Source organism: Bactrocera tryoni, chromosome 1 (genome assembly GCF_016617805.1).
Source record: "Bactrocera tryoni isolate S06 chromosome 1, CSIRO_BtryS06_freeze2, whole genome shotgun sequence".
NCBI lineage: Eukaryota > Metazoa > Arthropoda > Insecta > Diptera > Tephritidae > Bactrocera > Bactrocera tryoni.
This window is the reverse complement of record NC_052499.1, coordinates 2,855,142-2,927,230: the sequence shown is the minus strand read 5'-3', so window position 1 is coordinate 2,927,230 and position 72,089 is coordinate 2,855,142. Positions and strand designations below refer to the sequence as shown.

The 72,089-nt window shown below is 36.0% G+C and overlaps 5 protein-coding genes across 5 annotated transcripts; 4 read left to right on the top strand and 1 right to left on the bottom strand.

Moving 5' to 3' along the window:
• Positions 1 to 496: 496 nt before the first annotated feature.
• LOC120782155 (trypsin-like) lies at positions 497 to 1,283 on the bottom strand. Its single transcript, XM_040114290.1, has one exon. The coding sequence runs from the start codon at positions 1,224 to 1,226 to the stop codon at positions 564 to 566; it is 663 nt and encodes a 220-aa protein (XP_039970224.1). The 5' UTR covers positions 1,227 to 1,283; the 3' UTR covers positions 497 to 563.
• Positions 1,284 to 13,954: 12,671 nt separating this feature from the next.
• On the top strand, positions 13,955 to 25,556 carry LOC120776996 (serine protease 7). Its single transcript, XM_040108101.1, has 5 exons — positions 13,955 to 14,450; positions 19,740 to 20,141; positions 20,362 to 20,470; positions 24,390 to 24,676; positions 25,051 to 25,556. Exons 1-5 carry the CDS (start codon positions 14,348 to 14,350, stop codon positions 25,353 to 25,355), a joined length of 1,206 nt encoding a protein of 401 aa, XP_039964035.1. The 5' UTR covers positions 13,955 to 14,347; the 3' UTR covers positions 25,356 to 25,556.
• Positions 25,557 to 49,937: 24,381 nt separating this feature from the next.
• LOC120766310 lies at positions 49,938 to 51,140 on the top strand. Its single transcript, XM_040091727.1, has 3 exons — positions 49,938 to 50,200; positions 50,274 to 50,396; positions 50,455 to 51,140. The coding sequence occupies exons 1-3, from the start codon at positions 49,995 to 49,997 to the stop codon at positions 50,588 to 50,590; spliced, it is 465 nt and encodes a 154-aa protein (XP_039947661.1). The 5' UTR covers positions 49,938 to 49,994; the 3' UTR covers positions 50,591 to 51,140.
• Positions 51,141 to 51,378: 238 nt separating this feature from the next.
• On the top strand, positions 51,379 to 53,075 carry LOC120766703. Its single transcript, XM_040092350.1, has 3 exons — positions 51,379 to 51,782; positions 52,309 to 52,431; positions 52,846 to 53,075. Exons 1-3 carry the CDS (start codon positions 51,487 to 51,489, stop codon positions 52,973 to 52,975), a joined length of 549 nt encoding a protein of 182 aa, XP_039948284.1. The 5' UTR covers positions 51,379 to 51,486; the 3' UTR covers positions 52,976 to 53,075.
• A 664-nt stretch (positions 53,076 to 53,739) lies between these two features.
• Positions 53,740 to 54,863, top strand: LOC120782457 (phosphate carrier protein, mitochondrial-like). Its single transcript, XM_040114747.1, has one exon. It carries the CDS (start codon positions 53,769 to 53,771, stop codon positions 54,861 to 54,863), a length of 1,095 nt encoding a protein of 364 aa, XP_039970681.1. The 5' UTR covers positions 53,740 to 53,768.
• Positions 54,864 to 72,089: the final 17,226 nt, after the last annotated feature.

Below are 72,089 nucleotides of genomic sequence, written 5' to 3'. Positions count from 1 at the left end.
AAAGGATACATTGGGAAACTGTCACCTATATCTTCTTAATTAAGAAGTGAACTGGTTTTCAGACAATTCCTATTGAAAATTGAATTTAGATGCCTTTTTTCGTTTACCGAATAGATACGTACTATGCAGAACTACTATTCTATTTGTATGCACTACTGTCTTTAAACGGTACTATATACATTTACTTTTATTTCACGTTTGTAAAAATACTACCACAACTTATTCACTGGCTTCAGGAAAAGAAATATGTGAGAACAAAATCTGTTCTGGCTTCCTAACCGCCAGAAAACATTGTTGAAGTAAGTGATTTGATTGTTGAAGAACTTGAAAACAGTACTGGAACGTATAATTATGCTTGCTTGAATTTAGAATAATCTCATCTGAAAAAAATTTTATGTGTTTTTCCAAAATCTGTCAATCGACGTTTGTGCATTAAAGAGTTGCCAACTGGATACCACCATCATCCTCAAACTAATAAATTAATTACATCAAGTTATTATTATTATTAATTTTTTTTTTACTTTTAGATATGAAGAAAGGCTTTTCTTAAATTATTCCTAAGTTTATAGGCTACTATTGATCCATGAGAGTAGAGATGGCACATCGGTGAAAACAGCTGCTTTACCCTTGGTACCACAGCCACCCCATGCAGTCAAACCAACCAGTTTGTTGTCGGAGACTACTGGACTACCGAAACGACCAACGCAAGAGTTGCTGTCCTCCACCAATCCGCAAACCATTGTATTCAAAACCTCATCTTCACTCCAGCCATAATCACCAGAACCGCAATCGCTCGTGCTGATGAGTTCAACATCGACACTGTTTAGTGTGCCATTGGTACCCCAACTGTAGGTAACACCGCTAGCACCGGTTGCTGGTTGTTGTTGAGCCGGATCAATGATATCAGCGTTTGCTGCTTCGGCCAATTTCAAGAGGCCGATGTTGTTTTCCATGGTAACGAAGTCGAATGCTGCATCGAAAGTGTAACCTGCAAGCTTGATGATTTGAGCGCCATTGTTTACTGAAACTACCAATTGCTCAGGGTCGTAGAAAGCCAGGCACTGCGCAGTGGTCAGCACAGTTTTTTCACCGATGAGAGCACCACCACAGATTGGGTCGCCACCGTCGTTTCCTTGAACTGAAACGACATAGGATGCTGCTTGAACAACGGCTGCGTAAGACGATGCGATCGCCAACAAGAAACTGCAAACGACTAATTGATTCATATTTCAAAAATATTAGTAAACTGTTTCGTGGCTTTTGCGTATGTTTTACTCGATGTAAAGCTTTCGACTGTGCTGTGTGTTGATTTTTCAATTCTTTATATACCGATCGTCGTTGCGGGTTGTTTCTTAAAACTATCGCTGGTGTACGATTATTGGCTGTTGAGAGAGTTATCTATTGACCGTTAGCGATATGATGTCTAAATTGCGCGCGACTGATATTCGTTTATAAATATTCGATCGACACACTTTCGAAAATTTTTTTGTTCCGTAAGTATATAAATAGATAGGCCTTAGCAATAAACGTAGACTTACTGGAACGTAAGCATATCGTTATCAGTTGATTTATAACTTTTGTTGTGTAGTTATATATATGTAATGGCTAATTAAGATAACTCGACTTTTGATTGAATATATTGTTTTTTATCATAGACAGTTTAAGTTTATGAAAATAAGGAGAAGAAGAAAATATATTAAAATATTTTTTATTTACTAACTGTCAGGTATGAACTTCAAACTCTTCAACTGACTACCAGCTTCCCATAAATCACACAAAATTGCACAATTTCTTTATAATGTCTTCTGGTCTTTTACTAAATTTAAAAATTTTGGTGTCTTTCTCTGCTTAATTGCTAAATTACATGACTTCATGTGTTGAGGAAAAGCAAGTAATCAAGTGAAGTAATGTGTCTTGCTGTTATGTGTTTGTATGTATGTGAGCTCGTTGTTTGGATGCAGCCTGCCATGTGGCATTTATTGCAATGACACCCGGTTGGTTGCTCTTTACCTACAGCCAATGCAAACCAATGTTATAAATACACGAGTTAAATACGTGCAGCAGGCAACGCATGAGCTATGTATGTATATGCATTAAACATATATACACAGTCACTTAAGGGCATCATTACCAAATTGCTTTTCGGTTGCAAGTGTAAATGCAACGAAGCGCAGTACATACATCTTTGGACATTTACAAAATTTTTGCTTTAATTTAAATGTTAACTCCACAACTGTGAAATGAACATCTGGTTGATGCTAAAAGGCATTTGTGTTTCATATTTATAAGAACACTTCGTGGGCATCTTTTGTGGCCTTTTATTTCTGGTATTATTTAACATCTTTATTGACTCAATTAACAATTTAATTGCCTTAATTGAAATTTTAACTGAATTAGCTTTCCTTTAGAATAGTTGTAGAGTAAAGTATACAGTTGTATTTACCGAACACCGATTACAGCGTTATTCAATAAAAAAAACGCCTTCGACAGTCTTTGTTTTGATGGCTGTCGCATTATTGTCACTAAATTTCTTTCCAGTGAGCATTCTATGCAGATCTAAGAACTTGAAGACGCCGGTGCGGACTAGATTGCGATAACAGATATTTTGGGGTATTTCAAAGCTCAGTTTACTCGATTTTACCATCATTTTCATTGATCCATAGATCGGTGTTTTGACTTAATGAAGCAGAACTCCATTCTTTTTCAAATATTGCTATTTCCTGGCCTTCTCTTATTCATTGACTTCATAATTTCGGTTTATCATCTCTCCAAAATTGCTCAGTGTCATTACTTCTCCGACCGTAAATAATTTACACATCTCTCTTCTGAGCATTTTCGGGTACAATTCAAGTTGTACTCTCTCGTACTCAGTCTTTCAAGCTGCCCCCAAGTAAAATCGAGCCGACCTAACACTTCGACTTGAGTTGAAAATGTTGTTTTTTGAACTATAAAAAAATCACAAGTCAAAAGTCAAGAGTACGTGACTGCCATAGTTTAATTCAAAGTTATTTGATTACATTCATAAAAGTTACTTTAAATTCAAGTTTTCAATTGCAAAATTGTAAAGCTATAAAGCGTAGTCATTTTAATGAAACAACATCTGATCGCATATATATATATATATATATATATATGTTTTTTAGAATAAATTCTGTAATCTTTTTGAATTTTCAAATAAATACAGTTGACTGCGTGCGTGTGTCAGAACCTTGAATGTGTTACAATTTAGTTTTGCCGAGCTACAGCTCATATAACTTGTAAGATTGAGTGGCATATCTAAAGCTACAGCCTTGTTGCCTAGACTCATGGCATGCATGCACTTGTGCTTATATGTGTAGTTGTGCCACTGCCACTACATTTACATGCAAAGTGTCGTGAAGCACATAAATTACATGCAACATTTTAACAAATTATACTTGCAAAGTTGCCACTACGCCACGCTGCAGCGCAGACGCACGGCAAATTCAAAGGACTTTGTAAGGGATATTGCAATTGCCGAATTGCAAAACTAAAATGTCAACTAACACGGAAAGAAGTCGCAGAGAAGCAGCACGTGAAAGGACTACAGCGAAAGTAGTGGCTGTTCTCAGCATCTGTATTGCGGCCCAGATGACACGCCACAGTGCTAGTACGCTTTAAATACCCAAAAATTGTCAGCTGGTTGACACACAAGCGCATACGGAGCATACCGCAACAGAATACAAGCATATGTCTATATAAATAAGAGTATATATATATCATATATACTAACGAAGTATATGTCGCACTCTGACAAGTGTATAAAAACTAAGCAGATATACCATACATGAAACAACAGTCGGAATACACAAGTATAGTATAATACAAATATGTACATATGCGAATAATTTAGCAACTGTAGAATTGTATTCGACTCTTGTGGTTGTCGCTTTTTTTGCACACTCTGACAAATTAACTTTTCCGCAAAATTGCGCATTGCAAGCAGTGTCAACCGAATTTAACTACTCCCAACCAATTTTTTACCTTCCAAACCAACTTTCGCTATCTTTGCATAAAGGGTGTTTTTTGAGAGTTATAGAAATGGGAGCACCCTTAATGAAATTTTCAATATTTTGGCATAAATAGTTGTCAGATTTTATGACATTTTATTCAAAATAATCTTGAATATATGGCAAACTTCTTTGAGGACCAAAATGCCGGTAAAATTTTGCACCACTTTTGCCAGCAAGGCAAGTCTAACTAGTCAATAACGCGTTGGTTATCGCAAATTCAAGCTAATTTACCAGTTTCACATTATTGCAGATTTGATAAAACCGCAACGGCAGTACATTTGGGAAAAATCCACAATCTTATATTTAGATTCAAAATCTATTTTCTTGTTACTTGTATATACACATTGAGCAATAATGCGTTGGTTATTGACTCCAGCTATAGACAATTTGCTTTGGTGTTGGTCCATTCCTTGATGTAATTTGTTCAAAATAGTTTGACTCTATATAAAACGGCCTCATGATGGGGTTGGATTGAACAAAATTTAGCGAATTACAAGGTGCGTTCCAAAGTAAACAGGACTTTTAAAACAAAACCAGAACAAATGGCTTTTTCGGCAAAATCAATTTATTTTGTTGAAAGTAGTTTCCTTCGGCTTCAATACAGCTTTTTGCACGGTCCAAAAGCATGTCGAACGAGTGTTTTAGCTCGTTGGCCGGTATGGCCGCCAGTATGCCGGTGCAAGCCTTTTGAATGGTCTCTACGTCAGCATAATGCTTTGCTTTCATGGGCAAATGCATTTTTCCGAAAAGGTAGAAGTCGCGCGGTGCCATATCAGTTGAAAACGGGGAGTGGTTAATGGCTAAAATGTGATTTTTGGTCAAATAATCGGTCAAAATGATGTCCTTCGAATGCTGGATTCTGAGCAATTTTTGATCGCCAGTCAATTTGTGCGGAACAAACCGTGCACGCACCTTTCGTAATCCCAAATGTTCGGTCAAAATGCGATAAATCGATGTTTTGAGATGTTCAATTACATTTCCATGAATTTCAATGATGATTTCGGGTGATTTTTGATTTTGATGAATTCACGCACAGTTTCGATAGAATTTCCGGTGATCATGGATTTTGATTGGCCCACATGTTAATCGTCATTTATGTCCTCACGATCACTTTGAAAACGTTGAAACCACTCGTGCACTCTGCTACTGGATAGGCAATCATCGCCATAAACTTGTTTCATCAACTGAAACGTTTCGGTAAAAGTTCTACTACAAAATTTAATGTTGGCTCTTTGTTCGAAGCTCATTTTTGCACCGATAACATAAACATACTGACACCTAAAACGCAATAACTTCACTTCCAATCAATGAAAGTCATGAAACTCTCACTGGGCAAATGATAAAGGTAGCAGATTCTAACGGATCTGTCATATAGAGATTTAGATGGCGCCACCAGAAGGCGCTAGATTCAAAAATTCCTGTTTGGAATGCACCTTGTAAATAGTTGTAAAATTATATGAGTTTACATCTAAAATAATCTTGAACACTAGGCAACTTCTTTGAGGACCAAAATGCCAGCAAAGGAAAGCGGAACTAGTTGGTAGCGCGTTGGTTATTTTTTCCAACTAATGATTATTTGCCTTGGTGCTCCATTTCTTGGTGTAATTTGTTCAAAATAGTTAGACATAATGAAATTACGGCTGCTTGCATTTTATGACTTGTTCTCCAGTCTTTTTGAAACCTCCACATGATGGTCTCTGTTCGACCAAAATTTAGCGAATTATTAACTCTTAAATCTCCACGGTTTGTAAGTGTTTCTTCGGCGAAAGAATTTTGTGTCTGCGAATAGTTTGCAAAATGTCCACGACATGTGTTTTCTTTGAGAGCAGCTAACGCATTTATCACAATAGTAAATTTTCAAAGCTCCTAAAAAACACCCTTTATATATGCTAAAATTACATTAGAAAAAACTATGCTTATATTTGAATTATTTCATTATAATTTTTTGATTGTATTACGAGTTTTGCAAAAATATTTATGGCAGCAATTAGCAACGCCACAAACTCAGTAATCCAAAAGAGCAACTACAAATAAAGCAAAGACTACAAGTACAGTATGTACATATACGTATGTATTATTTATATACTGGAAACTTATTATGTAAGTAGGTAGACCGGCATTAACACTGTGCACCCTGCTAAGTGCAGTTTAATGGTGAATAACATTCGTTTTCATTCCATTTGAAAATTTTGTTTAAATGTTAATGACTCGCCGAAAAGTTTTCGCACGCGCTTTCCACACGCTCACAACAAGAACTCACGTACTCACAAGACTACTCGAATCCTTTTTAGTGGTCATATTTTGTGTTTTTCTTTTTCTTTTACTGTTTGTGTGTGTGGCTGGGCGGCTGTGTATTTGTTTCTGCTTTGTGTGTGCACTGACCTTTGGTAAGAGAGTAACGGCAGTCGACGAACGGCGACTGGCGCTTTTGCCAAATGGTTTGTACTAGTTAGAAGTGAAGGGCGGCGGAAATGGCAACAGCTGTGGCTGGCAGTGAACTAGTGGCTGCAGTAAGGTGAGTTGCCAAGTTGCATGAAACTTTGGGAAAATAAAACGTCATCCCTAGTTTAGGCAATCAGTTGCTTGGCTCGTTTGCGTAAAGTTACTTTCTGGAAAGTTTAATAATTTACTTAGTGGAGAAATAAAAAGAATAAAATCAATTCAGTTTCAATTGAAATTACTCAGTTTGTAGCAACGTTTTGTTATATAAGTAAATGCGTAAAGCAGTTTTAAGTTATCGTCTGAGCCTATAACATAAAATTATTTAAGCTGATAAGCTGTTTCTAACATGGAATTACAAAATACTTGCAACATTACTGGATTTTCAAAGTTAACAATTTTGAACGCAAAATAAAATTTTTAATCTGTAATGCCGTCTTGAGAGCGTAATGCTTTTGTCGCACTCTGTTGCAAAGATGGTTTAAAGAGTGCACTTTATGAAAGAAACGAAATACGAAAAACACATAAAGGTGCTAGCTTGGATTGGAAGAACGTCAATGAAAATTTATATGATAATAATCATCAGAGAGATAGAAACGACATGCTATCGCAGGGTTGCACCGCAAGTGCTGACCGTTTGCTTGAACACAGCTCATCCAGCTTGAAGTCACTGAATTTCTCTTCAAAGTGTAAGGAAATGTTATTTTCTTGTCACCTCATCAACTGATTATGCACTTAGCTAATTTTCCATGGTGCGAAACTAAATTATGTCGACTCGAAATTGATTCAAACATAAGAAAAAAATTAGCTCAAAGTTATAAAAGTCATAAAAACTTCAACTTACAATGAACGAACTGATGTGTAAAAGACAGGATTGATCTGAAAAGAGATGGATAGAAGGAAATGATGGTACTTATTGAATGTTTGGTGAAAAATAGACGATTACTCCCATTAGGGTACAGAAATATTGAAATCTAATCTTTCGGAATAGCTGATCTCTTCGATCTTGTCGGCTAAGTGCTCTCTATTTATTTCAAAACGTAATACAAGTACTAAGCACACTGATACGATGGCTACAGTGGTACAGATTCGATGACGCTCAACAGTACGATTCCTAGAAAGATTAATTCGATTGATGAGCTCTGTAGATTAGTACATTATACAACAATGTCAACGTACACATATTGGCGATATATTTGAAAATCGTGTTTCGTATGCGTGGAGTATATTTTCGGAAGTGGACTACTTCATGCCCATGTAATCAGTTGTTAGCAATCGGTTTCACAAAGATTGTCGTTTAGACCTACGATCGCCCGGACTAAGAGCTATATAGTATATGCCTCCGTGCATCAGTTTTAGATTCTCTGCATTCAGATGGCATACTAAACTTTGAAGTAATAGAATTCTTTCGAAAATTCTAATCAGAAAATTTTTGTATTATTATAAATTATTATTAATCTTAATACAGAGAGATATTCTCAGAACATTGGCAATCGCTTTTGTTAAAATCAATTTGCAGTGCCTGCAACGTGACTCCGCCAACTTGGCGTACAATTGAGCTAAGTGCATTCCGTCTGAGTGGTGACGAACTGAACTGCGAGCTGGAATTTCAAGCGGTTAATTAGGATTTATTTACAACGCGCTTGCAACGTTCTACCAACATCTGTCTTGATAGTTTGACTGCTGAAAGACTAACTGCGAAATTTCATAATCTGACAAGTGCAAGAACATGTTTTGACTTAATGAATTACAGAAATTTGGAAGCAGACGGCGCATATTTTCAACTATCTATAGAGAAACTTTGGAATATGCCAGCTTAAAAGAGCAGTTTATTTCGAGTTACATTCATTAAAGTCGTTAGTTGTTTGCTTGATGCAAGCGTGAGAGGGAGTGCTGCTGCAATTTGGCAGTACTTTTAGTAATCAAGTTGTAGTTTACACGTTATTATTACATAGTTTTGGTCTTATGCTCTCTGGATATAGTTTTTTGTGAAATAATGAGTTAGGGGTCCAACAAATTTATATTGTTCGATATGCAAATTTGTATGGAATAGACAAGCTTCTCAATAAAGAAATATACCCAGTGGTCTGTAAGAATGGATATATTTTGGAAAAAGTATGAAAACAGGTCAATTTTATTTTTGGGACTTTGCAGTTATTTCTTTCCGGCGCAATGAAATGAAAACTACACCACTTATTTGGAAATCTTGTAATAATATAAATCTGGTAATATTCATATGCCACTTTTATTGCCAGATTTGAGCTAATAAAAGCTTAAAGAGATAAATCTTGATGGGTTTTATACTCAAAAATAGTGCAATAGTGAATCATCAATAGTGTTTCCAGCCATTTACTATAGTTTCTCAATGAAGTTACATGCAAATTCGGTATACTGTGAGTGTCAATAAATATAGTTGAGTTGAGCCGATAATTGAAAGCGACAATGAAGAAGCGCGCGTTTAAATAGTAACATAACCCATAATTTGCCAGAAATTTTCGACAGCGATGACGGAGTTCTTGTAACTGAGCTGGTAGTAACCATGAAGTGTTGGTCCCACCCACGTGGAAAAAGCAAAATTTATGGAGCCACCAAAAGTACTTGCTTGCGCGAAACAGGGGTCTACTATTATTATAGAAAATACAGGATTCGTCAGGAAAGTAATATAACCGATTTTCTTCCGCCGCGACTGTACTTTGGAATGTGCGCTGACTGGATTCGGTAGAGGGCGTTTCTAGCTAACAAACAAGCGGCTGGTCAGTTGCCTCCGAGCACCTAGGGAGTCAGTGCAAACATTTTTGCGCGACGTGTTTCTGTCGAAAATGCAGCGTTCGTTAGAGCAGAGGTACGAGAATAAATACTGTGGGAAACCAGGTGGCATATATTTTTCTTTTCATGTTGCATGTTGTGATGTTGCAGTCGTTAAAGATTTTTTAATTACCAAATATACAGTACCAATTACCACTTAAGGACTTCATATTGGATTTAATTTCAACCTTACGTTCAAGCTCATACGTAGTTCACACAAAGAAAAATCGGTTGTAGATCCTAGCACACGATCCTCGTTATCTCACCTAAAAGTCAGAACCACTTCAAGTAGATGTGCGTACTGCAGCATGAAGGGTCACCAAAAGGAATCAGTGGATGTGCTCAACTGGTAAACTGCCATTTTGCCTCAGCAAAACAAAATCCAGCTTCAATGAATTTCGCAAATAAGCACAGCACATAATATGCGGTGGCATAAAAATTGTATTATGTCCTTGAATAGAATGCTGCAAGAAAAAAATGGTTTGCACTTTAAATAAATAACTGGAGAAAATGAAATAAAATAAAATTTATATTTGACTTTTAACGGTTTTATATAGTGCGCCAGAAAGAGTTATATCATTAAATGTGAGTTAAAACAAGTAAGGAAACGCTAATTATACAACTCAAATGCCACTGACTAAAAAAATGCACCCACGATTATATTTTCAATATTTTCGATTAAAGTCTATAGATATTGGGGTCCATATATTCAGTACCTAAGTTCTAGAATAGTTTTAGTTCGACTTGAACAATTTTTGATCATAAGATGGCATACACTAAAGGTATTATTCGTGCAAACTTTAATCCCGTTATATTAATTACTTCTTGGTTTGTGTGCTGGAAAGTGAAAGAATCAAGTGGAATTTAAAATTGTGTTATATAGGAAGTATGTGAGGTTCAATTTTGGTTAAATTTCGTCCCCCCCTCGCCTACAGCTACGAATTTGGCCACCAACAGTCTTCGGGGGTAAACACTTGCATGTCATTCCAAGCTTTTTGCGCAAACATCTATGTCCATGTCTGTATTTGTGAAGAATATGTAGCCACAGGTTTGGTTCTTATTTACGGGAGTATTTACAAATATTGTGCTGACATTGATGGAGTTGCCTGGACGCGCAAAAATGATACTCTTCTTCTTCTTTACTGGCGTAGACACCGCTTACGCGATTATAGCCGAGTTAAGAACAGCGCACCAGTCGTTTCTTCTGATATTAATATCATCGGCATACGCTAGCAGCTGTACACTCTTACAAAAGACTGTACCTGTTCGATTAAGTTCTGCAGCTCGAATTAGTTTCTTCAGCACCAGATTGAAGAAGTGCCCGATAGGGAGTCGCCTTGTCTGAAACCTCGTTTGGTATCGGTCAGTTTACACAGCAGCAGCTTTGAAATCGACGAAGAGGTGGTGTGTGTCGATTCTCCTTTCACGGGTCTTTTCCAAGATTTGGCGCATGGTGAATATCTGGTCGGTTGTTGATTTGTCAGGTCTAAAGCCACACTGGTAAGGTCCAATCAGTTTGTTGACGGTGGGCTTTAATCTTTCACACAATACGCTCGATAGAACCTTACACGCGATGTTGAGGAGGCTTATCCCACGGTAGTTTGCGCAGATTGTGGGGTCTCCGTTTTGTGGATTGGGCAGAGCACACTTAAATTCCAAGCACAAAATGGATACTGCGTTCATAAAACACCACAACCCCTTTGTTCTTATTGTTATAAGCGATGATTGTCAAATTGTTTAAATTGTCTGAATTTTAATATTTTTTCCAGTAATTATATTTTTTATATGTTTTAAGTTGTGTATTTCCATTCTTCAAATTAATTTCATTCGCAATTTCTGATGGGCTATAATTTATTCAGTCGTTGGCTTGTGTTGAAAAAGCCGAAACACTTTTTGAGGACTGCAAAAGTCAATCACTTTCTCAAAACCAAAGAAAATGATAATGCACATGTCAATTTATTGCCTACGCAATTCTTCACGCCGTTGTGGGTGACAAATGACACAAAGCGATAAGCAAACAAAATACAATAAGCTTTGAAAAGTGTCATTAGTAACAAGTGGGCAACAACAGCAACAGCGCTAAATGCTGCGCAGGGAACCCCTCAAAACCACTTAAAAAGTGCCTTTCCACACCACTTCCCCACTTCCCACAGGCTCTCAGAAGAACAGCCGAAAACAAATTAAAGTAGCTTGCGGTAAAAAATATAAATATGATAATTATTTTATATACTTTATGTACATGGATATATTCGTAGAAGCATGTTTGTAAATATGCATGTGTGCACAGAACAGAAGCTGCAAAAATATCCGTTTAAAGCAATAGCCTCAGCTCATTACAACATTAACCCTTATGTGAGCACCCGGGTACCCGGGTGCCCACCACCACACTTTTCTGCTAGCAATTCGGTGAAATAATTTTTTATCGAACTGAGCTTCCAGATCCTTGCGATTTAGCTTCCAACAAAGCTATTTTAGTATTCAAAATGGAAAAAAAATTTTATGAAGTTGAAAATTATGTATGAAATTAGGTAACTCGTGGGGAGCACCCGGGTACCCACTATATGAAAAACAATGCAATCATCTGTAAATGAGATTGAATATAGATGAATGTTTTAACTATATAACTTGGGATAATAAATAACTAATAACATGCATTCGTAACATAAATTTATTAAAATCTTCATTAATTATTCAGCACAATCAGGACATATTACTTTCGATATACACGTATAAGGTTTATTTTTCTTCAATGTACCAGTGCTTGTCAATTTCCATGGGAGTAAGTGTTTAGCAAGAGGCAAAGTCGTAAAATAAGTTTCCATTATTATATTTCGGAAACTTCCTTTGAACGGAGCTGCAAGTTCTTTTATTACTATCTTTCCTTAATTTTTTTCTCGAACATTGGCAGCGTTTTCAGTATCGCAAATCCACCAAGTTTTCATGCCATATTTTGCGAGTTTCGAAGGAATGTACTGGGTGAATTTTGTGTGTCTAAATCACATATAGGAGTAGCTTTATCATTTTCTGTACATGCTTGGCATGTGTTGGATAAAGATAAAGAGGACACGAGTTACTCTTCCACATATAGTATTATTGGCGCCAGAGAAAATGAGAATCCCAATGAACAGATACATTTCTTACACAGTAACCGAACGCCACCCTCTATTCGAATTAGGATTTTGCGCGTTAGGATCTTTATAGACGATTAGAGCTTTCTGGTTAGTATAGCGAACAATAAAATCAATTATTTCAACTGAGATTATAGTCCTAAATTTATCTCCTAGCAATGTTTCTGTAGATCTAGCAGGGCCACTTTTCTGTCGCAAAATATTGTGAGAAGCAGTTTGTCAAATTTCAGGCAGTTTCTTACACCACGCAGTTCGGTTTTTTGCAACGTGTTCATCGCTATTTTCTATATCTGCTTCTTCCTCTCTATTCGATACACCTGCGGCTGTGTCTTTTGCTTCACTCTCTTCTGACTCACTGATCATATTCCCCGTACGGTGAAAGTCGTAATATCGTTGGACAAAATTTTGCTCACCATCAGAATTGATGAGGTGACAGATGATCTTCCATTACGAACTGCCAATTATTATCTCTCATAAATGCTCGATTGAGTACAGAAAGTATTCGAAATTGTTCGATTAATAGTTAATCATGTCGATTCTAACGCAAAGCCGCTCTATGAACATCGTCGCAGTCGACTTTTCATGCTTTACACGACATTCCTCATCAACTGTTCACTTCTCCCTGTCACTGTCGACGTGTAAAGGTGAAAACTGACCATATCCACCCGTAGAGCGCGAGATTTCGCTATCACGATTTCTCTTCCAGAAAAATAAAATGTGCGACAAGAGTCAAACTCAGGTAAATTACTTGTTATATTCTCTTAAAAGAAATATTAAACTGTTTTTTTTTTATAATTTCGTTCGCTTCCAAACTCAGAAAGTGTTTTATTATAGTGATGGGTACCCGGGTACCCTGGGTGCTCATTAACGTGGCTAAAGCTGGGTGCTCACATAAGGGTTAAGAAAATATGCACATAAGCTATGAGCGCTTGCTGAATAATAACAGGCAAATGTGCGTGTTCGTTTCTCTCAGTGTAATGAACAAAATTCAAAACTGGTAATATGTTTTAGGAATCTCGGCAACAGCGCTCAACGCACACTCAACGCATTAAGATGAGCGTATAATGCCGAAAGTATATACATACATATGTACATATATGTATTATAGACACGTACGTATGTGCGTGTGTGTGTCTGTTTCTACGGTGTATCAGCCAAAAGTAAACAATAAGAACGAAAACGCCAGCAAACATGACAAGTTTATCAATCGATAGGTGGGGTGAAGACATGAACACAAGCAACAAACTGTAGCGATTTCATCTTGATTACAGTCTTGCTGAGCAGAGCATGCTTCGGGTATACATATATTAAATGTACATATGTACATACATATGTGCATATGTGTAGATGAGCTTTTGTGCATGCACAGTGAATACAAGTCTGTCTTGATTATCGCCAGCTGACGCTGGGTCATGTGCACATACATACGTACCAACATACACTTGAAAGTACATAGAGACTTGCGTTCTCGGCGGGTTCCTTAGACTAGTAGCTCATCGATCGGCCGATTTAATACTAAAGCTACACATTTATAATCTCAGCGTTGGCGATCAAGTGCGCTCAGTCGCTGGCGAAACGTTGAAGTAGAATTTAAGTGAATCTCATTAAAATCGTATAGAAAACGCATGGAGACTAGATTTTCAGCCAATAATTGCTCTTAGTTTATATTCAAATATCGATGATTCATACATACAGTGTGATTTTTAAAAATTAATAGATGGAATTGTGTGCGTAGCTGTTGAAATAAACTGTATTTGATGTTTGTACAAGTAAAGTGTGCCATTAATTAAATAATTGTAAACCGAAAGTGATTCTCCAGGCAAAAAAGTTCACACACAGAAACCCACATAAAAAGTAAAAACAAACGCGTTCGCTGTTGTAAAAAAAAGAACAACAAAGAAAAAACATATAACAACAATCAAACGCAAATAAAATTCGCTCAATATGCGGTTGTTCAATGTGGGAAAATCCGCACGATTTAATATGCCTCAATGGCAATTTTGCCTGGTTTTCATCGCTGCGTTATTTTCAACGGCCACAGCGCAGGGTAAGTACCTGCAATGCGTACATATCTATATGTGTGTGCGTACTTGCAAATTCATCACACAAGCACACACATTCATAATATATGTATAATATCATATGTGTCACGCACACATGCCTGCATACAAACAGATTTACGTACAAGCTAAGTAAGCACAATTTAAGCGAAGATACATATGTACGACAGGCGTGTGACAAGGCCGCCACAGGAGGCAGGCAACAGGCGACAAGCGGCAGGAAGGTGGGCAGCCGGCGCAACATTCGTATGGATGCGTGTACACAGCGCTTCGAAGGGGAATTGGAGCATTAAACATTCAGTGGCTATTTTAAGCCATCTACAACGGCCGCAAAGCAACAAAAACAACAACACAGAGCCGCTATAAATATTAGCATTGGAAGTTGTGCGTGTGTTTAGCAGTGTGTGCGTGTGGCAGCAACAAGTAAAGTGGAGGCAGGAAAATTTTTAGAATCGCTTGATTTGTTCCAACTTTCCACAAAAAGCATATTGACGTGCAGATTTAAATGTGATAAAAAATGCATGGAACAAAATTGGGCACTTAATTTAATTAAGAATACAGCAAAGCGCCGTTAATAATGTTAATATTCTCGTGCTTATGTATAATGGAAGATTGCATAATTCTGATTACAATTATTTTCGTTTGCCCAGGTTCATTCACGAGAACATTTTTAGTGAGCGTGAGATTTAAATTGAGTCAAAAACTCAAAACAGAAATAATCCTACATCGCATTAATAATTTTTTTTTTTTTCAATATTTACAGCTTTGTTCGATATCAAAGCGATTTTTAAAAGTTTCTATCATTGAAAGTTTTATGCCAGCGCATACTGTGCTTTACAGTTCACTGTGGTTCCCAACATACAATATATGTATTCATGAAAATATGAAAAAAGTTAACTTTAGCTGCACCGAAGCTATGCATATTTCCTTCACAGTTTTATCTTGATTTTTATGGGCCAGTTAGTATGGCAGCTATGTGCGAAGTTGCCTGATATCGGCGGTTTCGACAAATGAGCAGCTTCTTGATGCGAAAGTGACGTTTCAAGTCGATATCTTGAAAACAGTGGGACTAGTTTTCGTATATACTGACGGACGGATAGAGAAAAAACATTGCTAAATCGACTCAACGGGCCACATTGATCATTAATATGCACAAATGTTCGTCATAGTTTAGTGAACGAGGGCAAGACGAAATATCTCCTGTCATCAAACAAACAGTTGTCGCACTCGCGACTTGGCTCTCATGTCACTGTTGACAGTCATAAGTTCGAAGTTTTAGATAATTTCGTTTATCTTGGAACCGGCATTAACAGCAACAACAACGTCATCCAACGCTGAATAACTCTTGCCAACAGGTACTACTTTGGACTGAGTAGGCAATTGAGAAGTAAAGTGCTCTCTCGACGAACAAAAACCAAACTCTATAAGTCGTTCATAATTCCCGTCCTGCTATATGGTGCAGAGGCTTGGACGATGTCAACAACTGATGAGTCGACGTTGCGTGTTTTCGAGAGAAAAGTTCTGCGGAAGATTTATGGCGCCTTGCGCGTTGGCCACGGCAATTATCGCATTCGATGGAACGATGAACTGTATGAGATATATGACGAAATTGACATATGTAGTTCAGGGAATTAAAAGACAGCGGCTACGCTGGCTAGGTCATGTTGTCCGAATGGACGAAAACACTCCAGCCCTGAAAGTATTCGACGCAGTACCCACCGGAGGAAGCAGAAAGAGAGGAAAACCTCCACTTCGTTGGAAAGACCAGGTGGAGAAGGAACCGGCTTCGCTTGGAATTGTGAAAAAAAAGGAACGACTGGCGCGCTGTTATTAACTCGGCTATAACAACTTAAGCGTTGTCCACGCCAGTAAAAAAGAGGATGTACTTTATAAGGTCTCCGGAAACTCATTTTGGCTGTTACAAACACGTGGCAAACTTAATATACCCTTGCATGGGTTTCAACATAGCACTCTTATATTAAAAAGTATTTCCTCTAATGTAAAGTACAATGGGGAGTCATGTTAAATTAACTTTATATAATTATCAGTCCCCTGCAGCAATATTCGATTTAGTAATATACAATAGTACTTGGTAGTAAACGATATGTCAAGGCAACAAAAATCATGTTGTGTCATGTCTCGATGAGTTTCCGAAATTCACTTAACTAAGCTTATCTAATATATTTTTAATAGAGAACTATTGAGAGGTAGGGAACCATTAAACGAAATATTTTTCACCTGTTTCTAGCTTCAATATATTTTACAAAAACAAAAGAACAAAAATCATTTGGGAAATCGCAGGTACAGATCTAAATGCGGTTGGAGCATTTTAGTTTCACCAGTAATTCTCCCACCATTGTTATTTATTTCGAGTCCTCATGCTCGAATATATCACATATTTCGTTAATTAAAAGAATGCAAATTCCTAATGAATTGTGTTGTACTGTGCGAGTGACAATTACTCATATTTTCAGTTCAATTAAATTGAACGAACTGTGAAAATAATTAATTTAGCGAAAATGCATTTATTTGTGATGAGATATCAGATTTTCGTAGATAGATTTAGCAGTTTTCATAAGCCTATCGAAGAGTAATTTGAAAACACAATAGCAGCTACTAAACTTTTTTTTTTATTGAGTGAGAAGAGAGTATTGGGTATAGCAATATGTCTGTGTGTACAATCAAAAGCAGCAAATGGCTAGCAGCAATAGAATACATATACAAATTGTTTTTGTGCTTTTGAAATTATCAAACTTGTATAACAAAATCTTTAGTTAAATGAACATAAATATCAAATTTAACCGGTCGAAAAATAAACTTAATATCTTCAAACCGAATCTTTTGACCGAACAATAGCTTAAAATACGCATATTTATTTCTCTAACTGAAAAAGTGAGAATTTATTGACACATGCAAATATATTTATTTATGTTTTTTAAGGAGAAAATCAAAAATGTTATCAAAAATCACAAGTGTATCGATATCGATATAGGGACATCAATACATGAGCTTAAGGGGTTATATACAGAAGGCCGAAACAAACGAATTTTCCACAATTTTTTTCTTACAATAATTTTAAATTTATTGATTCAAAAATTTGTACACACATTACGGTAGCTTTTAACTGTAATCTACAATTTAGTATTAGTAAAAATATTTATTTGGAAAGAAACTACAGCTGATATCTGAAAGCATCTCTCAAAAAAGCCGTTTGGCGGTGAACACTATATCTCTGAACTGGATGCTTTGCTATTAAAAAACAAAACAGATTTCGTGAAAATGATGTTAAATCTGGTAACTAATTGAAGGAATAAGCAAAATAATTGTTTGATCAAATGGCGGTTTCTCAAAAAAAAAGAACGATTTTTGACCAAAATTGCGTCCTTAAATTGTTTCTAAAAAATATTTATTTGTGAGAAAAAATCTTCGATCAATTACTAAAAAATATATTGAAGAAGCTCATGTTAAATTTTGAGACTATCTAATGCAATAATCAAATAACTCACTAACCACTTTCACATGCACCGAACTGAGCAATCTACCTACCTAAAGTGCATATATCACAAACCAAATTACATTTGATCACACCCAGAAAATATAACTGAGTTTGTGTTAAAATAAAATTTACTCACTGTTAATACTCAAAATTACTACTCAAATCGAAAGCCATTTGGCAGCAGCTATAAGCTTTAAGCCATCAAAGTGGACAGGGCTTAATATGATGTGGCTTAATTGTACAGGGTGTCATAAAATTAGCGTAAGATTAAAATTTGCCGTCATTTCAATTAATCTGTTCATGTTTGACGAAGTTAAAACGCTAATCCGAACATATTTTGTATGAGATTTTCGAATTGCCCCAAGTCGTTAGAAATATTTAATGCACACATAAATTCAAAGTTTGAAATATGATTAAAATAAATATAAATCCTTGTATATATGCTTGTATTATGTGTTAAAATTTCCAGAAATCGTGTAAAAATAATACCTTTCTGCCCCATGCCAGCTCTTTCTATTGCTATCATAAAGCAGAATTTATCGCAAAATTTTCTTTAAAACCCTTCAAACTCACTAAACTAATCTCAGGCAAGTAATTAAGGTCTCTTGCTACCAAATCTGTCATGCAAATGTGAAATTCTTTCATAATTAATGCTGCTTCGATAGCGTGAATTTCTCACGAAATGTGATTTGGCGCACTTTTAGAGCTGCTGAGATAAAATAAAGCAGTTAATACCCACATTTGAAGCAATGACTAGGTGCCAGCTAATCGGAGAAACCGTTAATTTGTGTTTATTGCCTGAAACAAGCTAATTTACAGCCACACGATCGATATAAATGTCCTGTCATACGCCTTAATGCCCATTCACCATTTACTACTTTCAATCCGAAAACGCTATTCATTTCGTTTTCACTTCTTTGTTTCGCGCCCATAATGGTATAAGTGGAAGACGGTAGTCTTCAGTACACAGAGGCCATGCACCAGCAGCTACTCATAATTCTTCTGTATTTAACTTCGGCATTATCATTACAAGTAATCTTACAACATAAAGTTGCGAGTGTAATTGAGTTGAATAAAATGGTTTATTTTTGTCGTTGTTTTTGTTGTTGCTGCGGCTGCTGGGCTGGCGTGCTAGTTTGTGTTAGCTCAGTGTCGGTCGGTGTCATCGCCAATCCCACCGTCGGTGAGTCATTGGCGCGGGTAATAGCAGGCAAATGAAAGCCGCAAAAAGGGCAACAAATGGGATGTGAATGAAAAAAAAAACACAAAAACACAAGCACCAAAAAAGAAACGGAAAGAGAAGAAACCGATTTAAGCAAATAACAAAAATATGATACAAACAAAGCCAAAGTTCAATGCAATCAATGCGAATTGCTGTTTTTAGTTGAGTCCATTGCCACTGTCATACTAACAACGCCAACGACAACGCCAACGACAACGCCAACGACAATACACGATGGGAGGGTGCTTGACTGGAGCGTAGCGTATAATGGTGGCATTCGGAAGCAGCGCACAGATGCTGTTCCGCAAGCAGTGCCCAGCTGCTGCTGTCGTTTTTCTTATCGTCGTTTGCCTGCGCTCAAAAGTGGTTCGTGCACGTGCCGAAGCATTTTGGGAAATTTTCTCATTTATTTTTATACTCGCGTGAGTTGCGCTCTCAACAGCACACCATTCGTAAATTTCGTGCGCTCTTTCTTATTTTAGCTCATTTCTTGCATGCTCTTAAATACAGTTACGCTCATTCACATACATACATTTCTCAACTCTTATACTTGATTAGCACGCTGTCGCAATCCGAATGCCAAAGTGGGTTATTGTGTCTCCATTTACGAATGCCCCAGCCTGCTTGAAGTAGTACAACGCTACAACTTAGCGGCAGCGGATCGCGAGTTCTTGCAGAAATCTCAGTGCGTCAACGGTTATGGACGTTCACCGTACGTCTGTTGTACGCCTGATAAAGGTTACGATTCATCGGATGATGGCGAAAATCCAACGCCAACAACAACAACGACAACGCGTCGCCCATCGACTGTCAATCCACCAACGCCGAGCAATGGTAGAGGCAATGTGCTACCGGTGCCGCCAGAATGTGGTCCAACTTCACTGAATGATAAAATTTACAATGGCAAAGACACGGCACTGGATCAGTACCCATGGATGGTGTTGCTCGAATACATACAAAGTAAGTGTACATGTATTATGTGTGGCTTTATAGCTGCAGGGGTGGGGGAGGCAACCTACTGCTTTGCTTCTGCTGCTGCTGATGTTGTTATTTCTTGTTTGTTGTAGATTAAATCGCCGTTATTGATTTGAATTTCAATGCCTTTCATACTCACACCGTCTTCTTTGTTTTTGTTTTTGTTTCTTGTTATTCTCGCACTTGCCTGCGCCTACTTACACAGAGAATGGCAAGCCTATACTCAATTGTGGCGGCAGTTTGATAAATCAACGCTATGTGCTGACAGCAGGTCACTGTGTTGTGGGAGCCATCGAAACGGAAATTGGTCCACTGTAAGTAGACGTGCTCTGGCATATTTATGGAATATATTACACACTAATATGCACTTACATACTTATATATACATATCTTAACATATGTATGTATACAAAGACTTCTTCGTGTGCCGTAGCCGTAATTGTGTGAACTTTTGTTTAGCTACCTACAAAAGCGAGTATAAATAATTTTGTCAACCGATACGTTTGCCTTCTAAAATAACGGTAATCCTTTTCTGCGGCAATTTGATTTTCGATTTTTGTGCTTGTGTGTGTGTACAGTGTTCGTTCAATCATGTAGTCTTAGTTCGTGGAATTTGGTAAATATTTTGTTAGATTTTATAGCAAGAAATACACACTTATAAGCTATTTACCTTAAGATTAAATATTTTATTTTGAAAAGCTTCGTAAATAACAGTATATGCAATATATAAGTCAAGAATGCTGGCAAAATGATAAAATTCATGGAAATACGCATTGTTTGCCATTGTATTTTCCAAGACTCTATAAAGACGCAACAGTGTATTGTATAACTTAAAAATATTTGGTTTTAACCTTGCTAGTGAAACTGTCAAGCTGAGATGTAAGTAAATTTGCTCATTCGTGCTAGTGCCATTGCTAAGGTGATGTTCAATGTCGTCAATGACGATACTTTTTTCTCAAATAAATCATAATAGGCACCGAATCGGGAATATATGTGTATGTTATAGAAAACAAAGTTCAATAGCGGCAATATCTGCTTTATACATATGCTTTATTTGCTTTAATAATGAATATTTAGCTGAGCGAACCACTGTTTTTGCTTTTTTATTCACTATAACTCTTCATGAAATATCAGTAACTCATACGTCACGGCGTGCAAAATCTATAGCTAAAGGCTTATAACAACCCAAGTTAATGGCATTTCTCAGAAGCTTTCATACTTATTTCCTGCGGTCACATCAACAACAATAGCATTAGCGAAATCGATTTCATGTAATTTTAACCCGAATTTCTTGTGGCATAAAACCAACGTCTCACAGCACACAGATTTAATCAATACACTTTAAATTAATTAATATTAATCGAATGCTTTTGTGCTTAACCATATAAAGCTACGAGAGCAAATTCACACTACTCAAGAAATCGAAAGAATCATTGCGACTGCGACTGCCGACTGATGTGTTAAGAGCTCTGTGGGGTATTTGAGGTGTCCTGATGTCGAATTTAAGTTCAAAAATTTTCCATCACATACAGCTGTTTTTGCCATGTTAGTAAATGGTGGTGGTTTGTCACCTTCACTCCTTGACTAAAACACAAAAAAATCCCAGAAAATTGTCAGACATTTTTACTATCATTTTCGGTTTTAGCAACCCAAAATTAGCCAGAAATAGCCTCTAACATCACAGTCACCAAATGACTGTAAACTAGTGTTATTAGACCATTATATGCTTTTATCGCACATAATCGAATTGCGTGGATTTCTAATGGCAGACAATTAAAGTTATCCCCTTTAAAGCGCGTAATAGATGGGTCCCAAGCTAACAGAAGTACACTGCCATTTAGATGAGCCTGCATAAAAGCGGCTTAAAGAGTTCATAAACATATTTTCATGTGTATGTGGGGACTTTGCTCAAATGCTCGTAATAATTTAATGGCTTATAAACATATTTGGGTGCAATTTCTGCTTTTCTGTTTAATTTCACAAATAATTTCCAAATGGATTATTGCGAGAGCGAGATAATCAAGGCTTCCCATAGAAATTTGCTTAATTTGCTATGCAATTTTAAAACGATAGATCGAAATTGGTGGCTGTGCCGTTGAAGGCCAATCAAGCTCGTTCTTTATTGCCGTGCAGTTGCTCAGTTGCTATTTTCATTTAATTTATTCAGTGCTCAATTTAATGGAAAATTTGCTAAATTCACACGCGTATGCCATAAATATAAGGCAGGCAGGCACGGTACTAATTTTCTTGCTGATCAGGGTATTTTGTATGTTTATTATACATGCGGATAATTTGACAAAAATCTTCCTGATTGAAGAAGTGTGATACTTTCAGAAGAATTTAAGGATTTGAATTCATTATGATGGGACAAATGGTATAACAAAAGCATTAATATTATTAAATAATGCGGATTTCTAGTTTCCTTTATGGTAATGATGACATAACTGTTTTTTTGTGAGAAGTAATATAATTTCCTTGATTAGCGCAATTATACTACACAATGGCATTGTAATTAACAATATGCTTAACTAACTTCAATAAGACATAACAACGACAAAGCATTGGGCAAATAATCGATTGTAAAAATAAAAATCATTAAACTTGTGCGTAGGTAAGGGTGTAAGGTAAGGGATGCTAAATTGCAACCATGCTTAGGTACAAACCAATTTGAGATCAATATTAATTAAATTTATTGAAATTTCTTTCAAATCAGTCCAATCGGTTTTTTCGTGTAAAAGTATCGAACAGATTCACTTTATGGGATGTGGGATTCTTTAATACACTATTTTGTCCAACTTAACTGGAGCTTCTCTTCCCAACTGCATGGAAATTAGGAAGAAACGTTTACTTCGATTTCAGCGAGGCCAAATAATCCTCGCAAATACCAAAGGTCCCTTACAAAAGATTGACTGCGTTCATTCAGTTTGTGTGGTACCTCTCCTCCGATCTGAAAAATTTCTTCGTAGATTGCATTATTACCTTAGACAACAACCCATGCTTAATTTCGTGACAAATGAGCAGCTTTTTGGACGGAGATGGACATTGCAAAATCGACTCAACTCGTTATGCTAAATATTTATATAAATGCACTCGTGGCCACGCAAACCTTACCAATAAAAATCTTCAAGTATTGTACATATTTGACTAGACTTTATAGCGGTACTTTTTGCGGTAAGATGTAACATGTTATTAATCAAAAATATTAAAATTATAAACAAAACACATTCAGCTATTGATAAATCAATTAAAAGATTGTGATTTACAAAAGGAGCTCAGAATGTAAGAGAGTGACATGCGATGGAAAAATTATAAATATTTTTTTAATTCTATTTCATTTCCACTATTATTGAAATTATTACTTGAATTTATTTTTTTTTTAACTGAAACACGGAGTTTAGTCGGTGAATCACTTTAAAAAGAATAAAATCGGCAAAAGCACAGAGAAGCTAATTTGTGTTTTACTCATTAAACGTAATAAATTAAAAACTATAATTATTATTAGATAATATAATTTACTTTACTTATGCTTACTAAAAACATAAAAAACAAAATTGAAAAAAATTCCGAACGAGTGAAAAAGTCGGAAAAAAAATTTAAAAAAGTATAGCGGTAAGGTTTGCATGGCCACGAGTGTATATTTAATAGAGTTTCCGATGTTTGCTTGAATGTGCTACAAATTTCGTGGAAAATTCAGTAAACCCTGTTCAGTAATAAAAAACTAAAGTTTTCTGCATACCTCAAAAGCTTATCTTCAGTCTTAGACCTCTTAATATTATTGTATTAATGAATATGCGTAAATATAAATCTTACATTTTTTTGAAATTTAATTACACTTATTTTTTTTGTTACTTAGTGATGCTAAGCTACACATACCTTACCCCTGCAAAATATTTTAGGTCGTAAAAATATAACTTTATCAAAAAAGTAAGTTACAAGCACGTGAACCACCCTTTACACACGGAAATACCCAGCATATTCAGGCTAAGTTCACACATCATTTCGCAAAAACAATAACGTCACTTACAGTTTATTTAATTTATATTTAATTTCATTTTATTTTTCGCATTTTTCAATTTACACACGAACGAATGGGTTTCCGATGCTTGCGCATCACCACTACCATCATGTGAACCGACGAATCCGCAACAAAAAAACCCCGCAAACCACCTTACCGCTATCTGCGACCGTTGTCAAACCGGAAATTTCGCAATCCACAATCCGCACCATATGCAGGTCGTCGATTCATCTGGGCGAGTATGATATCAGTAAGGAAATCGATTGCATACAAGACGATTGCAACAACAAAGTTGTGAAAATGGGCTACGAACAGGTGATCCCACATCCACAGTACGAACCCAACAACAATGACCGTCATCACGACATCGCCCTGATACGAATGTCTGCGGACGTGACATACTCGGATTTCATTAGGCCAGTTTGCCTGCCGTTGGCCAGCACACGTCAAGCCATCAATGTGGGTGAGCTGCTCACAGTAGCCGGCTGGGGGCGTACGTTATTGGGTAAGTGTGTATTAAGCGGCAGCAACTATATAAATATGGAGATAAGCGAAAATAAAAGTGTGTATGTGTGTGTGAGTGTGTAGTCAGTTGGGTGAAAGTAGTAAATTGTAAAGGAGGCGTATGCATGTTGCCGAGCACGGGCGCTCGACCCACTACTGGCTGAGCTACACACACCCACACACACGCAGACATAATGATACGGCCCATTTTATGTAGTGAATGTATAAGTATAGATTTACATTTTACGCTTGTGTATTTTCATTGTTCAATGTGACATCTTTTATAATGTTTGCTTTCATTTTATTTTTACATGCGCCATCCTTCGCCATCGTTGGTCCTTAAATGTATGCTGTTTGTGCGCTCAACTGCGGCAGCGCGCCAGAGCAATGTCAAGCAAGAATTGGCCGTGCCAGTGGTGGATCATGATTCATGCGCGCGTAAATTTTCCTCACGAAATGTCAATTTGATTACGTCGCAGCTCTGCGCGGGCGGTGAGTTCTCCAAAGATAGTTGCGATGGTGATTCCGGCGGTCCGTTAATGCGCCAAACTGCTCAGAATCGCTGGTACCTTGAGGGTGTTGTATCTTTTGGCAATCGTTGCGGTCTGGAAGGTTGGCCGGCGGTATATACGCGTGTCGCCGATTATACAGATTGGATTGCGCAGAGCTTGCGCCCGTAGTTGTTGCTTAATGTTCGATAAAGTTGAGACAAGTAGGCGGCATGGACTGTAGCTGTAGTGAATTGTATTTACGCTTAGCGTCCATTGGTTTATATTTACAATTTATTCGATTGCCAGCTGTTAATCATGCAAATAATTTTTAAGTAATGTGTCTGTAAAAGTAATGAAAATTAATAAAAAACATGATAAATCAATCAAATTGCCAACAACTAATTGAGTTAAAATTGCTTTTAATAGGTTAAGAACTTGGGTAGTCGCGAATGTAATTTAAATTAAAATATGCGATTTTTCTTCTTCTTCTTCTTCTTCTTAATTGGCGTAATCACCGCTTACGCGATTATAGCCGAGTTAACAACAGCGCACCAGTCGTTTCTTCTTTTTGCTACGTGGCGCCAATTGGATATTCCAAGCGTAGCCAGGTCTTTCTCCACCTGGTCCTTCCAACGGAGTGGAGGTCTTCCTCTTCCTGCGGGTACTGCGTCAAATACTTTCAGAGTTGGAGTGTTTTCGTCCATTCGGACAACATGACCTAGCCAGCGTAGCCGCTGTCTTTTAATTCGCTGAACTATGTCAATGTCGTCGTATATCTATCTATCCGTGGCCAACGCGCGAGGGACCATAAATCTTTCGCAGAACTTTTCTCTCGAAAACTCGCAACGTCGACTCATCAGTTGTTGTCATCGTTCAGGCCTCTGCACCATATAGCAGGACGGGAATTATGAGTGACTTATAGAGATGGGTTTTTGTTCGTCGAGAGAGGACTTTGCTTCTCAATTGCCTACTCAGTCCGAAGTAGCACCTGTTGGCAAGAGTTATCCTGCGTTGGATTTACAGGCTGACATTGTTGGTGGTGTTTATGCTGGTTCCCAAATGTACGAAACTATCTACAACTTTAACAGTCGTGAGCAGCTTGAGTCATATGTAAAAGAATCGTTTCTGGCCACTCCCAAGTAAATGGCGATCAGAGAACTTTTCTCACTTGCGTGAACTTCTACACATGACTCCATCCTCCGTTTGCACTACTTTAGTCAGTCGAAAACACCCAGCGTCATTATAAATACGTTTGACGGGGATCCACAAGCTTCACCTCGCCTTGACTGATCGTATATTTATTCTCACTAACCAAATTGTTGTTGGTTCTTTGTTCACTAAGTATTGCTTATTGCTAGTCACAACTTTTTTCCAACTTTCTGGCAAAACTTGAATACCATTACGGTAAAACTATTCATCTTGTGATGCTACCAATCATGGTAATATGTTTCACTTGGGGCCGTACTTTCGTAAGCTATGTGGTGTTTTCGAGGTGCAAAAGGAAGTCGATAATATTTGTCTAGTAGTATTAGTTTTAGCATTTCCAAATATTTTCAGATATCACCCCTGACAAAGAAATATTTTTTCTTTCCTATGAGAACACTTTCTCTTATCATATCACTTCTTCCAATGAATGAAATACTATCTCTATATGCAAATTTATAGAAGTAAACAACGAAAAAATATGCCAATGAACACATTACCACAAAATATATGTACAATATTTATACCTTAACCAATCTTCATACATTCAAAATATGGTGCATTCCATATTATGAAGGCATTCGTAATATGCATATAAACCACCCGGCGATAATAAAACAGTGCGCGGTCGGAAATAACCGCAATTCAATTACGCTTACGGTACTATCACCCTCATCTGTAGTTGGTCAACTGTGCATCAGACCTCCCCTCTCCACATCACAAGTTAGCTTTAATGCTAATTTCCTTTATTGTCATTACCCAGGGGCTTGACAATGTGTGTGTGTGCATACGTGTGCTTGACGGTAAACGCCCATGCGGGTGTGTATCTGCTAATGCATTTGTGTGTGCTCAAATATATTTGCCAATATGTTAAAAGTTGTACTCACTTTGAATCTGGGATAAACGAACTTACATACATTATACATACTCACAAGATACTACTTCTTCTTTTAGCATTTAATAAAAGAATATTGTTGGCTATAAATTAGACCCAGGCGTATACAATGCCATACAATCAGAAAATATGTATGTGTATATAATATGTGCATATAAGCATCAAGTTTACTTCTTATGTATCAGAATAAAAATAATTAAGGGGAGTGGCTAATGTAGGTCGATGATTAGATGCATTTGTGTGTGAACGCAGTGAAATACTCATACATTTGTAATGTAGTATGTAAGTAGTCCCACGTGCTCAGCAATCGGCCCATGGTCTAAAGTCTTCAATATTCTCAGAGGAGTTGCTACAGAGTGATAATAAATTCAAAAATATTTCTTTAAGCAAGTAAATACATATGAGTGAGAATTAAGCGAAATATTTATTTAGTTTACAGAGAAAATATTTCAGAAAAAAATTTTGAACTGAATAGGCTAGTTTGGCACTAAGGCGAACCGTTGGTAGACCACAAATAACGCAGCACTTTACTAACACCCAGCACTGGCTAACTGTCGATTTCATAGCTTTAATACCGTCTCAGCTGAAAAGTTTATATTATTTTGAAAAAAGATATCTAGAAGGAAGATTTCGAGAAAAACCTTTGCGCATTGGCCGCGGCGAACATCGCATTCGATGGAATGATGAGCTGTTTGAGACTTACGATGACATTGACATAGTTCTTCGTATGGAAGAAAATACTCCAGCTCTGAAAACTTTCGACGCAGTACCCGCCGGGGGTAGCAGAGGTAGGGGAAGAGATCCACTACGTTGAACAGACTAGGTGCAGAAGGACCTGGCTTCGCTTGGAATCTCCAATTGGCGCCACATTGCAAAAAAGATCTTAATGGGATATTAACGGCTATTCTGTGGTTTCAAAACATAAGATGGAATAATAATTATACTAAGTGCGATATAAAAATATCGTTTGAGCGATATAAGCTTTGAATTCTATCAAAACAGCTTAAATGAATTGACAAAGGCGCTGCAATCAATTCAGCTTTTCATCAAGAGGTAGACCGCGCTCTAAAAAATATGTCATTGCCAATTAAGCTGAATACACTTTTCAGCATCTAATTACACTTTTGATTTGGACATTCCAACCAGGAAACCAGTTAATGCTCCGCACCGAAATGTACAACCGCAGTGCAGCAATAAGCACATTCCAAACTTTGACAAGTCGCTGGGAGCAGTTTTTGTGAGTAAAGTTCCGAACAACATGACCTTGCTGTACTTGAGTAAAAGTAAATTTAGCTTACACACTATTTCTTGTTGTTACCAAAAACGTTCTGTATAAATTAACGAATTTTCTATAAGCAGAACTCTTGCTCTACAAGCACTTTGGCATGCATTGTACTACATGTACAACAAAAAACGAGATTTTAGAGAAAGTTTAAGATTCTTTTACGCTCGGAGAAAACTCAATCAGCAGAAAATTTAAGAAAAATAAGGACGAAAGCAAGGATGAACGTTTGGTTTTAGCTTTGCGTTTTGGTTAATTTCGACCTTTTAGTTACAGCATAGCCAAGTGTATTTTGGAGTACTTGGCGTCAAGCTTACTGCAAGCGGACTTTCTTAGCATATTTAATTTTTTCTCAGCTTTTTCGTTTTGTTGTCGATGGAAGTAGTTAATAAATCCGTTTATTTGTTAAAGTTTCATCCAAGCCATGTAAGTATTTCATGTAAAACGTTTACTTGTAGCTGCAGCGGGTTAGAAATTAGCTTCTCAGCTGAAAATTCTTGACTTAGCTGCCGCTTTGTTGTCCCAATTTCGTTAACAGCTAAATGTAAGCACGCCATCTTAGCGTAGTAATTTCTCAATTTCTAAGAAAATCCTTTGCATTTGCAACATACAATGTGTTTAAAAATAACAGCGGATAGTATATATATATATACTTATACATTTATTTAGAAGTAGTTGAATGCAGCATAGCCTTTTGAACTTTTTAGCCAAAGCCAAGCTTATCGACTTATTGAAGTAAAGTTCTTTATTGTCTATTCATGTAGCCTTTCACATCGCGCTTATACTGCAGCTTCAGTTCGTGCTGCTCATCTGCCAGCTGCGCCACAAGCGCCTGACAAGCAAAAGTTAATTAGATTTACGCGCCCTTTCCGAAGTTGTTGGCAAGCAGACGCAACAAAGCCGGGCAAAAATCGGTTAAAATACCCAGTTCGCGCACATATATGTATGTATAGTGCGTGCCAAAAATAAACCAACGGATGTCTAATACTGTAGCATAAAAGTACTAGTAATGTTACTAATACGCCGTGTAGCACTACTTTAATTGGCGTTGCCACGACAAATGTTACTGGTTTCTAGACAAGGTTTGTCAACTCGACAAAATTAACTATTTACCGAATAATGACGGACTATTTTGCAAGGGAGAGCTAACATATGTGAGTTCTGTTGGTACTTCCTTGAATTTGAGCATCATTAAACTTTGAACTTGATATATTAAGTTTGGCACGATGTGTATAACACTCAAAACGAAAATCTAGAGACCCTGTAAACTATGTTTATAAATGCGCAGTGTGACGGCTAAGTCGAGTGAGCCATGTACGTAAGGTTTTGAAATATTGATCTGAAAATTTTCCCACTTCTTTTCTCTCTGAGAAGTTTCTCATTTATAAGAACCGTCTATATAGAAATACTATAGCATATTGCTACTATAAAAACTGAACAATCGGAATCAAGAGCTAGCATGGAAAGCTTTGTTGTTTGGTGAAATATTTTCACGAAATTTGGCATGGATTATTGTACAAGGCAACGGTTCAACCTCTACAGAAATTGTTGAGATCGTAGTGATCCGTAGGGGGCGTCTAGCTGCCATACAAACTGACAACAAACAAAGTTCTTGTAAGGAGCTTTTTGTATTACAACCGAACTTAAAGTTCACCTCTTACCATGAAAAGTTTTAAAAGCTTAACTGAAACCATGAAACAGTCTAACGACTTTTTAATATTTCCAAAATAATACCATCGTTTCATATTTTTCTGAGAGTAAAAAACAAACCGTGATTTTGATTAACGGAAGATACTGTGAGTAATTTTTTCGTTCACAGAAAAGAATGCAACGAGCACATCGGAAGCTTCCTACAGAAAATGCACAAGTCTATATGCTAGAACATACACACGTTCGCAGAAAGGGGAGGCGTATACGCAACAAATTGAAAATACTTAAAACGGAAGCATAGTACATATAAAGAGTACGACTAACGGGCGGTTAAAAGCATGAAAGTGTATTTGTTTTTTATACTTTCTCGTTGGTTTTGTACGCATTTGCATTTTTCCAAGCCTGCTCATCAGTTGTCATTGCATCAACATTTCCAGTTGCATTTAAAACACTGCCATTCTCATGAGGCAACCGCACTAATAAAGGATTATGCACCATGTTGCATGAGCAAGCAACTGCGCATATATTTAATCAACACCGGTGAGGGTAAGAAATTCAAGGAAAAACGAAGAAACGCCTGATAATCTTTTGAAGTTGTTGTCTTGCTTTTAGCAAAGGAAGTAGACTGCAGTTAATTGGAATGCGGTGTTGGCGGAGAAGGCACGTGACGGCATGCGTTACTGGCTGTGAGAAGCAACATTTTACATTTTAAAGTAAATATTTAAGCGCGTATATTTATAAACACTTAGTTTTTAGTTAATTAGCAGTGCGTTAATTAAATTTTTATGCGACCTTTGGTGTTTTAAGCTGGAAAAATGCTTGAAGTGGTCTTTGGGGGCTCATAAAATGACTCGTGCTGTTGTTGTTCACTGAATTACTCGAAAATAAATACAGAAAAGTCCAAAATTTTTTTGTTTTTCATATTTTATCTGCTATAAGTACATTTTCAGCAACAAGAATTTAACTTCAAATGTCTACTACTTTTTGAAAAAGCGATAGATAGAGATTCTTCTTCTTTTTAAGTCGCCTCTTTTATTTTGTCATTATTTTTGCTCTGGAAAAAACTCGATTAGATCATTTATCTACGCTCCAGAGTCGCATAATCCCTTTAGTAATGGACTGCAGAGGCGTTTAAAGATTATTATTGAATTATTGAGCCTTTCTGGAATCTCATTTTTGCTTTTTATGTATCCACATTCTATGGCAAATAATTAAACGAAAATAAAAAGTAAGTGCGGTTTTTTTATGCAATTCCTTTTTTCTAAAATAAATTTCATGATTACATGCGAAAGCAATTTTCTATTCAATTAAGCAATGAATTTAAAAAGTTGCACTTTCTCTGAGCGCATTTCAATTATTTATTTTTATTTCATCTGATTATACCGTATTGTTTCAGTTTTTTCACGGGATTTTCTCATTTCATCGATTGCTTTTTTGCGCTTGGCTTTTGCCTTTGCTGTCATTTCCGGTGGACTAAATTATCACACAGCATGCAATCAAACCACTGTTAACACCTCATGCGATCGGTCGCATCTCGTCGTCGCCCTTCACTATATAAGATTTTGTTTATTTTTGTTTTCGCTGCTTCAATTTTGTCTAAAGTTTTCGTTTTCATTTGCTTCGCACACGCTCACATGCATACAAGTTTGGTATCGATTTCAGCACACTTATAAACCGCACCTATGGTTGTGAGCCCTTTAATGTGTGTGTGTGCGTTTACTTTTTCTTAAATGCTGATAAATTTCCTGCAGTTGCATTTGTTTGCCTTATAGATGTTTTCTGCAAGCGAAATCTGTATTGCTTTACTTTGCAACCGATATGCGAGTATAGTTTGCTTACCTCCAGCTATTGATTCCTTAAAATAGAAATACACACAGTATGTATGTGTGTATACTCATAGTAGTCGATTAGTTTTGCCAGCTAGCTACTACCATGAAGTCAAGCTGTATTTTAATAAAAATATTTGATTTTATATTCAAACATATTTTTATATATGTACATACATAAGCACAAAGGAAAGACAAATTTGATCATCTTCGCAATTGGTCATCCTCTTGCATCACCAGAAGTGCTTTTATGGCATTTCTCATGAAATTGATGGCTCATACAAAAGCAGTACATTCATTTCAATTCATTTCACGCATTTGGCCCTCAGCTTGCAAGTCTAGGTACAACTTTAGAAAATGAAAAGCTGCTTTGTTAAAAATATTATTTAATTGTATTTTGAAAAGTTTGACTTATATTGATAGAAATAAACATATATAGTATGTATGTGTACTAATATTCAAAATTTTGTCAATAAATTCTTGCACTGGAAGTTCCTATACTACATATATACTAGAAACCTTTCTATTGCAAATCGCATAGGTTAATGGACGCAAATTTATATCTGGCCAAGTACTGTCAACTTAGCAGCATTCCTCTAAATTATTTGTACACCAGTTGCCACCTCGTTTGACCACTTCTCTGCTCGTTAGTTCTAGCAAGTCTTGTATAGAATTTTACATGTGAAATCATGTGAAAACTTCTCCAGTTTATTTGAGCAAACCTTATAATATCATTGGATCATTGAAATAGCATAACTGTTTCCCGCTCTGTCTCTCTTTTATTAAACCATTTTTGTATTGTATACCAGTCTTTCGTTCGATTCGTAAATTTTCTTCTCGTCATGTTTGAGAACTGTGATATTATTAAAAATCTTAATTGGGTTATGTATTTTAATTCAATATAAGTTATAGTTTTACTCAGCAGTAAAACGTTTACCTTTTCTGAATGCATTTAGTTATGCGAGTTTATTTATACCAGTTATTAGTACGCTTTGCTACTCAAAGACTTAACGAATCGGAAACAATTAATGTACGTTTTGAGATGTTAGAAAATTCATTTTACTAATTGTATCGCTGTTAGTAATAACATTAGCCCAAGACTTTGACTCTAAAACCGGGAAAATCTCATGAAAATCTTCACAATACTATTTGCATATCTCTATTACAATGTATTTAATTCTTCGACTGTGCTTGCCTCAACAATTTATTTATTTAAAGGACGTTGAAGGTGACTTGCATAAATTCATCTATTTCTCTATTACACCGGCCGATGAATTATACAAGGTAACTAGCAGATATTTACCTAATTACCTTTATTATTAATAAATAATATCTACACAAACAATGTGCATGAACAAGTGTAAATATTTGTTCACATAATATAATTATGTATATACATATGTAAGTACATTTGTATCAATGTGGTAATCAAATTGTGTTATGACTAACAAAATTATTAGCTTTATGCTCAAACATGAATTTAGTAAATGGTAACTATGGTAACGATAGCGTTTATTTTTGCGAATGAACATGTTTCTTTTTTCAAATATGTTTGTGTGTAATAAATTTGATGCCAAATGAGGGCAGTAAGCGGGTTTTGTAATTGTTGTATTTGTTATCTAAATAGCCCGCACAAAGAAGGCTCTGTCCAGTGGCAAATCGCAGCTTTATTTCGATGTCACTATAGTTTTATGCAAGTTTTGTATGATGACAGCATATCCGAAGCTTAAATTAACCGTTTCTTCACTAATATAGGTTTTTTGCTCATTTGGGGAAACCATTCATGTTTAAATGAAGTTTGCTGAGTTAGTCTGTAACTTTATATGCAAATGTATGTGCAGCAATAAATAATACATATTACAATTGTTTAAATTAAATTGAACAATGCTTATTCTATATATGTATTTTTGGTTTGCTACAATGTTCTATGTTTCTATACTCATACCTTATGTGCGAAAAATTGGCAATGAGTTTGAACGTTCGGTACCTTACTTGCATCAATTTTTGGTATACTCTAAGTAAACTAAGTGAACAAAGTCTTGGCACCTTTTCTGAGGGAACCTAAGCAAGTATAACCGAGGTAACCGTGCAAACTCATATATTTCAAGTGAAAAGTTCTCGTCTCTGGATTTGGTTCCAAAATCATTAAATTTTTTCGAAAAACAGCGTCGCATTAACGTCTGCGAAACAATGCTTTCCGACTACTAAGATGATATGAAACGTATAATAACAATGATGAGTCTTGGATCTATGCTTGCGACCCGAAAACAGACGATCAATCGGCCGAATACCGTGGCAATCAAGGTTATGTTCACAGTTTTCTTCGTTTATCGTGGTGTGGTGCACTCCGGATCCCTTCCGATTGGCCAATTTGTCAACAAGGACGAGTACATGAGGTTTATGCATCATTTGCGCGAAGCTTTGAGTAAACCGAGGCCGATATATGGTCCGACAACTTTTGGTTTTTGCACCTCGATAATTCACCGTCACATACTGCATTGATTATTCGTGAGTTTTTCGCGAAATTTTCAAACAATGTCGTAAGATTTAGCTCTGTGTGACTTCTGGCAAATCAGCAAACTCAAACCAGCGCACCTGGGAAACCGTTTTGAGTCAATTGAAGACATTAAACATGAATCGCTATGCGATTGGAAGATTATTGCGGAAATAGACTTTAACAACTAATTCGAAGATTAGTAGAAGTGTATAAGGGCCAAGGGGCATGACATAGATTTTGAAGAATAAAGTAAGAATTTAAAATTATTAACAATGTTTTGTACGTATACAAATATGGATCTCAACTTATTTAAAAACGTATTGCAAAATACTGAAAATATGTATGGAGTGTGTGCTATGCTTTTGCACAACACTATAAATGACAATATTTAGATGAGTGCTTTTGTGTGTGTTAATACATATGCTTTGTTCTGGCTTTGTGCTTCCATTTACATTTGTATCTATTTGTGCCGGCCATATCGGAAATAATGTGGTTAATGCCTTTGTATAATTTATGAGAGTGCATTCACTAGAGAGCAATAATAATACAAGATAATTGCTAACGGTTGGTTGACCTAACAATTTTTAAACAGTTGGCAATTATGGACTCAAATCAAAACGTATGAGAGCTTACCGTAGTATTACATAATTATTAAAATATGACAACAGGTAATTAAGTGGAGCAGTATAGAGAAATTGGACTTTAACCTACAAATATTCTACGGTATCGGGGAGCTGCGAAGGCTTGGTTCGCATCTGAAGTTCGTTTATATATGTATATAATGTATTTATATATTAAGGCTTCAGCCGATAACCTCTGAAGCTAGTGCTGCATGTTTTAGGTTGTACATATGTTATTAACATTGTATAAGCTTTTATAAATATAAATAAATAAAATAAAATATTAAGGCTTTTACTATTTTTGTACACTTATGTACATATTTGACTAAACCGTTCAGCCTTTATCGTCATAGCTCACTTGGCTCTGTTTGACTCGCAATAGCATCAACCAGAACCAAAGGTACTTTTATGCAGTTTTGGTGATATAATTTTAGGTCCTATCTATGCGTTTCGAGAACTATTTTCTTATAAAAACTATGTTAGTAGGTTTTTTGTTCTTTCCAAAGAGTACGTTCAAGCTACAAAAATGTTTAGTCCAAGCCGTTTAGTTGCAATCGTTCTTTCTAAAATGAAGAGCAAAGGTAAGCTGATCACAACTTAAAATAGTATCGGTGGAAAAATATCATTCAAAGATTTTATCATGAAGTGCACTAGTTTCACCAAGAGATTCGCTCTGAGCCAATGAAATAAATATAATTGTAATTATTGTAATATATAATCAATAATTCATTGCATATACTAGAGAACATCATTCAATGGTGCACGATGGATCGAAAGGATACATGAACGAGGACATTCTGGGTCTAGTTACATGAGTCTAGATGCCAAATAACTGGTTTTCAAGTATATACATCGAAATGGAAGATATTCAAAATTAATCCAAAGAGGTTCAAAAGTGCAAGCAGAGCTAAATTACCTAATATATTAAGACCGCATGCATCTTCATCTATCGGCAGACCTGGACAAAGTAGCTAACAAAAACGACGACCTAACAAAAAAAGCCGGAGGCCAGATTTCCTAGTTTTGAATAACTTTCAAGAAATATTTTTGATACCGAGCCTTAAAAATTTGATCAATGCACACCATGTACATATGTAAAATATTAAACATTCTTCCAACTAACAAATATATTCATACATTTCGCTTAAAATTTCACTCACTTTTACATGAGCACAATGAAAGTCGAGCTAATAGACCAATATAAAAGGAATTCCAAATGTAGTTTGCCAAATGCAAATATTGGGCTATACTAATACCATGTACCAAAGTAAAATGGCTTTTATTGGCTGTCAGCTTAGAGCACACAATATGCAATATTCATTTGCAATATAGACGTGCACACAGTCAAAGCAATTGTTGCACATGGCTGTACTGAATTGATGAGAAAATCATAAAATCTATTGGAATGAGCATATGTGCACACATAAATGAATATACTATATATACATACTTATAACGGGTGTGTTGCTCTAGAAGTGTGGTTTTCACTGGACAATACCTTTTTCGAAGTTAATCTCTTTGAAATCTGTTACTTGATTCGTACTCTGTTTGGTTTGTCATTTTATGATGAGCAGATTTACTCCGGAACAACTTTCCAAAACTAATTCCTAAATTAATGGTTCGGTTCGAGCGCTGCATGCTGTGAAGCAGAGTATCAAGGAAGACCCGCGTCAGTCCATTCGGCATCGCCTGAAAACGAGATGACCACCGATATCACGTTTGGTTGATGGGTAGGTTAATAAACAAAATTATCGGGCTTGGAGTGATAATAATCCCAAGACATTGTTGAGGCGCCTTTAGATACTAAAAAGTCACTGTTCTGTGTGGTTGAAAATTACGCCTCTCGGCTGGAATTTGTTCGGAACAGCCGCGGCGGTCACTTGTCTGAAATCCTTTTTAAAACGTTATGGCCAACCTTCATCTTTACAATAGAATTTAATTCTTGGTCATAGCATTAAACTAAATTCATTTTAATTTTTCTTCAAAACCAGATCTCTATAAAAACACCCTTTAAATAAGTAATAGTAGCTTTTGATGCACACTATAAATATAATTGAATTGAAATGTTGTGTAAAGGACCATTTCCATAGTAGTTTCCACATTTGCGAAGCCGATAACGAAAATATGGTAACTTATTCTCGCTTATGGAGTTCTATTGAACTCTTAGAACGACTTGTGCAATGTGGATATGTACGCTGTGCAGCAACTGCAAATTATTGTCAGCGATTGTAACTGCAGCAGCTCTTAACGGCTTAATGCTGCCGCTTGCTTGATACCTATAATTTAGTGGATCTGCGCGTTTTGATGTTTTGTTGCAGCTGCACACGCGCTTCAATTGACGGTGATGAATGACTGTGATAGTGATGCAACACCGGGTTTTCCAATAAGGATGATATGTTGTGTCTTTTCGATCATTTTTAATATGTCATGACGTGTAATTTTTATACGCTTGCAACAGATTTGATTATAAAGAATACTTACCTTGTTTTGTTCACCTCACGGTTGTACGATAAAGCGTTCAATATATATGAATGATCAATATGACGAGACGAGTTAAAATCCGGTGAATCCCCGGTGAAATATAATAAGACCATTCAGCTGTGGTCTTAAGTTTATTTTAATAAGAATTTTCTGTTGTATTGAAAGTAATCTAAACTGACATTTTTGACTGAATTGAGAAGTATTCGGTTACTTTTTATAATAAAAAATTTAAATACCAACCTGCGGATTTCTCTTTCAAAAGTTTGTATTTTAGATGGTGATTGCCTTATTTCTAATGTTTTTCATACCCAGTTATCGCAATTACTCACTACTTTAGGCATTGCTTATATTAAAGAGTCAACAAATCTGAGCGACGAAAAATCATAGCATTGCATTTTATTACCCGGTGCATTCCAACACCTATGAGTATCATCACTGTACATTATTTTTAACGATTCCCTTCCGGCGTGCATGCAGTGCCTCGCGGCATAGCTACCATTTTTTAATATAAATAAATCCGGTTATCATATTATTTTAATAGTATTGTCATAGCAAATTATTTAAATTATTAACATTTAAACAGCCCCACAGCGTGCTAGCGAAAATGTTTGAAAAATTCGTTATATCGCTTAAAAATACGAATCCAGCACAATGCCCTCGATACTCAGAGGCAGTAAAATAAACTTGCATTTACCGGCAAAATGCACGTATAAAAAATAAATTAGCAAAAGCGTCTAAAGTAAATATTTTTGTATCGCGACACAGGTGTGCTGCCGATAACAAGCTAAGCTAGTGGTAACATGTTGCGGCTAAAATAGTGTATACAATAGCAGTGAAATATCGAGGGCCATTCAAATTCCAGTTTGTGTGTGTGGGTGTTTGTCTTTTGTGTTGCTCGCGCCAGGAATTTCGTTTGCATACAACTCTGTTTATCAAATGCCGCACCACACGTTCGTGGACACCCCATAGGAAAGACTGCGCTGGGGAAGAAATTTCACTTTCCGAACTAAATTGTGGTTTTTAGGGTAAAATAAGGAAACTATAAAAGGCACATATTATTTTTTTACGGTATTTATTCGGTATTTTGTTGATATATTCGAAATGCTTAAGCTATCTGAGCGTATAAAACCAATATTTTACGAGATATAAATTTACAAAAAATTACCGAATTTGGGGAAACAATAATGGATTGCGCAGAAGCTCTAGGGTTTAGATTATCCCACCACAACAAAATCACAAAAATCCTTTTTTAACCTTAGTTTAAAAAAGTTCATAGGATGCGTCACTTTATTTCTCGGAATGGTATCTTAAAGCATTTAAAAGAAGTTTTTGAAATGCGGTAAGAACTAAAAAAAAATTAAATAACACTTTTTATTAGAATAGTTAATACAACAATACTACATTTATAGACTCTAGAGTGAGTTCCAAAAGCATGTGAGAACTTATTTTGCTATTGCCTAGTTACATTCGAGAGTTTTCCATGAGGGATGTATGTATGAACAAATTTGCTCTCACATATTTCAAATCTCACCGCATTTTGCAACATTCTCGCCAATTTGTATTGGGTTAGCTTGGCTTAGCTTGTTGCAAACTAAATGATTCAATGTAGAATTTGTATCGTCTGCTCAAATGTTGCATCACTCACTGCAGCCGTTTTTATATGTTCTTTGTATGTGCATCTGTATTTTAAAAACTTAAAAGAAGAGTTTAAAAGTATGATTACTTATAGAGTGTATTTATTTGTAAAGTCTAGTACATTGTAAAATCTCTAAGCTCAAAATTATGGGGAAATAGATTTTCGCTTTACAGGAGAGATTTATACGTTTCTCTTCTCTGATATCGCTCGAGAGCTTATGAGTGTAGAGCATTTTAAATCATTTGTTTGTAATAATTTATATTGTTAGTGCTAGCTAGCTACTTTTTCGTCTTATTTCATAGCTCTTACTACTAAATAAATTCAATAAATTCAATTTCTCTCATAATAGTAATTTGAAACCTCTAATCTAATAAGAGTTGTTAGAATCCAGATTCTGAAGTAAGTTTGTTAACACTTTCAATATTCCGTTTAAGTTTATTTCCGAAGTGCTTTTAAGTTAAGAGCGTTTCTTAGGATATAAAGCAGGCTTTGTTCTGGCTACATAGAATTCAGGTCGCGAAAACGCACTTAGTTCGCGTTTGAAAGCCGCAGCGAGGCTTGCTTTATATACACAGAGGGTATGACGATAGAAATAATTACCATACAAGATATTAAATTCTATTATTTTGGGTTTTCAAAAATTATGATTACTTTGCCCTTATGAACAATATATGTATGTATGTATATTGCCATTATTTTATCAGCAATTGCAGTCAATGCCCGCATTGAATACTCAGTTCACTTAGTAAACTTCGGATTCATGTTTATATTTTGGTATGCTGCACTTGTAGCTCAGCAGCTTAACAATTTGCATTCGAAATGCATTTCATTCCATGAAGTGGTAATGCTTTTGGGAAATTGTAGTCATTATCTCCTTCGAATAGAGCGCGCAGTAATCGAAATGCTAAAATAACCAATATTACATAGTAACAGGTAGCAAATTACAAAAGTTTTATTGCCCATAAGAACCGGAAATATTATAGCTTCTATATAGAGGGTACTTTTTTGAAGGAAAACACTTTACTGCAAAGATATCTGTCGAACCAGCTGTCAAATTTATGAACTGTGTTTCACTTTTTTATTATAATAAATTAGACTTCCAAAGGCACAATGTTTTGAATCGTGAGAATTTGCTACATTTTCCTATATACTTGCATTTTAAAGTCAGATCAGAGTTCGGAGTATATAAATAAGGAAGAACTGCCTATTAAAATGTATTAGAGATATGTACATAGTCTTATGATATTTTTTAGTCTCATTTTCATACAGAAAAAGTTACAGTCTGACGTAGTTTAGATAAGGAAAACGTAGAAGGAAAGTTTTGGAACGACCTTTTACCGACTGAACCTTATACGTATAAAGCTTTATATGTACATACATCATCTTATTTGACTCTGTAGGACTACCTTGTTTAGGAGTAATCCAACCTGATAATGATTTAAAACTGATTATTTGGAAATTAGTATTCGTTAATCTATTGTCCGGCGAGATAACATTGGCACTACTAAAGAAAGTAGTGGAAAATTTAGACCGACATGGTGGTCTTTGAAAACACGCGAAGTTTCCTCTTTTCTTGCATAAAGAGCCAAAGTATTTGCCGTTTCTTTTATTAATCTGAATTTAATTTCAAATTAAAGATATACTCCTGCAAAAGTACCCTTTATTTAAAGCGAAGCACGTACATGCTATGTATATGCATAACAAATATGTATATGTATTACTAGGCTCGGAACTCAGAGGAGTAAAATACACAAATTTCCATCCACATTGCAGGACCAAATGATTAGCGACCAGCCGGTGTTGTTAGTGATTACAGTACATGGCCATCGACTTATTCATACAAAACTGTGTATTTTCATATACGAAACTGTATGTATACAAATACAAAAACATGAAATAGCGAATGCACAGATAATGGTTCTGTTCGCGACTGCGTTGCAAAATTTATGCAAATCTCCTTTGGTGTGGCTGTTAACATCACATGGGCTTTACTAACTTCTACTCTTTGTGCTGATCATTTTCATATCATACATGCAGATAACAGTAAAACTAATAGCCACATTAAATACTTACAAAAGCTTTGCAAATGTGCTCGGAGATGCATAAACAGTTTTTTATAAGTTTTTGTCCAGTTTCTTTATAGTTATAATATATTAGGTTGTCAAATATCTGCCTTCCGCCTTTTTGTCTTTTGAATTTCGCGGCTATGTATAAAGCGCTACCGATCTCCTAACTGACAATACTATATATCTTTGAAAAGTCATGGCATAACCTAAAAAACGACGCTGTGCATGATTAGTTTGAATATTGCGTTCAACAGTCATGGACTTGTAAACATGAAGTTCACTAACGCCGAAATTCGCGCTATTTTAAAGTTTTCCATCGTTAAAGGCAAATCCGCTAGAGAAACGTTCCTTGAGATTAATGGTGTTTTAGAGTATGGTACTCTATCATTTCAAACGACACCATGGTTAAGCTAGCCGGTGGAAGAGATAGACGACGAATACAGATCAAATCATAAAAAAAATTGAGTTAGACCGGCATGTGGTATCTCGTGACATCGCCCAGAAGATGGGAGTTAGTCACCAAACCATTTTAAACCATCTGCTGAAGGCGGGATACACAAAAAAGCTTGATGTTCTGAACCGATTCAACGCCTGCGAAATTCTGCTGAAACGGAACGAACTCGACCCATTTTTAAAACGGATGGTGACTGGCGACGAAAATGGATCGCATACGACAATATCAAGCGAAAACGGTTGTGGTCGAAGGCCGGTGAATCGTCCCAAACAGTGGCCAAGCCGGAATTGACGGCCAGGTTTTGCTGTATGTTTGCTGGGATTGGAAGGCAATCACCTATTATGAGCTGCTCCCATGTGGCCAGACGCTTAATTCTACCATCTACTGCGAACAACTGGACCGCTTGAAGCAGGGGAGCTCGGATGGGAGGTTTTATCGCATTCACCATATAGCCCGGACATAGCCCTAAGTGATTACCACCTATTCCTGTCCATGGCGAACGCCCTTGTTGGTGTAAAGTTGAACTCAAAAGAGGCTTGTGAAAAGTGGCTATCCGAGTTCTTCTGAAATAAGGAGGGCGGCTTCTACGAGAGGCGTATTATGAAGTTGCTGTCTAGATGGAAACAGATTATCGAACGAAGCGGCGCATATTTCAACTAAGTCCGATCACTGTTACACTTTTTATAAAGCATTGAAAAAAAGCGAAGGGAAATATTTGACAACCTAATATTACTTTTTTTGTTGTAAGCGAGAAACTTACGTTGTGATTTTGTATTGAAAGTAGTAATTCATAATTTTAGCTATATATTTCCTTACGATTGATAGGGGTTGGATTTAAGAAATTAAATCTACAGATAGGTGACTCGCATATTTGTGATTTGAAGAAGGTTTCGCGACTTTCATAAATTAACACTGTGAATTATAATTTAATGTTCCAAAAAAAGGAAGCACTAGGATTTTTTGCAATATTATGAATTTTCAATAAAAAAATTAAAACATTTATTTGGAGTTATGACCTTTCTTGACTCAAATGCTCTTCTGTTGCCGACTAAAGAACTCAGTTAAGATGATTCTGATCTTCACTGCATTCTTTATGATATTGGTAAAAATCAGATCAAATGTTATCTGAGAATTTTTTTTACAAAAATTTGTTTGGTCAAACATTCAAATATATGTTTCGTCTTAACTGTAATAACTAACTTTGATTTATAATATGTTCTTAAAGCAACTAATTTTCAAAGTCAGTTAATTACAACAAATATATACAAGTACAACTAATAAATGCGCAACAAATGGCTACGAGTATATAACCATCATTTGAGATTTGTAGAAATTTTCCGTTATTTAAAAACTTTTCTTTGTTTACGAACATTTCTCTGCGAAGAATTGAAAAAGTTTTTAATTGTAATTGCTATGCAAGTGGCGAGCTTGCTATTGTGCGACGAACACCGCAATGCAGGCACGAAGAACAAACGAACGGGCAGAATGAAAGCGACAAAGAATCTGGGGGATATATTCAGCGACGGTGAAGTTTCGAAAATGGCGCGACAAAGAAAAACAAGTATTGAGAATTAATATAAAAATGAAAATTGTAAAGGCGAATAATGGCGACCGCTGCAAACCGAGTGCTGCGGGGCACAATTCAGATGCAAGCCTGTTGGAGCGCAGCGAGCGATGCAAGCGTTTCGTCAACGCATTAATTAAGGTTATTCAAGTTGCGCGTCCACATTATTACAATTTACTCTCACATAGCTGCAGTGCCAGTGTTAAATGAGCAACTTGGAAAAGAAAGTGAAATGCTTTTGGGCGTCGTGTCGATTGGACGACGAACGATTTGCAAGAGACTACGAGGCGCACCATTACAATTGCACTACACATAATACAAGCCACAATTAACACTAATTTAGAAAAGTATGCTGCTGCGAGTGTATATACCAAGAGTTTACTGCAAAAAATGCGGCAAGTCCACGATGAGTCCGCGATTAGTCGCAAAGGAGCATTTGTCTAAAGACTTTTTGGACATTTTTTATGAATGAAGCGACTAGTTGTACTCTGAATACCTGAGAGCTTACTAAAAGAGACTAACCTTAAAAATCGTACGAAATCTTAAATTCCGGTGTGTAGTTTTGAAATAGAAATGTTAACAAAGATTCAACTAATTTATCAGCAACTATACCCCTAAGCTAGACGCTCCCAAAAGCGACTAAGTAATAGCTAAATTTATCCTAAAGAGATGTGTTCTCTATTCTACTCTACAGAGAGCAATCCGCGTGCACGCCCTTTCAAGATTAGACGCACAACTTTTTGCAGGGAAGCGATTTCAACTCCGTGTGTCGAGTGCCGTTTGTGTGTGTGTTTGTGTTTAACCCGGCACTTGCGTGTGTCGTCTGCAATTGTTACAGCGTATAAATGGTAATGTTGGGTAATTAATTAAAATATTGTTTCGAGAATTGGGAATTACCGTTAACTACAATTACTAACAAATTCACTTAGTGCCGTTGATTTAGTTTGCGCACCTGTGTGGGTCTCTGTGTGTGCGGCAATGGCCTCATATCTGTTGCAGGAGTTCGCTTCATAAGCATAGGTAGCGGCATGGCTCACCACCACTCTCTCCCCTGAGTGTTTACACTTATAATTAGCATTAACGCGAAGTTGAAAATCAAAATGACAAACACTTGAATTTAATTAGTTAAATGCGTGTGCTAAACCGCATCAGCGCTTTGCAAGTCTAACAAAATGATTGTGTGTATTGTTATTTACGAGAAGGCAAACATACATACATATGTACAATATGTATTTAGAATCAAAGTGAATAGCAGCAAGTTGAATTTAAAATTAGTGGAATTGCTGGTAAAAAATATTACTGGACTTAAAATACCAAATAGTTTCAGTAACATACTTCAATTTGATTTTGAATACGAGACAACTAGATTTATTATTTATTTTTATCGTTATTACGATTTCGTGCAAAAAATACAGATTTATTAAAATTTTGTGGAAATTTGGTAGGCAATGTTTTCTTGCAGTTATTATTATTGATAATACCTGGTTCGATGCTTTGAAACTTCGTACTGACTTTTTCGTATGACAAATTATCCACAAAGTGTGCTCAAACTGAAAGTCCAGCTTTGAAGCTTTTAACGCCATTCACGCTGGGTTTGATAAAAAGGTGTTGCAAATCGACCTAATCACATCACTATCGACACTTATAGGAACAAAGTCGCAGAAAAGTTATATATTTCCATTACCATAATAAGAAAACGTTATAAAACGACTATGAGTGGGTGATTCGAATTGAAACTCTCCTTCTGACAAGTATGACTAAAAGCTTCTAACTTTTTCAGACAATAAGACACGCATCTTTGAAATTTCATTAAGATATTTTTCTGTATTTTTCTAACACTACCTAGGAATCAAAGAATTATAGCATGGCATCCACACATTTGGCAATGCGGCCGACTATTACTTTTAAATCATTGATTTGTTTTTAAATTTATAAGTGCATTAAATTCTCCAAACACTTATGTATGTATGTACTTACGTTGAAATTAACTACCTCAAAGTTCTCACTCTCTACACAAGTGGTAGCTGAAATACAGCAGAGTATGTAAGTAAGTATTGTAAGTCTTATTACAAAACCAAAAGAATTTATGCATACATTCATCTATAAAGATTATATATATTTATATGCAATTATTGTATACCTACATATATACCAAAGGGTCCACACACAAGCAAATGTTTGTGAAGTCGGCATTGTTTTGTGGCAATTGGATTAAGTGCATACAAATCATCACAAATTGTGAGCGATTGACAACGGCATAAACAATAAACAACACAGTGGAGATCAACAGACAGCAACGTAGTCAGTGCAAGCGAAGAAGCAAGGGGCAAGCGAAATGGAAAAAATAAGTGGGTGCAAATCAAGGCTTGCACCCATGTTAAACTAATATAAAAGGAAATCGAAAAACTCGTATTCTCGAGGAAATGAAGGTAGGCAACAACTTTTGGGCGGCTTTTGTGTGGCTTTTGTGCGTTGATATGTAAGTGAGTTTATGTACTTGAAGTCGATGCACATACTGGTATGTATGTGTGTGAATTGTAATGGCACTTGGCTAGAGCCCTGCGAGAAAGTTGTAGCTTCTTAAAATCTAAGCTGGTGGATGAGGTAAGTGATTCAGTGTGGAAACGTATATTGAAAACATCGAGATATCAGTTGTTGAAAGAAGCTACATTCTGCAAAAATTGTGACATTTAAAGAAAAATGCAGTAGAAGCCGTTTTAAAAATTTGTAGCCCTTATACGGTAAGGTTTTACAACAACACGGTGTTTTTTCAAATAAATTTTGCATACTTAAAGAAGTTATTTTACAATATCTTAGCCTAACCTTAAATATTTAGTGAATGAAATCCCTAGAACATTTACTGAATGCATCATGTTCCTAAGACTTTGCTACAGTTTCCTATTCAGATGCTGTGTATGAGCACATAAATATTTTTTGTTGCTATTTATCGTGAATTTGTCGCCACAACGTTTGTTTGAGCGCAAATAAGCAAAACTGGCAGGTAAGGGTAGACTAACGGTCGGTAGGTAGGAAGCTCTTTAGATTTGTTTTCGTTTCAAATGCTGAGTGCACATCCAAAAGCTTTGCGGTAATTTTCACAACAAATGTGTGTACGGAACACTGTGTAACACCGAAAAGTTGCTGAGAAACCAACGGTTCAAATAACCAAAAAAACTTTGTAATTTCATTTCAAACACTTCAATTTTTTTTTGCAGCAGAGTTAATAATTGAGAAATTTTTGGAGAAGCTTTTTCTTTGAATACAATAGAAAAAAGTAGAATATATTTGTGTATGCGTATATTCTCCCGTTACAATAATTTATAAAATGTTATTATTTTGTTAAACAGTGTTACCAAAGGGTCCATGCAGTTGATCAACACATGGACCGCCGATTGAGAAGCTTGCGTTCCAGTTTGGCACTTACCTGCTTGCTTGATGTAAAATCTCGTTTTATTTTTCCGAAAGGTTTGTAAAGTGGTGTTGATTTTCACACTTAGCCTTACGCAGTTTCTTCCGAAAGATGCCCTTACGATTGCTGTGATTAAACCAAAAAATTATCACTAGATTTTTAATGTTGAAGCACGCAATCACGAATATAATGAAGTGTAAAGGTAGTCTTAAAGAAAAGAAAATACTTTTTCGACTACCCAATATGTTTTGTAGAAGTATTGGTGGCTCGATGATACGGACATAGGAAAGAAACATTTCTTTTCAAATACACAAATTAATCTGTAATAAAGAATAAAACAATACTGTGACGAAGACTAAAGGAAGAGCCCAACTGAAGTGATAATTGTCTTCAATAAAGAAAGTAATTATTTGAAAACCCAGTTTGGACATTAAATTAAGAAGGTAATCGTACTTTTCGTCTAAGTGGGAAACCGTATGCAACCGTTAAGATAAATAACAAATTGCTATGCCACATACGCCCGCGTCCATATAAGCTGGCAGACGTGCATGCCCACATCCATTTATAAATAGGACTTGCCTTACCCACATCGCTTACCCAAATGTAAACCTAGCAATTCAGCACAGAGTGTGAAGTGTTGATTGTTATGCCACCAAGCTGCCCTTCGGCGCAACAATACAGTCCTTAGGTAACTAATTAATTGATTGCATACAAACGTTGCACAGCTGCCATGCTTAGCGGTAGCTGCATTATTAAGCGCCCATTCGTATTGTGTATACGACGGAGGCAAAATTGCTCGGCACTTGGGCAATCGTGTTGCATTTGTTGCTGTAATATGCATCCTGCTTGCCACTAATGCACTTATGCTAATTGATGCTGCCTTAACTGAATGGTATTTGACTAAGGTGTAGCTGTAGAGCGCAATACATGAGAAATGGCGTGATTTTGACGACTTCTTGCGGAGTAACCCAAGCTAAGTGTGTGCCGTATCGTCGCTTCAATTAAGTTCTAAGTAGATCCTTATGCATGGATGTCAAATTTGAGCAACTCTTAGGATTAAGAGAAAATGGAGAGTATATGTAAAGGCAAACAAATTTGGGTGTTCTATAGACCCAAAGCAAGCGCTTCTACATAGGTAAGTTAACATTTGATGACTTTGAGATTGACCGATGCACTTGGTTGAAAAGCTACATATTCCTAAACAGAAAACGAAACAGTCGTTGGAAATCGATATGGATGGATAGTTGCTAGAGAACCAATCTGCGATTTTTGCAAAAAAAAAACTCCCTACCGGTCTGATGTCAAGATGTCATCACGATGATGTTGAAAGTGACTGGCATACTGTTATCCAGGTTTGGCTCTCTGTTTGTTCTCTTGTGGTTGACGACCTAAAAGCAATTATTCGTGGCGAAATCACTCAGCCGCCAATATTTATAGAAAAGTAATGGAAAGCGCACCAAATAAAACTCAAGTGAGCATCAAAGACAAACAGTGGATTACAGTTGTGTGGAAATATAAACCAAATACATTATAAAAATGAAAACACGTATAAAACTATATATTATTATGCTGCACATCCTATGGTAAATTAACGGTATAGTGTGTTTGGAATAAAATTTTTCATTAAAAGTTAAGACCTGTTCTCATATCATCGATAACGAAATTATAAAAATGGCATCCATATTTAATTAATCCATTTAAATGCAACGTTTTAATTCGTTCAATTATTCCTGTACGAGTAATATCGACTTGCAGCACTGAGCTCTTTGCTTTCAATAATGGAATGTTCAAATAACGCGAGTTTGTGTGAATATACATTATTTGTAACTATGGAATGTATATACGGTGATTTTACAAAAACGCTTATATTAACATATAAAACCACCAGGCGTTGCAGGTGGAATTGCTCAGTCGAAAAACTCGAAGGATCACAATGCAGGGCGACTATATGCTTTGTTAGTGGTAATTGAATCAAATTAATTGGTTAAGTTTCTCATTATATATTTTTATGGCTTATTGATTACATGTGGGTAAAATATTATTAAGCAGAAAAATTTCATTTCGTATATATGTATATGTATATAGCGTACATAATTTATAAATATTGAACCTATTCGAATAAAAGTGTGTAGGTACACAACTGTATAGCGGCTTTGTTCATGCAACGTTAATAGGACCATCAATGCAGCATGCTGTTGCATGGGAGTGGTTCAGTAAATTAATACGAGTATTGTTGCTGTAGAGCAGAGTATTAAAGAAGACCCGCGTTACTCCATTAGAGGCAGCAATTGGAGTCATCCAATTTATGAAAAATTTTGCCAAGGATTTTGTTTTGTGGGCTTACATAATCCAACTCGTGCAATAATTGAAAAGGAGCGACCATCGCACGTTCGGTGAAAGGGCTAAAAACGAGATGACCACTGATGTCCATTTCCACAAATAATTTTGTTCAACGATGAAGCTCACTTTTGGTTGATTGTTTGATAAGCCAAAACGAATATGGAGCGTATAGATGATAGTCCCAAGCCATTGTTGAAACGCCGTCATATCCTAAAAGAGTAACTTTTCGCTGTGCTTTATGGTCAGAGGGAATCATGGGCCAGATGTACCATGTCATCATGGGGAAGTCTATAAAGCCATGTGTAACTTTTTCGTGCCTGAACTGGAGGATATTGATATGGACATGCGGAGTTGGCTCCAACTAGAATCGTACATACGATACAGCCAAAGAAACAATCAATTTATTAAAAAAAAACTTATGGTGGGCACATTATACCGCGTCGTCGATCTATAGTGTGGCGTTCAAGATCAAGTGATTTAACACCACTGGACTATTTTTGTGGGGTTATGTGAGGTCGCTTGTCTATGCATATAAGCCGGAAATCACTGAAGAAAATATTTGGCACGTTGTTGTTGACAAATGCTGCAAAGAATGGTCGAAAATGGAACTCGCCTGCATTGGCCAAGCATGGATAACGAAGGAATACTCATTTGTGCTAAAAAAATAAAAGCAGAATCATTTACATTCAATAAATTATGTTTACAGTCACCTGCAACGCTTACGAATAAAAAAAACTCAGTACTCTAGCATATTGAGTCAGACAAAGACATCGAACAGTTGTAAAACGACATAAGCAAAAAAAACAGTAATCAAATATTTAATAATCATAAAAATATGAAATAAAACTATAAAATAATACAAAAAAACATAATAATTAAAAACAAAAATTATAAAAATTGTACAAATGACAGAACCACCTGCACCTGTTGAGATCAAATCTTCACAAATAAACCGCTCAGTAATACCACCGGCTGGCGATGGCGAAAATGTGCCATTCTCGCAACGTGAACTCGAGTTGTTGTATGAAGAAATTTGTAAGGATCGCAAGAAGAAAGAAGATTGGCGCGATGATAGTCGGCATCCGAGCTATAGGAGATTTACAGTGCCTTAGTGGGTGCATTCAAAAAGTTGACTTTTAATGAAAATATATTGCTTTGTTATATTTTCTTCGCATCTTCCGCAGTCACTTCAAGTGTCGTGATCGCTATCATAAGACTAAAAAGGAGTATGAGGAGCAATTTCAACGTGAAATCAGTCTGTTAATGAATAACCTGAACACGGCCTACGAAGCGGCGCGTTTCAATCGGTGCATATGTCGACGCTTATAAATTTTTATTCATATTAATTTTATGTATTCTTTATAGCCATTTATGCATTACCACCTTGTGGCCGCCACTGCACAATCGTGCTGAACTTATCCACACACAACGCTACTACTTCCGCCTGCGATCCGAACAACGCCGACGTTTAAATCAGATTATTGCTACCAATTTTCAATAGTCAAGGTTGCACTTAAAGCGACTTACAACAACAATTTCATATACATTTATACAGAAATTGCTTAACGGATTTTTAAATCTATACAAACCTGTTGTTCGGTTAACCAATGGATCATCTAGCCAAGAAATATATTTGTTTGTATGTGTGTTCTATAAAACAAGTTTTCGATTTATTTTTCGCAAAGGCTGACTAAAGGCTGGATCCAGTTTTATTTTATATGTTTATAGATGCAGGTTGTTTGTATAATGAATGTATGGACAATGGGACTATTGAATTATGTCGTGATATTCGTAAGACGCTTTGAAACTTCAGCACAGAGATTGCACGATTACGGAACTTCGTGCCCAAAATCGATGGTAGCATAGGTGGTAAACATGATGCATCATTCCATACAAGCTCTTTAAAATCTAGGCCCTAAAATGCTTTTACAAAATTCCCAACATAGTATTTAAAAAAAGGCCAATAAGTCAATAGAAATATGGGAAGTTAAGTAGCAGTGTAGGAAATTCACATCTGTTTAAGGACAATTTCGTAATCGTAGAATTATTGAGCCGAACAAACAACTGGTATAAATTGCACAAAACTGGTATAATTAAATAAAGCGAGAATATAAAACATTTCTTCTAATGCCTCTTTCAAAAATTTGCTTGTACTACATTTAATAGATTTAATAAAACTCTTGATTTACCATTACTTATATGACTGCCTGTACATAGGGTTCATGTGTTATTTGCTACTTCATTGTCAAAGCAGTCAAATTACATTTACTTTTATAAATGTGTCGATCTTTTATCGCGTTCTTTACAACAATATTTTTATAACATTTTTTATATTTTTATAAGGAAAATTGTTTGTTTGAGTTTTAACGCGCTTTAGGATCAGCAAAATCAGTGCAAATGTCTCTTCGCCGTTCAACTCTTTCGGGGCGTAGAAGAACCGTTTTGAGTGTAGCCTTAGACGATGATAATCCACGCGTATCGTATCAAGCTGCGGATGACGATGTTGTACCAAGAGCTAGTAGCATTTTCTTGACTTCAATTGTCACAACTTCCGAAGCTCCCGGAAGGAAACAAGCAGAAGTTGTTCAACAACTGATGGACGACATAAATGTAGACGAGCCACGTAACTATGAAGAGGCGGATGCCAGAGACTTGCCCAGCCGCGATCCAAGCTTTACAAAGGAGTTCTTCACGTTAGCTATAATCTGAGTATTATAGCAATATACATTAGGGTGATTCAAAAAAAATTGTTTTTTTTCGTTTGGTACTCGGAAAAATAGGTTCTATTGAGTTTCATCATTCATAATGATTTTTTTCATTGAGTTATAAAATTCATAAGAAATAAAAATTTTTTCCAAAAATAATCAAACTTCAACCGTTAATATCTTTTAAACGGTTGGGTTTACGAAAAAATCGTGAGACCATTTTTGTAGAGCATTCAATTTCCTACAAAATCTAAGGAACAAGATATTTTTACAAGTAGTTGGAAGCGAGATATACATTTTTCTATCTGATAATAAGAAAAAATATAAAACTGTATGTAGGAGGACCTTCCCGTTACAATTAAGAACTCATGCTTGGAGAGGCTTTCTTAGAGATGTCTAGAAACCTATTTTTCCGAGTACCGAACAAAACAAACAAATTTTTTTTTGAATCACCCTAATATACATATTTATATATATATATATATATATATGTATATCTCATTTTGTATTTCAGCAAGTTTAACAGCCTGATGAATTATAGAGAATCAATAACCAAATACGAAAAACAATTTCAACGTGAAATTTCATTATTACTTGAGGCTCAACCGACCGCCTATGAGGTAGTAAGTTTGCAAAGGTAAATAATTTTAGTTTTATGGTTAAAGAAGTCGTTAAATTTACTTAAGTTAATAGCTGTAAACGCTTGGCCGTCCAGTCGTTTTTTTTTTGCTTTAAAAATTCCTTATCTACTGGTTTGAAAGATATGTTTTCCATATCAGACTGTACATCAGAATCCTATGTGAACGATACCTATTGCCTTTCAGACGCTGTTTAATTTCTCAGATTACTCAAAGGTCTTATAGTTTTTAGTTCAAGTTTTTTATGAAAGCTCTAATAACATAAATTGGTGAAATTAAAAACTATATCCTTATGGCAAGCTTATGTTATCAAGCTTTCACCTTTGTGATCCAGGGCCATCACACTGCTCTTACTTAATATATAATTTAGTATATTTGACTTATATTTTATCCACATCTTTAATTAACTTTAGGCACCTCAGCTACACGTCCCTATGGCCGCCATTACATAATCGTCGCGAATTGTTTAGATCCAGACGACTCTTCAATTGTCTCACTAGCAAGCAAAAAAATCGCCTGCATCAGTTAATGGCTCAAAGATAATTTTAACGAAATTAAAAAGTAATCGGTATTCATTAAAGTCATGCTCGCCCACAACTAAAAGCACTAAAATATGGTTCGATAAGTACCGAATTGGATCAAGAGTGCAGTTTTAGTTATAAAACAAATTAACGATGTTATCAGAATAAAACAAAAAGCAAAATATGAAAAAAAATATAAACCAAAGCTAAAGTTTTATTTATTTTTAGTGGAACTCAGTTTGAATGCTGCATTGATCTATGAGTTGGTTTAAATTGGGTACTAAAATCAATCTAAATTAGGATTGGAGCACTCATAGGCCGTCGTTAGATAAAGTCATGACTTTTCGGCTATAGCTACGTTATTTCTGTTGGCGACCATCCCTCAGTAGGCTCTTGGAATGAGCCGAAATTGAGAATAAGTGGTTGTGTATCAAATAAGACTGCAGTCTTTTTTTCTCAAACGGTATGAAAAATATTTTCAAGTATTTTTGAAGTTTTTGAAGGACGGCCCGGATTTAATTTTCCCTTTCAGGGAGTGTTAACTTGACAACATTCTCCAAAAAAAATTTTTCAATTAGAATATATAATATATAACACGTCATATCGTACAGAGTTGTATTCACATACGAAATATAAAATCTAAAACATTTCAACTCAAAGCCTGAAGTACAATTTTTAAACGCATTTTACAGAAATCAAATATGAAGTTTGAAAACTTTCATTCATCGGTGCTTATTTGCTTCAAACGCCAAGTCATTTACAACCGTTTCAAATATTATACCTAAATAAAATTACGAGGAAAAAAGTAAGACGGCATGCTGTCAGCGTTATTTGATTCCGCGTCACACATTTTACTTAGTTCGCCGGTGAAATCGGTAAAATGCCAAGCAAAAGAAGAAACGCAACTGGACCCGCCTTTGCGTGTGCCATTTTTACCTCATCGTCACTTGATGGCCGCAGCGGTTGCGCCCGGTGAAGAATCCTGCGAGTTCGGCAGCCTCAAGTATTTCCAATTGTGCATGATTGGTGGTCTTATATCCTGCGGCTCCACACACACACTGGTAACGCCCTTGGATTTGGTTAAGTGTCGCTTGCAAGTCGATAAGGCCAAATACAAAAATCTTATACACGGTCTGAAGTTAACCGTCAAGGAGGAGGGTGTACGTGGCTTGGCCAGAGGTTGGGCGCCCACATTCTTCGGCTACTCAGCACAGGGTGCCTTCAAATTTGGATTCTATGAAGTTTTTAAAGTATACTATTCCAAGCTATTAGGCGATGAAAACGCTTACCTATATCGCACGTATATCTATTTGGTTGCCTCGGCTTCGGCTGAAGTTTTTGCCGATATCGCCTTATCACCTATGGAGGCAGTAAAGGTAAAGGTGCAAACGACACAAGGTTTTGCTAAGACAATGCGTGAAGCCATACCGAAAATGGTGGCCGACGAGGGTATTACAGCTTTCTACAAGGGACTTGTGCCGCTGTGGATGCGTCAGATACCATATACAATGATGAAGTTTGCTTGCTTCGAACTAACACTGGAGCTGCTTTATAAGTACGTTGTGCCAAAGCCGCGTGCCGAGTGCACAAAGGGCGAACAGTTAGTGGTCACTTTTGCTGCGGGCTATATTGCTGGTGTCTTCTGTGCGATAGTTTCACATCCAGCCGATGTAGTCGTCTCAAAATTGAATCAAGCTAAGGGTGCTTCGGCCTTGGATGTGGCGAAATCGCTGGGATTTATGGGAATGTGGGGTGGCTTGGTGCCGCGTATAATCATGATTGGCACTTTGACCGCGCTGCAATGGTTCATTTATGACGGCGTTAAAGTGGCACTACGTATACCGCGTCCGCCGCCGCCAGAGATGCCGGCTTCGTTAAAAGCTAAATTGGCAGCAGGTGAAAAGAAATAACATGTGCATATGTGTTGTTTGTTCAAGTTAATTTTAAAAATATATTTTTGTTTATCAACGAAAAATATTTATTATTACATCAGATGAAAATTCAGAAGTTGTAAAGTTTGTTGCGATCGATACCAAAGGGGAAAGCGTTAAGAAAATTGAGATCTTAGTAATCATAAATATAATTATATAAGCAGTATATCAATCGTCTTATAGGCAAAACCTTCTGTCAGCATAGTTCATGGTTCTCACAGCCCAAATATGTAGCAACATTTTGTTTACGATCCTTTACGTATTTGTCGGATATAGTTCACTTCACATCTAGTTCACAGCTTCATCTTAATGTTATTAAACATTTTTAGTTGCGTAAATTTTAAATCTAACTGACCAAAGTTAATCTAAATTCGATATGAAGACATTGTCTTCTACTTAATAAATCAACATTGTCTATAATTTTAACTCAGGCTATGGACACTCAACCATTCTGATAACTTTTTGGAACTTCAAATCAAATGCAACTTAATTGTAACGCACTGATCACCTTCTCAAACGAAGAATATAATACAACGATTTTTGTTGTTTTTGTGTATGACTTCCAACATGCTCCGCACATTCAAAAGCAATTATTAGTGCCCAAAAGCTTCATGCACCGAATTTTTGATGAGCTTGATGCTCCATTCTGGTCTCAATTGCTTCTAGTAGTTTGGTAAAGCAATTTCCTAAAAACAAAAATGAAAGTAAAAACCATAATTTTAAAACCAATTCTGTTTATAACCAGATGGCATTGCATTGATTGAAAGCTTCCAGGAATAGCTTGAAACCATTAGACTCATTCGATGTGCCAACGGCAAATCAGTTGGCGAAGAGTTCAAAAAAAGGACAGAGCACAGAAACTGTAATATCCATGCATGAAATATGTATGTGCATAGCTAACACAGGAAATCATGCCCACTCTCCGATGCACACATGTATATATGTATGTATGCGTTTATGTACACTTTGCTATATATGCGCTTGAAGATTCCATTCATCTCTCGACTGTACACTAAGTGGCATGTGCACTTCATGGCTTCAAATTGAACACTGGACAGAAGCTAATATGTACTTTGAAGGACTTTTGATTTTAACTGAGTGATACGTTGCAATTGCCTCTACAACCTTCGTAAATATAGGGTGTTGTTTAAAGCTATGAACATTATAATATTTTGGCTTTATTGGTTTGATTATTTTGCAATATTTATTGCATGAATAAGACTTCTGGCACTGCAGCATCTGAAAACCATCCTCTTGATGCAATTTAGTACACGCTTCCCAGCATATATTTCTTAATGGAATTCATTTCTTGAAAATTAGTTAGCTGGATGAATCTTCAAGATTCTTCGCCCTCTAAATATAGCGATTTCGCATTTTTTAGTACTCTTTAAAAATAGCTCATAACTAATTTGTGCTCCTAACTGACAAGTTCTACAAGTAATTTGCATAGGATTCCAATTCCATAAGTAAATTTATTGATATTTTTATCATTGTTCCGGTATAAGTCCTTAAATACCCTGTTTGCACTTCAGCCTCATGGTTTTTTATATACTTATGTTGATATAAATACATGTATTTGTATGTAGAGAAAGTAAAGATTTCATTCGATTGCTTGACGGTCAATTGTGGAGCTTGTTTTCCATTAAAATGCATAAATCAAAACAATATGAAGATATATGAGCATTACAAAGTGGCACATCACCCATATCTATATAGTCAGTAATTGTATATATGTTTTCACATACTCATATAAGCAGAATTGCATGTATTTTTAGTTGGCTGGGTTGCTATCCAAGGCTAACATGAAAACATGTACATAAGTACAGGACAACGCGTTGCGTGGAAAGCTATGGAATGAGAGATACTTCAGATAGCAACGTCACAAGGCCAATACACGCATATCAGTCATTCGCAGCGGATGTCAATGTCAGACATACTGACCATATACGAGCATGTATGTACATACAAGTACATGCATATGTACCTGGAAATGTTGAAAATTTCCTGTGCTGTAAAGCAACAAAACAGTACTAGACATTTCTCTAATTAAACTATAAATATATCTACATATGTCATGTGTATGTGTTGCGTTGAACTAGCGCCTTAAATACTCAACGGTTTTGATGGTTTTTTCTCGTAAACGTATGAGTAAGATAAAGTTGTTTATAATAAGCTTGAGCGGTTTGTTCAGGCTTTTCTCAGCCAACTCTTACCCCACTCACAAGTTCAAAATATTTCAGGGCTTCAACGCTTAAGTTCGAGTTCCTTGTTTATAGAACTTCAACTAATGGATGGCTGACTCAAATCTCTACCTAAGTATGATCTAATTTTAAAATTGTTCAATATATATATATATATATATGTATATATATAGCAGGAAAATGCTTCTAAAAAGTACGTAAGTAAGATTTATAGAGAGAGTAATAGAAGAACTCTCTCAATATACTTTTTGCTTTCCAGAATACTGAGATCGCTCTAGCTTTTATAGATATACATGGTCAATTTACAACCATATTTCAGTAATTTTCAGTCCAATTAAGGGCCAATGCTTCAATTTTGTTTTCTCTTTCAAATTTACGTTGAAGTTATAACAACTTTCTACAAGCACATTTATCCCACATAAGCAAAATCTCATATGAAACACGCGTTTAGAAATACTCACACACTTACGTATGTGCTTGATAACACGCTATTCTGCAATAACAATCAACTATTTACCCACTGAGCGCCAAATAGGCAGTGTGCTTTACGGCTAACTGGTCGAATATGTGTGCTACATTAGCGCATAGCAGGTGAACGGCAGGCGCTGGGTCACGGATAACCATTGAAGCCAGTAAGTCAACAACGAAACGCTACGGGCAGCTCAAAATAAGAGCACCATAAAATTACTTCTACTTGCATTACTACAAATGTAGATATGTATGTAGTTACGAGTACTTACATACGTATGTAAAGGCAGAATGGCCGCGATTCGGGTGCTATGCAACACGTTGGCAAACTCCTTCATTTTCATCATTAGTTGGTAAGGCAGCACCTAGCTGTTGAACGGGCTATGCAAACTAGGCTATTGATTCATATTAGGCGGACCATCATTTTGTAGTGAAATGGTTTAACAATGGCAGGGATAAATTTAATTGTACCAGGCACAAATTTTCGGAACAACTCGGGGTTTTTCATGCAGAAATACCGAACTTACTCCATACGCCCATGAAATGTGAATAATACAGAGATACCAGTGCGCCCGGAATATATCTTAGTTAGTATGCTCAGAATCCTCAAAAAATGAAGGATGTTCGTATTATAGATCTATGGCGTACCATAGAGAAAAATGTGAGCAAAGTCCATAACTTCGTTTTGGCTTTGGAAAGCTGTCGGCGCAATAAGTGTGGAGCAACAAACGAAACCATTAGACCGATTTGGGGCAAAGTTTGCCGCAGTTTAAGCGCAATTCGTCTTCAAAAAGTCATTTGAAAAAAAAATCGTATGAAAAGTCTATCGCCGTCACGGAGCCCTCTCTGCAGACATTCAGAAATCGTAATTTGATGACAAGCTAAAGAAGTTTGAATGCCGCTGAGTCAACTGTATCGATCTGAAAAGATGTTATGTTAATGAATATATTAGATATAACTTTACCTGCTTAGCCAGTATAAGCGATAATTTTTATGGTGTCATTATTGCAATTTTAGTTTTTCATTTTTATTCTCGTATATATTTTATGAAATATTTCTGGCAAACTATGTCAATCTATATACGATACGTATGTATGTAAATTATAAATTTTATTTTCTAACAATGGCTATCACTTGAACATAAATCTTACTAGTGTGATAATGCCTTTTTCACCGAAGTGCTCTGTGTTACTGGTTTTCATACCAAGTCCACAACAAATTCATAAGAAAACTCTCTCATGAAAGGTAAGCCTCCACTAGTGCAGAAATTTATGCACAAGTGCACAGATCTATTATCTCAAATAGGAGGTAAACACCTACAATCATCGCCATCTATGCATTTGCAAGTATATCAACTGAGTGCAGCGAGATTTATACTACAAATTTATATCAGTACCGCCCACAGGATAGCATATTTAGCATGAAACGAGGTTTTAGCCTCTTTCTCAGGGCGGATACGAAGCCCTTCGCATTATGCTCGTATTAAACCCAAACATTGCCACTCATAAATCCTGACAGTAACATATAATATTAATATTCCTAATGGGTATTTTAACATTTCTGTATTTCTCTTACGTTTTCCGAGTTTACGTGCGCGAAAATGAATTTCCATATACACCGTATATACACATATATATGTATGTATGTATGTACGCATGAGCTGAAATGTTTAAGCAATAAAAACTACATTTACACAGGTATGTTAACAAGCACACTTGTTGGCCTCAACACACACATACACGCACACACATGCGCGTATACAAAAGTAAACACTCAAGATTCAGCAATTTCGACAGTAAATTTGCACGCTGTACAGGTGTGTCTGACAGACAGCATAAGTCCACTTGACCATTCCCATTAAACTCCTTTGTTTTTTATTATCACATATATTTCTTATTTTCTGCATATCATTCGCCATTTTCAGCCAAAAACTGAAAACACTAGAATGCATAAATAAAAGAGGCGGCAAAAAACAACGCTGAAACGTTGCAAATGAGAAATGAGAAATGAGTTGGTTGTTGTTGTGATTTCAGCAGACAGTTTACCAGCCGCACACGTATAATAAAGTACTTACTCGCACAGCCCTACAATCGGCCCCACAATAGTCTACACGCTCTGTTGGCGGGGGATGAGCAATTGGTGGGAGTCTGTGTATGGTATGTTCTGTCTGTGTAGGTATGTACGCAAGTATGCAAATTTACATGAGTATAAGTACATCGTTTTATACAATGTAAATGTTCGCACATAAGAGTAGAAGGCCATTGTGGCAGTAAAATTAGATAAATAGCTGCAGAGCAGACGACGCCAACGCTTTCAATTTTCTCATGAAAAAAACTGTTTTAAAAGCGTTTTATGTTTTCGAGCTTTGGCATTTCCGCCGTTAATGCTGCTGATTCAAGCGCTCTTCAAATCGTTGTTAACTTGTTCCGACTTAATAAAAACTCTATTATAATTTAATATTTAGCGTTGCTCTGAAAGGAAATGTAGAAATTTAAAACATTCGGTTGGCTTTGTACCGTTTGTGTCCGTTAATATGTAAGAAATCTTGCCAAAATTAAGGGAACTTATAAGCTTGACTATACTATAGTTGGTGGAGAAATTAATAAAAGCGACCCACGAAATCCCTCAGCCTCCATATATTAAATACAAAATCTATTGTCATCTCAGTGGACCCTTTGACAAAAAAATATGTCGGTCATGTTTTGAGTTATCTTAATAAAATTGAGTAGAAATATGTTTCCTCGCACATTTTAGTTTAATCTCAAAAATAAAAAAAATATTATCTTTCCAAGCTTCCAGCTGACTTTAAGCCATTTATATAGTTAAGTGTGTCTGATGTTTGCATGAAAATAAGTGAACAAAATTTCTTGAATATAATGTTTGTGGTTTAGTGCTGACTATGAATAAAATCGATCAGGACTTTGGTCTAAATCTATGATAATATCCTAGAATTTTTTATAGACTCTATGTGGTCTAACACAAATAGCCAGTAGATCGATTTAATGTGTACTAAGACTTTATAACATTTTTACTTACTATATAATTTGCCAAAAAGCTGTATTAAAACTATGTTCCGTTAATAAAAATATTAATAATACCGTATATGTCGCAGTAAATATATACCAGAGCAGCATCTTAGCGAAAAGAACTTACTCGTTTACATTTATAGACCTTTTCTCTTCTATACCCATATTCTAAAATCCATTCTTTTCAAATATAAACCAGCATATTTATAGCCCTTTCAATCCATTTGCATGGCTGCAATGTAGCCAGGTTAGTGTACACACCGACCTTTTGGCTTTTGTTGCAGTTTTCGCTGCCTTTTCAACCACGACTTACACTCGTAAACAAACTGAAAGCCTTTGGCGAAACATTGACCATTTATGGCGGTAAACCACTTTTCCGACCCACCACTTATATCCATGACTATTGTTCGGTATTTAGTCTATTGTTATTAAGGTTGATGGTTAACATTTCTATTGTTGCGCTTTATTTTAGTTTTGATAAAAACAATTGTTGTAGGCTAGAAAATGCCGCATAAAATATTTGAATATTTCAGCCGCCGTGCGGATGAGTAGCGCGAGGGTGTCTCAATTGTGCTCACACAATGCTTATTGAGTATGGAAAGCGTGATTATTCAAGAAATTTCTTTGGTAAAGTAAACAATTGAGATAATTTCTTCACATTTTATGCACATATCAGAAATATACAAATGTAAAATATCTATAGCAAATATGTGACTTTTAATTGTCATCAAACTAACCTCAGAAGGATTAAAATGTGTACATTGAAATGAAATATGTGTCCGCCGGTGAGTTTTCACAGCATTTCTACTTCAAGTTCAACTTTGTAAGCTGAAAGGATAAGCCGAACAGTCTTCAGATAAGAAATCAAGCTGAAGTTTCTGGTGATGTTCCTCCCATAACATTTAATTATCTTTTTCCTTAATGTAGAAGTTTACTGATGGCATATTTAAAGGTTGCCACAAAGTATTTCTGCTCATATATCCGTTCATATTTTAACTTTAACTGGCGCATACATCTCTATTAAAGCAGGATTGAACTTCATCGGTTTAAAAATATTCATCAACTCATATTTCTCTTTAATAATCGTGGAACATATATCAAGAATAAAGAATCTATTTTAGAGTTAATTTGACAGTTATTTCCCCAGATAATTCGAAACCTCTAAAAACCTGCACATAAAGTTTTTAAATCAAAAATTTCATATGTTGGCATATAACATGTAGATGACGCTTAACTCATATTTCCCTTCATTTTCTACTCAGGAAATCATAGTCTCCTAACTGTTATCATACGCATCCTTAATGGCAAACTTTATGCAATATATGCCTTGCACTGCTGATTTGTTACTTCTTTGGTTTTCGCCAAGTTTATTTCTTTTTCAGAAGATGGTGATTTAGTGCAAACTCAGCGAGGACACAACATACCGATTGCATATGCGAACAAATCCAAGTTAATGCATTGAAGGTAATTTAGAAGTTTTAGCTTAAATTTGTTATTGTTTTGTAGCCATAGGCCAAAACTTTGATCAAACTTAGTTACCGAACGTACACTTTGCTGTTTCGGCAAACACATATTTGCTATACATACACATATGTATACTTAGGCATGCATTGTCTTCGTTACACCAACTGCTGCCTGGTCCATTCGCTGCTTTTGTCCATCTAAGCGTAGAGTTTGCAAAATCAGCAAGATAATTTCCTGACCACAGGAATTTGTTACACTGGATTACACTTTCATATTTCGTATACAAATATGCATATATGTACATACATACTATATGCATATGGGGTGATTGAAAATAAGCAGAGCACTGTGTTGTGTTTTGTTTGTGCGTCGTTATTGGTGAGCATGCTGATGTGTGTGATGAATTTAGTGATGAATAATCTGTCTATGGCCTCTTGTCGTTGTGATATACTTGTATGCTTCACCCATCCACTTCAAGGTTAACAATGAAAACTGTTGTGGTTAACACAATTATTTTGTTATTACTTTTGTTGTCTCTCTTGCTGTGTTTCTTGTTATGGTTGCCTTCAGCTTTCCACTGAAGTCCGTAATTCATATTGTGGCGAAAGCTATTCTTGGAATAGGCAAAGTGCTGCTCTGTTGTAGTGTTTTAGTTTACATTGATCTTGGTGTACATATTAAGTCATAATAATTTTGTTGAAGTCTTAAAAGTGAAATTATAACAACAATCAAAATGTAATCAAATGCTTTTGCAATTGGCTAGACCACAATATGGTTTTTAAGTATTAAATGAAGAAAATAAAGAAAATAAGTTTTCATATGGACTTTTAAAATAATGGATTTATATGATCACTTACCATTATTATAACGCTTTATTGACTTTGCAGTATTGATTTCAATGATAAACAGAGCTACAGGAATAAACAAGAAGAAAATAAATAAGGAAGGGAACAAATAGGGAAGGAACTTGACAGTATAAAACGCAGAGAAATACCTTCAGGTGCATAAGGTTTATTAATTTCATGAGGTCTATGGTAAATTTTCAGCCGATTTTATCTATTTGTGGACACAAAGTTGGACCGTTATGGGCAAAACACGCTTTCTCATTTCCATTGAGATAACTCACATATTTACGGCATAAAGTCAAATGGAACTTCGAAAATATTTCAATTAGGTATGTGTGGCTTAATATAGTTATTGATCTATTTCAACTCATTTTTAACATATAGCCACATTATTATTCATCCGATTTCATAAAGTATATCTCACAGATTGGCGAATTTTTTCAATAAACAGTTAGCAATTTGAACTTTGGGCAGCCGCTGTTTTTTTATATTTTTTGGTACGATTTAAACATTTTGGTTGTAAGGTGACAGTCCTCACAATTCACTCAAATTCCCTGCTTAGTAATGGCACTTTATAAATTTTCGTCTATCCACGAAGTCATCCTCACTTTTTTGCAAGTTGGAGTACGTGTATAATTTTTCAGAAGATATCTTATTTCTTACACAAGTTATCGCTTGCACAGATAGACAGATAGGTAATCCTTCCATAAAAGCTCTTGATTCCGATCGTTCAATTTGTATGGCAACTATATACTTTAGTGGTCCGATATTGATAGGTCCGGAAAATGAGCAGCTTCTTATGAAGAAAAGTTCTTATGCAATTTCAGATCGATATCTTAAAAATTGAGGGACTAGTTCGTGTATACTATATACGAACGGGCGGCCATGACAAACTCGACTCAGCTCGTCCAGTTGATCATTTATGTATTTGTATATATTTGCATTGTCTCTGATGTTTCATTCTGGATGTGGAAACTTAATATACCCTTTTCAGTGTGTAACAATTTTGCAGGTTTGTGGCAACTCTTATTATATATAGAATATGTTCAATAGGTGTTCATAGTTTTCCGTCTGTTTGATGGCTTGATGACAAATAAAGATTAAACCCGTACGGATTTTAACCGCCATGTAACAAATATGCGTCTATACCATAAATATCGGGTGGTAAGATAGAAATCTTAATTAAATTATGTTCGTACTTGACATTAGTGAAATTAGTGATAATATAATGACTAAAGTATGAAATGAAAATTAGTGAAGGAAATGCAATGAACGTGTGTATAGCATAAATGCAATGACATGTTTGAGCGCGCAAATGAATTATATACTATAAATTAATTACACATGCACCTGCGAACATGCATAATTACTTATAGTGACCGCTCATAATTACACATATGTACTGCACAATCAAATATATAGTAAAGTGTGCGCCGCGACCTTTTCAGCAGATTAGTCGGGTCGGAAAGTTGTGCCAAGCAGACATATACTATATATTGGCATACTTATATACTTATGGTGCTTACCTAGTTTTGCATACATATGTATGAGCATATAATATTTAATAATCGAAAGCAACGGAGTCAAGTTTCCATGTGAATCACATTGAAGCAGCTGCTGGCCAGCGAATTGAACTAAATATCATTTAAATATGCAGTGACATGTAAAAATTTAATTTGCGATAAAAGCGTTTTGGACACTATACGCTAGACACTTCGCCTAAACACATGGCAATATTAAATGCGATCGCTTGGCACATTAGAGTGGCACTGACACGAAATAAATAGTAATTTTAAACAACAGACGATGAAAGTACAAAGAATATTCTAAATATTAAATATTTATTTCATTACAATATATTTTATAATATGTATGGATAACTGGAGATTGTGATTGGGGCTGTGAATGAAAACCTTACTACGGTTTTGCACGCGACAAGCACTTTGCAGTAAATGCGACCCAGAATGATTGCTGTAGGTTAAGATTTATTGATTCGCTACTCCGCTTATTGCAGTATTGAGAAACAATTTATATAATTTGCTGGCCTCAGGGAGGTGCTCGATCACTATATCGGTGATCACCCATAGACTGAAGCCTCAGACTAACCTAAACACTTGTAATTTTACGCTTACCATATCTTTAATCTTTCATTTCGCCATAGTGTTTCGATTTTGATAAAATTCATATATTGCGACTATAGTATATTTAAGTATCTATTCAGGCAGCTAGGTTCAAAGTTTTGGGTGTGCCATGGTTAAATTACTACAGTATGTTTACACAACGCACATACCTTCACACACGAGCGTTTACGCGTACACATATACGCAGCAAGGTGGCCGATTGTGTGGTATAAACTTTAACGGCAATAACTTTTTCGCACACACAAAAACTATTCGTAAGTATCTACGTGCCGGGGACACATACAAATGAGTTTTTCCTGCTAATACAAACGTGCCTAAAAGTAAGCAAGCACCTATTGAAAAGTTAGCTTTGGCGCAAGTTTGTGACACACTTAACCCGAACAACTGCAGCTGGACCATAAGTGGCGACACGCAATATATTTCTCTGAGTGGCTGTTGCTCATGCTTGGCGAATTTCTGAAATATGGCAAAATTGTTTGGACGCAAGTTTTTGCTGGACTTTAGGTAGAGCAAGACATACGACAAATGTATATGTGTGTATATGTTGGAGCAATCGACGTGTCTTTCGATTAATTTCACCATTTTTAGAGCTTTTTTTGCAAACGCTTTATAATGGGTGCTTTCTCGAACGTAGATTTGACTTAAAATTTTTCCAATAAAAGACTCTGTGACAGAAATATATATACATAATACAAGTTTTTGAACTTTTTTTTGCGATTTTAAGGGGTTAGAGCAGTATCGGTCTTCAAATAAGAACTAACTTTGCTAATTTTTTCTGGGTATAAGTAATGAAGGATTTATTTAACATATATTTCAAGGCGTAAAAAATATTTAATATTTCGAGTTGAAACAAAATGGCGCTTACAAGGGTGTCAGTTCTATTCAGTTCTACCTTTTTCATGAGTGCATAATAGGTAATTCAAGAAACCCGCGCACCCTGAGGCAGTATGAAATAACGGGATCTTAGTCAACATAAGTTTTGCTGACAAAAAACTTACGAATATGATTTACACCTTTTTTTCTGAATAGAACTTCTAAATGAAGGTTCATTTTTAACCGAATTATTACAAACAAAAATTACGTCCAAAGACTATGAAATTTCAAAGTCGAATGTCTGAGAGAATGCAGGTTCGTGAAAAGTGTTTTTAAAGTTTGACATGCTAAACTGTCTAACCAGCACTTTTTGCCTCAAAGTATTTCTTCCTTCCAGTTGAATAGTCGTAATATTTTTTAACCATGCAGTGTGCTTTAAGCCAAAGATATAATGAATGGTTTCTTGAGAAACTTATACTGCGTATAAATTCAAGCTTCCAAAGTATGTTGAATTGCATACATATGTATATTGAAATTCTTTTATAACCATTTTTTCATTCATCCCATCCATATTCAAATTAAGCCCTGTATCGATTAGATAAATTGATTTGTCCATTATTTGGTTTATTTGATGGAACCAGTGAGAGCCATCAGCGCAGCGTTTGCAGCGTATTTCCGTTATTGCTTAACCCCAATCGCCTATTCAACGAACCGCAAACAACAAAGTTGTGCCAGCCAATAAACACGGATACAGACACAAGTGCACCGTCGGGATACCTTTTGTCTGTCCTATTGCCCCATTGTAAATTCCAACCACAAAACGGTGAAAAAATCAAATTTTTATATTTACGTGATTTCTGTTTGCTTGTCAGTTTGTTTGTTAGGCAGAACTTTGTCTATTTCACTTTTCAGCCGTATTCCTTGTGGAATAAAAAAGTTTCCATTTATTATCATTTTGATATGCTTTCACTGCGTTTGCGGCTTTGATGGCACTTGTATTGGTTGGTAGCAATCTAGTTTAACGAAACATTAAACTACGCACACACACACATGCGATGACATGCGCTTGCTGAAAACCAAATTTATATGTAGATTAATGAATTGTGTCATTTGAAACCTACCGGGCGTATGAGTAATGGGCCTCTGCATCGAAGAAAATACGCTCTTGTTATAATTGCGGGTTAATAAGGGTTCAACCACCACAGTCAAAATAATACACACATGTAGTGTAAACATAAACGTGTGTTCATCTAATTGTGTGGTTCCTGCGAAAATGGTTGAATGATTGAGCACATTTAATCGTTTCCGGTTGGGAAATGAGTATACACGTGTCCATATGTATGCGTGAATAAACTACACGACTGTTGGCAAATATAATAGGATTAAGGGAGTAAAAATTGGGAAGCTTTAAATTCCGCATAATAAACACGTGACCCAGCTGTCATGTAATTACTTCAAAACAAGCGCACATACAAACATTATGTGAAGGTGCTAACCTTGGCGTTGGGAAAGTTCAAAGGTAAAGGTTAAGATTACATAAGCTTATTTAATTTTACAATAATACCATGTAAATTTAAACAGTTACTTAATATTACGATTATGGTTGTATGCAATTATATGAACTTAATGAATATTAGTTCTCGCTTCATCTCAAGGGGAAAATTTCATTTATTTAGGAACGTTGAGCGCCTCGAAGTCGGACTAGCTCACTACGAACAACCTAAAAAAGGACTCGCAGACATATAAAATTAAAGGTTCATAAAACATGGGTGTGACTCAATCGACTAACAGATTTAAGATGTATTTATATCCAAGTATAACAAGTGTTTCTGGCACCTCTTCAGATAGATTGGCTCCAAAAGAATTAGAAGAATCTTCGTCAGTATTGTATTACGTGCCGCCATATAACGGAACAAATCACAAATGTCTGTCTCAGTTCCGTGCTAGTCTTGCAAAATATCTATGAAATGACTCTGGCAGGCATTTTAGCCATTATCCATTCGTGTGCTCCAGAGTGAAGGCAATCAAACACCAATAGTTTTTAAAATTTGTTTGAAACTTCACTGTGGCTTACAACGATTCGCAGACTCTGCAAAGCTGGACTTGACTGTACAACTTTTAATGCTGGCTTCATTTGCTTGAATGCTTTGCGTAAAGCGACCTCCTAGCGTAGGACCAGTTTTAACTTTGCCAACAACACCTAAATTTCCTACGTACCGTACGTAAGATTGAAATCTTTTCAGAAGAAATAAGTTTCCAAGCCTAACTACTCTACCATTGTTTTCAACTAACAACATTTTTATAAGCATGTGTATAAGTATTAATTCATTATAACCACAGAAATCATTAGTCGCTGTCTATTTTCCCTCGGCAAGGATTCAGTTCCTAAGCACCTCATTTCCACTAAATTAGTAAAGGCCAATTGATTTATTTATAGCACATGCTCGCTCATAAATACACCATTGTTAGTGTGCATTAGGCACGAAAATCATTTTTTCTCCACCTCCAACGTAATTAATGACGGCTTGATGTTTATAAGAGTACATGCACTAATTAGATGAATTATGAGTAGTAACTCGGTTTTCGCAGTTGCGTATGTTTTTCAAATGAGGAAATGCACAACAAGGCTGCGTGCAATCAGTAAAATGGAGTGATATTAATATGTGTGTGTGTTTAAAGGATAGGGAGTCAATGAACTTGGCATGTGGACAATGTAATGGATATTAATGGTTTAAGTGGAACTACAATATTTTGCATTTTTCTTTGTTTGTACTGAGTGTTTATTGATATTTATTACCAATCCATAACAAGAATATAGTATTTGATCATTGTTGAATTCCAAAAGGACTTGCCTCCATCATTTACAAAATTTTTGGTATGGATTTCAAAGTCAAAGTTATTCCAAGTACCTAGATAGAGCTTAGCACCATTAAAAAACTAATAAATTTTATCAAAAGTTAAAAAAAAAATTACAACAGGAAGTTGTTCTACTAGAATCAGTGTTAATTATACAGTTGCTCAACCACGTTGTTCCGAATTTTATTTAACAATAATAAACCTGCATCCGAGACTTGATGAAACCTTTAATTCGAGTAAAATTTTTGCAGGGTCTAGCTAAATTAAATATACCTTTATAAAGCGAAGTTAATTGCGTGCTCCAAGGTAGATACAAAGATTTCGTATTTTGAACAGACACTTGTCATTATTGACTTCAGGGAACTCTCGAAACAAATATATCAAGGTTCTAGCTAAGATTCGCCTACTGTTAGTTGTGACCAAACTATATATACAAGTATATGCTCATACCTATATTACATAAATATCTGTATTTACTGTTGACATAAGACAACGCTACCTCAGGATATTCTCTAACTTCTTTGTAACTTTTCCTTTTTCAAATCACAAATATATTGGGGCTCTGATGATTAGTTTTAACTAATAACATAATCTTGCTTACAGTTCGAGATAATGAATAGAAATTTAGTACACTGTGTACGATATTTAAAAAGCAGATTATTATTATACTTATCCGAAATTCAATCGAATTCGTCTTCATTCTCATCATATATTCATAACTTTATATATTCCTTTAAGTGGTTAGAAATGTGCAGAGCAATATTACTCAATTCTTATGGACCAAAAAGTACGTCAAAAACATTGTAACATTAACTTCGTTTCCATTAATAGCTTTATACATAGTTTTACTTTTACATATAACTCATAAAGAATTCTGTCTACCATATTTTTGCAAATAAATTTGGAGTACATAGGCATAACGCCGTTTGCTTTGTAAAGCTATTATAAATTATTAAACACCGAACCATTGCATTTGAGAAATGAAGAGAGAGAGAGAGAGAGTTAATGATCAGACGCAACAAATAAATATTCACGAGTATTAATATTTCATAAGCGGAATTAATGGCCAAATCAAAGCAAAGCGGATTAACTACAAATGGGAATGAACTAAAGATTGTCTAAAGCTTTTTAGCGCTGAAGATGCAAAGACAACTGAACAATTGGTGTACAGGCCGAATCGAGCCGAATCGACGAGTAGGCGAATGAAGGCCACAATTTTCTGTTGCTTCTTGAAACTTGAAAGTCTCAGCTATAAATTAAACAATTATAACGACCAGCGTCGAGTTGATTTAGACTGCGTCTGGGTGCTTGCATTGTTTGCGTTGTTGTTGTTGTTTGTGTTTGTGTTTTTGTTTTGTTATTCCTTTGTTGCTGCGTACTAATTTTTATTGTTGGCAGTGCAGTTATGGCCAGTCTGGCCGTAGCAGTGCGCGCTAGTTTCCGTTGCTAACGAGAACATGCCAGGCTGTCTAGGCTTAAACAGTAATAATACTTTTACAATAGCCTCTAGCAATGCTCGACATTTTCTTGTTGTTTTGCAGTTGTTTTCTATTTGTTTTGCTTTGAATATTTATAGCCTTATACCGGACGCTAGTACCGCTAACATGGTAATATAGCTCTGTACGCGTAAGGATGGATTGCTTGCCTTGGATAAAAACATGGGATTTATGGTGCAAATGCTGAAATTGATGCTTGGCAAGCAGTGACGTCTTATTCGGCGCACGAAACATATTCAATAACATTCATTGAAGGGCATCAGATGAATTGGACAAGGGAAGTATGTGACTTTAGAAGGGAAGCTGTTGCTCTCAATTTCTATGTGAATCGCATTTAGCATGAATATTTGGATACGAAAAATCTATACAAGCATGGAACTGTGTTGCAAGAGTAAATACTAATTGTTAATCAACTTCGAAGAAGTGTTTGGATCTGGCGGAGAGTATGTTGATGTTGATGTTAAAGGGGTTACATGGGTATACAAGCTTCAAAGAAACGAATTTTTTTAATTGTCTTATTAAATTCTACAAGACCGCTTGAATAAATTTTTTAAAGACTTGAACGAAGGATTTATTTTCAAATACGACTATTTCAAAAAAATGTTGCGAAATATTCCTTTTTTTAATGTCTGCAAAAAATCCAATTTTTGGTTTTTTATTATTTTCGTCCAAGTTCTAAGTTAAGTCTAAAACTAAAACACGTATTTTTTCACTTTAGTTGGTCCTGTAAGGTGTTATCCTGTCAACGCAGGCGCATCTTTTTACGAGGGATCACCGGAAATAGCATCGCATGGTCGAGCTTAAAATATTTTTTTCCAAAAATTTCGGAATTTCTTTGTTAATAGTGTGTGTTTGTAACAATAAAAATCTTAATTAAATATTTAATTTTTTATATGAAAAAAGTGCCTTTTGCAAAAGTGCGCTGCATACTTTAACCACCTTACTTAACACGTTAATTTGTGGATTTTACCTTAGCTGCTCAAAAGACAATTTTGTTGATATGCCACCAGTCGTTCGAATATTAATTGAGTATTTCACTTTTCCTTTGAATTTTAATAATAAAGGATCCACCGGGGGAAATGCTATTTCCGCCAGACTTTGGCCTACTTTTATTTGTTTGTGCAATACTTTTGCGCGTTTCAATTACCACTTGAAACTGCTGACGCTTCACTAACTTCTTAGTACTTGATAGAGTCGCACTCTCCGGCTCTTTGTCATGCCCTACCTGGTTGGCAGCGGCAATTTATTGCCTGCGTTACTGCATTCACTAGCATAAATTGATTATGATTGGTAACAACAACAACAAAAATCAACGAAAGCCTGCATGTGCAAGCACAGAGCGCAAAAACTATTGTATGTTCATGTACACACACACTCACACGGGCAAACAGGCTTACCACCGCAATACAAGCACAAAACAAACACTCAGCATACCAATTAAAAACCGCTAAATTCAAAATCCAAATCCATTCGTACTCACTACCACTCAGCCAACCAACCAGGGAAGCCATTGAACCAGCACAATACCATTAACCCATATACGCAGCCAAGTATTTGTGCGGAGCGTGCGAAAGCAAGTTTTAGTGCTTTTTGGGAATTTCACCCCATATATTTTCACTGTTATTGATTTATTTATGGTTGGATATATTTTTTTTGTTTTTTCAAAACCACTTTTTAACTTAATTGTGGTTGTAAATCAGCTTGCTTTTGGTTTTGTGGCGCATGATGCGCTAGTTTTCCCGTTATTTTCGAGGTCATTGCCTGGCTATTGCAAACAAAACAAACAAATAAAATACAGAAATTGGCACTTCTACACACACATAAACACACATTTATTTATGTAAGTGTGATTTCTATTTTAGTACACATTCAGCGGAGATTGGTGTGGACGCGTT

Excerpts from the sequence above, each read along its gene's own strand:
- LOC120782155 (XM_040114290.1), bottom strand. The coding sequence starts at position 1,226 with ATGAATCAATTAGTCGTTTGCAGTTTCTTGTTGGCGATCGCATCGTCT.
- LOC120776996 (XM_040108101.1), top strand. The coding sequence starts at position 14,348 with ATGCGGTTGTTCAATGTGGGAAAATCCGCACGATTTAATATGCCTCAA. Across the intron at positions 20,142-20,361 it reads GTTGCTCGAATACATACAAA|AGAATGGCAAGCCTATACTC; the intron begins GTAAGTGTACAT and ends CTACTTACACAG. Across the intron at positions 24,677-25,050 it reads CTGGGGGCGTACGTTATTGG|CGCGCCAGAGCAATGTCAAG; the intron begins GTAAGTGTGTAT and ends CAACTGCGGCAG.
- LOC120766310 (XM_040091727.1), top strand. The coding sequence starts at position 49,995 with ATGACAGAACCACCTGCACCTGTTGAGATCAAATCTTCACAAATAAAC. Across the intron at positions 50,201-50,273 it reads AGGAGATTTACAGTGCCTTA|TCACTTCAAGTGTCGTGATC; the intron begins GTGGGTGCATTC and ends CATCTTCCGCAG. Across the intron at positions 50,397-50,454 it reads GAAGCGGCGCGTTTCAATCG|CCATTTATGCATTACCACCT; the intron begins GTGCATATGTCG and ends TATTCTTTATAG.
- LOC120766703 (XM_040092350.1), top strand. The coding sequence starts at position 51,487 with ATGTCTCTTCGCCGTTCAACTCTTTCGGGGCGTAGAAGAACCGTTTTG. Across the intron at positions 51,783-52,308 it reads TTTACAAAGGAGTTCTTCAC|CAAGTTTAACAGCCTGATGA; the intron begins GTTAGCTATAAT and ends TTTGTATTTCAG. Across the intron at positions 52,432-52,845 it reads GAGGTAGTAAGTTTGCAAAG|GCACCTCAGCTACACGTCCC; the intron begins GTAAATAATTTT and ends AATTAACTTTAG.
- LOC120782457 (XM_040114747.1), top strand. The coding sequence starts at position 53,769 with ATGCTGTCAGCGTTATTTGATTCCGCGTCACACATTTTACTTAGTTCG.